General features: G+C 54.6%; 4 protein-coding genes and 1 pseudogene across 6 annotated transcripts; 1 reads left to right on the top strand and 4 right to left on the bottom strand.

Moving 5' to 3' along the window:
- Window positions 1–1875: 1875 nt before the first annotated feature.
- TBC1D24 (TBC1 domain family member 24) lies at window positions 1876–7587 on the bottom strand. 2 transcript variants are annotated; one of them, XM_049768465.1, is made up of 7 exons: window positions 7269–7587; window positions 4705–5785; window positions 4260–4418; window positions 3708–3771; window positions 3120–3215; window positions 2807–3029; window positions 1876–2719 (listed from the first exon to the last, which is right to left on the bottom strand). In XM_049768465.1, exons 2-7 carry the CDS (start codon window positions 5667–5669, stop codon window positions 2565–2567), a joined length of 1662 nt encoding a protein of 553 aa, XP_049624422.1. In that variant the 5' UTR covers window positions 5670–5785; window positions 7269–7587; the 3' UTR covers window positions 1876–2564. The 2 variants fall into 2 exon arrangements, with proteins under 2 accessions (XP_049624422.1, XP_049624423.1); XM_049768466.1 differs by lacking the exon at window positions 7269–7587 and adding an exon at window positions 6543–6564.
- A 7023-nt stretch (window positions 7588–14610) lies between these two features.
- NTN3 (netrin 3) lies at window positions 14611–16868 on the bottom strand. Its single transcript, XM_049768462.1, has 6 exons — window positions 15944–16868; window positions 15666–15854; window positions 15422–15571; window positions 15292–15339; window positions 15127–15201; window positions 14611–15039 (listed from the first exon to the last, which is right to left on the bottom strand). Exons 1-6 carry the CDS (start codon window positions 16866–16868, stop codon window positions 14684–14686), a joined length of 1743 nt encoding a protein of 580 aa, XP_049624419.1. The 3' UTR covers window positions 14611–14683.
- Window positions 16869–21325: 4457 nt separating this feature from the next.
- On the bottom strand, window positions 21326–23859 carry TEDC2 (tubulin epsilon and delta complex 2). The gene is made up of 9 exons (XM_049768865.1): window positions 23817–23859; window positions 23646–23744; window positions 23453–23565; window positions 23030–23375; window positions 22792–22884; window positions 22357–22450; window positions 21987–22257; window positions 21729–21901; window positions 21326–21581 (listed from the first exon to the last, which is right to left on the bottom strand). Exons 1-9 carry the CDS (start codon window positions 23840–23842, stop codon window positions 21435–21437), a joined length of 1362 nt encoding a protein of 453 aa, XP_049624822.1. The 5' UTR covers window positions 23843–23859; the 3' UTR covers window positions 21326–21434.
- A 2844-nt stretch (window positions 23860–26703) lies between these two features.
- On the bottom strand, window positions 26704–37217 carry CCNF (cyclin F). Of its 2 annotated transcripts, none has more exons than XM_049768451.1 (17): window positions 37202–37217; window positions 36242–36390; window positions 35031–35137; window positions 33660–33727; window positions 32762–32955; window positions 32585–32638; window positions 32164–32268; window positions 31846–31923; window positions 31023–31174; window positions 29936–30100; window positions 29364–29487; window positions 29101–29281; window positions 28865–28952; window positions 28487–28571; window positions 28277–28404; window positions 27736–27905; window positions 26704–27128 (listed from the first exon to the last, which is right to left on the bottom strand). In XM_049768451.1, exons 1-17 carry the CDS (start codon window positions 37215–37217, stop codon window positions 26704–26706), a joined length of 2289 nt encoding a protein of 762 aa, XP_049624408.1. The 2 variants fall into 2 exon arrangements, with proteins under 2 accessions (XP_049624408.1, XP_049624409.1); XM_049768452.1 differs by having other exon boundaries at window positions 32170–32268.
- Window positions 37218–37357: 140 nt separating this feature from the next.
- Window positions 37358–52860, top strand: LOC126001583 (peptidyl-prolyl cis-trans isomerase A-like; annotated as a pseudogene).
- Window positions 52861–53686: the final 826 nt, after the last annotated feature.

The following is a 53686-nucleotide window of genomic DNA, read 5'->3' as shown; positions in this document are numbered from 1 at the left end:
AGTCCTGGCGAGACTCAAGGGAACCCAGTTCAGCTGCATGCAAAGGGCTAGCATCCTGTCTAATGTACTGTCTCCAGCCCCTTATACCTATGAATGTTTAAATATTTTTTAGAGGACAGATAGTTAAACAAGTAGGCACAAAAAAGTATGTTTATACCCAAGTATGTGTGTGTGTGTGCGCGTGTATGACACATATTTGTCACACCCAGCAGTGTGTTGATCACTCCTAGCATGCTCGAGAGACCATATGGGATGCCATGTGCAAACCCAGGTTGGCCATGTGCAAGGCAAGTGCCCTCCCCACTGTACTATGACTATCACTCTGGTCCCTTCTTTAAAAAAAATCAATTACTGGGGCCGGGCGGTGGCGCTGGAGGTAAGGTGCCTGCCTTGCCTGCGCTAGCCTAGGACGGACCTCGGTTCGATCCCCCGGCGTCCCATAAGGTCCCCTAAGCCAGGAGCGACTTCTGAGCGCATAGCCAGGAGTAACCCCTGAGCGTTACCGGGTGTGGCCCAAAAACAAACAAACAAAAAAAATCAATTACTGGGGCCAGAGCCATAGTAGGTAGGGAGTTTGCCTTGCATGTGGCCAACCCAGGATCCCTGGCATCCCAAATGGTCCCAAGCCTGCCAGGAAAAAATGCTGAGCTCAGAGCAAGGAATAATCCCTGAGTGCCACCAGGTGTGGCCCCAAAACAAAACAAACAAAAGAGCAAGCTGATGACAAAGTCAAAAATAAATAATATCTGGGCCAGGAGAGATAGCACAGCGGCGTTTGCCTTGCAAGCAGCCGATCCAGGACCTAAGGTGGTTGGTTCAAATCCCGGTGTCCCATATGGTCCTCCGTGCCTGCCAGGAGCTATTTCTGAGCAGACAGCCAGGAGTGACCCCTGAGCACTGCCGGGCGTGGCCCAAAAACAAAAATAAATAAATAAATAATATCAAAGAATAAAGAAATTGGGCCCGGAGAGATAGCACAGCGGTGTTTGCCTTGCAAGCAGCCGATCCAGGACCTAAGGTGGTTGGTTCGAATCCCGGTGTCCCATATGGTCCCCCATGCCTGCCAGGAGCTATTTCTGAGCAGACAGCCAGGAGTGACCCCTGAGCACTGCCGGGTGTGGCCCCAAAAAAACTAAAAAAAATAAAAATAAAGAAATTGGGCCAGAGCAGTAGTGCAAGCGGTAGGGCATTTGTTTGCCTTGCATGCACTAACCTAGAACTGACTGTGGTTCCATTCCCCCGTCCCATATGGTCCCCCAAACCAGGAGCAATTTCTGAGCATATGGCCAGGAGTAACCCCTGAGTGTCACTGGGTGTGGCCCAAAAACAAAACAAAAAAAAATTACATTCTTTGGGGCCAGAGCAATAGCACAGTGGTAGGGCATTTACCTTGCATTCAACTGACCCAGGACAGACCATGGTTTGATCCCCAGCATCCCATATGGTCCCCCAAGCCAGGACCAATTTCTGAGCACATAGCCAGGAGTAACCCCTGAGCATCACTGGGTGTGGCCCAAAATTTAAAAAAAAATTACATTCTACTTGGGAGAAAATCTGGGAGCAGGTAATAACAGGAATTTTCAAAATCTCACCACAGAGCTCTGACGTGAGTGGGACATGAAAAAGGAAGCAGAGGAAAGTGAAGCTGCCACTAGCTGAGGCGCGAGCATATGACGGGCTGTGTGACTCAGCTGCGAGTGTTCCCTGAGCTGGCTTGGGGGCACAGAGAAGGTGACTTGACTTCCTCAGGGATGCCTCCCCTTACTAAAAAATCCCCACAGATGTTGGGAAGCACGTTCCAGGGCCCTGGTGCAGCATAACCCCCTACATCTCGTGGGTGCCTCTGATTGGACAGACAGGCAGGAGCCCCTCCGGTGGTTGATGAGACACTGTTTAATGACACTAAAGTTGGGGAACAGGTGAGGGCAGTGGGGGTCAGGGTGGTGGTAATAGTGGCTGGGGGGGTGACCCCACCATTCCATAGTGTCCTCTTGGAGCTCTCAATCTTCTGGGGACAGCAGGGGTGACAGACCCCAATTCACAACTGGGGAAATAGCCCCAGACAGGCCGATTGGGTATCCAGTCCATTCTGCTGGGATCAGAGGGGTCTGGGGATAGGTCCCCGGGCAGTGACCATTGCATCTCCCATTAATTCATGTCCGTTGAGGGAGGAAGGGGTTGCGTGAGCCAGGGTGTGTTTGGAGAGATAGGTGACAGGCTGAGTCTAGGTGGAGGCTGGGGACTTAGGGGAGAAGCCCCCTGCAAGGAGCTTTCTGCAAGACCTCTGAGATGAGGGCACAGGACCAGAGAAGTGAAAGGAGTGTTCTTGGTCTGGGGTGGGGAATTCACCAGCCCTGAGTCCCCTCTACCTGCACAGCAGCTCAGCAGGGGCCCAGAGCCTGTGGCTGGGATAGTGCCGCCACCAGGCACTAGTAGGGGATATTGTGAGCCCACTGGGCCAGGGCCCCTCCAGCCTGGAAGAGACTCCCCAAGGCTGCCTCTGTGCTCCAGCTGCCTGTACACATGGGGGTCCCTCCATCACTTCCCCCCAGGAGGGGCCCCATTCACTGTGTGTCAGCGTCCTGGAAGCCCCAGACCTCCACGGCGGCCACCAAGAAGTTCTCAGAGCAGAGTGGCTGGTTGTTGAAGGTGTCACAGTGGCCCGTGCGGCCACGGTTCAGGTCCCCATCGATGAAGAGCGCCTGGCCGCCCCCTCCACCTGCAGGAGGCACCAGTCAGAGGGAACCCCCACCCGCACTGTCCCTAACCCCACTGGGCTTGGCCGTCCCCTGCCCACCCTCCTCACCAATGATGAGGCACTCGCTGTCCCCAGCCATGAACATGGACGCAGACTTGGAGGGCAGGTTGAAGTGGCGCGTAGCCAGGAAAGGCGACAAGCGGTCGCTGAGATCAGTGGAGGCCACGGAGTGCAGCGGGGAAGGGGCAGCACGGGCCTCCAGGGCCGCAGGCCTGGTCAGTTCCGGGTGCTTGATGACCACCCACTCATAGCGCTGCACCTCAGGCTGTAGCTGCAGGGAGAACAGGGGCTCATAATCCCGGAGACCTGCATACACACAGGCCCTGCACGGCCCCATTGGGGACAGGGGGCACTCACTCACCCTGAACACAAAGCACTCGCCCGTGCCGAAGAAGCTGAGCTTGGCCCCAAACTTGTTCCGCTCAGCCCAGTCTGTGGACAGGTAAGCGCCGCACACCTGGGGGGTGGGGGGGGTGGCCCTGAGCCGCCTGTGTGGGATGAGCCCCGTCCAGCAAGGTTGCCCCCAGAGAAGCTTCCAGGAGGTGCCCTACAAGAGGCCCACCCAACCCTGGGCCCTCCTGCAGCCCTCTGGGCAGTTGCCCCATGCATGATCAGGTCTGTATACCCTGAAAGGGACCCCTAGGCATGCCCAGCAGTCTCAGGAGAGGAGGGCCAGGCCAGAGAGACAGCACTTGCCTTGAGTGTGGCCGACCTGGCTTCAATCCCCGGCACCACCTATGGTCCCCTGAGCACCACCAGGAGGGATCCCTGAGCGCAGATCCTGGGGAGCTCCCAAATTCAGGGCCAGAAGAAGGAGGAGGCATTTCTGCTTGGCCCCCCTGCAGATTTCAACAGGGCCCAACTCTGGGGAGATGGGGGCTGGCACTGCCTGGCACCCTGCAGAAAGCAAGCTGGGCAGGGGCAGTGGGGCGGGCTGTGAGGTCCTCACCTCCTTCTGCGTGGTCTTGACAAGCAGCACCGTGGGCTCATGCCCTTCGCACTGGAAGTAGAATCTGGGGACAGAGTACAGCAGTTCGCCCTAGAGACGCCTGGGCTGGGCACTCACTCGTGTCCCTTCCCAGGAGACCTAGATGCAGTGCCTGGGGGTTCTAGGGGAAGCCAGGCCGTGGGGGAAGGTCTCCACTCCACTCAGGAAAGTGGGATCCCCGGCGCAGCTAGAGGGGAACATAACAGTTGGTGGGTAGGCTCTGAGCCACCCGTGGGATCAACAGACATGGACGGGCAAGCACAGCTCTGCTGTGCCCATACACTCACCTGCCGGTCCATCTGTCCATCTGTCTGTGCATCCATCCATCCATCCACTCACCCATCCATCTATCTGTCCTCTGTCCATCTGTCTGTCCGTCCATCCTTTCCTCTATCTGTCAGTGAAGGGCTGAGACAGGTGCCACGTGCTGTCTCTTCACCTACCCAGCCGACCCCTCATCTGCCCGGCTGTCCCCTTCACCTGTCCCCCTCGCCCACCCAGATGTCCCCTCACCTGGCCAGGCTGTAGCCATGCTGCAAAGAGGAGAAGAGCAACAGGGGTTGGCAGAGGGCAAAGCGCTCGGGGACCCACGACCAGATGTCCCTCATCTCCTTCACACTGACAATCTCGGAGTGAAAGTTGTCCGCTTGGACGGCCAAGTGCACGAACTGCCTGTGGGAAGAGCAGGTCAGCAGGGCTGCCTGGGGGAGCTGGCCCGGGGGCCACACATAAGACAGATGGAGAGACGATGGATGGATGGACAGAGTGGCCGCACCCGCAGGTGCCATCCGAGCAGAGTCAGGAGAGAGGGTCAGACCTACCTTCCAGACAGAGGGGCACTGAGAGCAGGAGGAAGCGAGAGGCAGAGAGAAGAAGAGAAGAGACACGCGAGTTAGAGGGGAGCCTCCCCCCACCATATCTCATCTTGAGATCCCCACTCCCACCCCCTGCTGCCCACCTCTTCTGCTTCACAGTGATGCCCCTCTGCTTGAGTGCCTTCTCATTGGCCATCTGCAGGAGCTGGATCTCCTTGCGTGAAAAGAGGCGGATGGCAAAGGCCTTCTCCAGCAGCTTCTCAGGGGACACGGTCCTGCCGATGTCCCTGACAAAGCAACGGATGTCCTGCCTCAAGTTGTCCGACTCTAGGGGCTGGCCTGCCTGCACTTTGTGGAAAAACTTGAGGAGGGCGAGGGCCACGCGGTACAGGACCTTGTAGCCCTCCACCAGGAAGACATCGAAGACGCGGGCGAAGTAGGCGAGAGGCAGCTCCCCGAAGAGCCAGCGCTGCCAGTCGGCATAAACCTGCAGGACGTCATCAGCCACGGCTACCATCAGCTTATGTGCTGCCTGGCAGTACTTGTTCACCAGGTCCCCGAATGTCATGCAGGACGACTCAAAGGCCAGGAAGCTTTGGTCAATGAGCCGGCGGCCTGGGTCGTTGCAGGCCAGGATACGACAGACCAGCTCGAAGCACCGGGCCTCATCAGCACTGTAGTGCAGCAGCAGGGCCACCACAGCAGGCAGTGTGGGGCAGAAGGAGATGTCAGGGAACTGATCAGCAATGCACATCAGGATCCTGCGCACCGCAGCCTCACCCTGTGCATTCAGGCAGTAGCTGGGCACCTGGGTGTTGTCCACGAACTCGGGCAAGGGCAGGCTGCCGGTGGCATGCTGGCCCACGATCTTGCTCACAATGTCGCTGTAGACACTGGCATCAGGCGTGACGGTACGGCAGGGAATGTCCTGGATGAGGCGCTGATATACACGGAGCCGCAGGCCGTGGCTGTGGGCCCAATAGCCTTGGCGTGCCAGCTGCTTCAGCTCCTGCAGCTCCATGCAGCTCAGCTCCCGGGGACCCAAGTCCTGCACAGCCGCCTCCATTTTCTCCCGGTCCACAAAGCAGTTGTACTCTGGGGGCTCCATGGTGTGGGCGAGCCCAGAAGGAGGCCCTAGAGTGCCAGGGAGTGGCCAAGATAGTAGCTAGATCCCCACGGCCCCTCTCTGGGGCCATTCTGCAAGCTGCTCTGCCATCTGTAAGCCTGTGGGACAAACACACAGTGAGCATGCGGTGAGATCCAGCAGGGCCAGGGACTGACACAGGGACTGGGATGGGTCAAGTGCATGCCAGATCCTTCACATTCCTCCCCAGACCTGGAGGGTCACATTTTAAAGAACCTTTTTTTGGTTTTGGCTGTTGTTTTTGGGCCACACCCAGTGGCGCTCAGGAGTTGCTCCTGGCTCTGCACTCAGAAAACGCTCCTGATGGGGCCAGAGAGATAGCACAGTGGTAGGACATTTGTCTTGCATGCAGCCGATCCAGGACGGACGGTGGCTCGATTCCCGACATTCTTCTACATGCAAGGCAAATGCCCTACCTCTATGCTATCTCTCTGGCCCCTCCCCCGAGGGATTTCTGAGAGCAGAGCCAGAAGTAACTATCGGAGCACCATTTGGAATGACCAAAAAAAAAAATTGCTCCTGGCAGGCTCAGGGGACCATATGGGATGATGGGAATCGAACTCGGGTCTGTCCTGGGTAGGCTGCGTGCAAGGCAAACACCCTACCACTTTGCTATCACTTCAGCCCATGAAAGGGCCAATTTTCTGTTTATCTTCCTGCCAAACCTGTTTCCTTGGACTAGAGCAACAGGCCTTGCATGTGTCTGACCCAGATATCCCATATATTCCAAGTAACTCCAGTAATGATCCTTAAGTGCAGAGATAGGAGTAAACCCTGAATATTGACAGATGTGGGCCCCCCAAAAAAGCCTGTTTTATTTTCTTTTGGGGGCCCTACCTGGCAGTGCTTGGGATTTATTTGACTGAACTCAGGGATCACTTCTGGCAGGGTTTGGGGATCAATGGGGTAGTGAGGATCAAACTGGCTGCATGCAAAGTCAGTGCTATCCCCCCAGCACTCTCTCCAGCCCACCTGTCTTCTGATAACACTGAAGAGCGAAGCAGATAAAAGTTCCAAAGTTCCCTGCAATTCTGGAGTTTCATGTCACTACATGGGGCTGGCGAATGTAATGGAAAGTTTCCAGCAAAACAGGAGCCATGCCAGACCAGAGAGGTGGCCTATGAAAGGCTATAGTGTAGAAATAACTTGTAGATTGGGGCACAGGGCCACACTGTGACCATGGGCCTTCTGTCTGAATCTCAAAGGCCCTGGCCCAGATCTGCTAGAAGGTGGATTGAACAGACCTACTGCCCTTCTGTCCCTGGGCTGGAAACTGGAGGCTTGGGCTTATCTTTTCACATAGGCCAGCTGTGGTGAGGTCAGTGTGGAAAGCGGGTGTAGGGACTGAGCAGGAAAAGGGAGGGGCTAGGGAGATAGTACAGGGGATGTGGCACTTGCCTGGCATGCAGACAACTGGAGTTCAAGTCTCAGCACTACAAAGGTTCCCCCAAACCCTGCCAGCAAGAAGCTGCGAGCAATGCTGGATATGGCCCCAAACCAACAAAGTGAAAAGAGAAGTAATGAGATAGTGTTGAAGCCTCATAATCAGATCTGGGAACTTACCTGGGATGAAAGCAGGGGTTATTGCTGTCTCCCCACCAAGGGTAAGTAAGCAGTGGGCTTTGGGCACCTGGAGGAAAGAGCCGTGGTACTGGAGCCAACCAAGTGGAGCAGGTGCCTTCTACTCAGGACACCCAGGCATGCAATTGAGGTTCAGAGAAGCACAGCACCCCCCCCTTGCCTCAGGGACAAACTCCTTCCACACACACTGAGACTCACAGTTCTTGGACACATCTCAGAGATTTGCCATTCCTCTGACACGCACCTCAGGGGCACAACATTTCTCTCACATGTGCCTCAGAGATTCACAAATCCTCTCATGAATATACCAGGTACAATTCATGTCTCTCTGTCTCTCTGTCTGTCTTTCTCTCTCTCTCTCTCTCTCTCTCTCTCTCACACACACACACACACACACACACACACACACACACACACATGCACCTGAGACTCACCATGCAATTCCTCTCATACACACACAGCTGAAACTCACCATTCAATATTCATTATTCATTCAATATTCATATTCACTCACTTACACACACACACACACACACACACACACACACACACACAACTGATACTCACAGTTCCTCTCTCTCTGTTGTGGTTCAGCAGCTGCAGAGTGTTGGGGGCGTTTCAGTGGGTTTTGTAAGTGACCCGGTCATGACAGCTTCCCTTCCACTGAAAACACAGAAAAGACCCAAACCCATTCACCAAGGGGCAGGAGCGCTCAGGGCTGAGATGCCTTCTATGTGCAAGACTGAACTGGATCTCAGCACGCACAGGGGCCCCGTTCACCACTTGAGTAAACCAGATAAACAGTGGGCGTGGCCTCCCCAAACCCCAAACGCCAACTTTGTGTGGCAGAGATGTGGCTCATCAAACAGCAGATGCCCTGCATGTGAGGATCTGGGCTTTGCACCGGGTACTATATGGCTGCCCTAAGCACCCTGGGAGTGCCACCCCTGGGTACCCCAAAACGCCACAGTGGCAAGTTCACAGGTGCAGAGCAGTCTTGGAAAGCAGTGGACACATTTTCATTGGGTGCAGAAACCCACCATGTGAACCACAGTCCCCCTGCCATAGCTGCAGCATTGGGCCACACAGAGGCTCACTGGTGCCCAGGGATCCAAGGCAGAGCGTGGCAGTGCTCAGCAGGAGGCCCCCACCACTGCCCTCCCAGGCACATGAGAATGTTTTCCCCTTCTTTTTTTTCCTTTGGTTTTTGGGTCACACCTGGCAGTGCTCAGGGGTTACTCTTGGCTCTGTGCTCAGAGCTCTGTGCTCCTTGCAGGCATGGGGGACCATATGGGATGCCAGGAATCGAACCTAGGTCCATCCTGGGTTGGGCGTGCAAGGCAAACACCCTACCGCTATGCTATCGCTCCAGCCCTTCTCCTTTTTTTTTTTTTTTAACAGTTTAGTTTTAGTTTTCCTTTTGATCTACAAGCAGCAGTGCTCAGAACTTTCTTCTAGCTTTTAACTCAGGGATCACTCCTGGTGGGCTGGGGGAGGGGGGCATATAGGATGCCGGGATTGAGCTTGGATTGGCCATTTGCCAAGGCCAGGGACCTAACCTCTGTACTCTCTCCGGCCCCCTTTTTGTTGACTTTTAGCAGTGGTGCTGGGGCTTTCCTGGTGGTGCTGGGGATGATCCGGGCCATCCTCCTGCAAAACCCTCCCCCCAGAACCTGTTTAAAGGTTCACATGCACGAGCCAGGAGTGTGCTTGCTCTGCACACCAAACCCCATTATGGTCCCCTGATTCCCTCCAGGAATGATCCCTGAACACAGTACCAGGAGTAAGCCGTGAGCACCGCTAGTGTGGTCCAAAAGCCAAAAAAAGGCCATACAAATTATAGGGTGAAAATTTCCAGTGCCTCTGTGGGAGACACTGAGCCCCACCCAGGAGGAAGCGTGTCCTGTGACCCTGGGCCTGGGGAGCAGCCGGGCATGCTATGCTCGGCACCAAACTCCTGAGTCTGTGGTTTACACAAAAATGCACCATCTGGGGCCAGAGAGATAACACAGTGGTAGGGCGTTTGCCTTGCACGAGCCGATCCAGAACAGACGGCAGTTCAGATCCCAGCATCCCAGCATCCCATATAGTCCCCCATGCCTGCCAGGAGCAATTTCTGAGCCCAGAGCCAGGAGTAACCCCTGAGCACCGCTGGGTGTGACCCCAAAACAAAACAAAACAACAAAAGGGTACCAGCTGGGATCAGAGCACAGTGGGGAGGGCATTTACCTTGCAAGCAGCTGACCAGGATTCAATCCCTGGCATCATATGGTCCCTGAGAATTTCCAGGAAGGAATTCCTGAGTGCAGGCCTGAAGTAACCTCCTAACATTGGCAGGTGTAGCCCCACCAAAAAAACAAAACAAGTAAACAAAAAAAATGTTGCCCTGCCAGCCTGTTCAAGACCCGAGCCCCAGGTGTGGGGCCCCACAGACCTGAGGATGGTTCTTGCCCACACAAGGGGGTCTCTCATCCAGTTTTATGGGGTCCCATGCGCTGACCCCCACCCATGAACAGCTGTGGGTTCCTTTCCAGTCTCCTTGAATTCTTGGCCTTGGCTGGAACCTTCTTGCTCAGAGGCAAAGAATCCCTGACAGCGTTCAAAGGCAGGGTCAAGTAAGAAGGAGCTCCCATTCCCCCAGCCAAGCAGCTTCCACTCCAGCTCTGTGTCCCCCATGTCTCGGGACCCCGAAATGAGCCGGATCCTTTGGAACATGAGCCAGACAACAAAGCTCAGTGGGACCCCTATAGGGGTACCCTCAACTGTGCGCCCACCTGACTCAGAAGGAACAGGAGCAGTTGAGCCTGTACCCCCATTCTGTGGGGAAGTGCTCTACCCAAATGGAACCTGGCCCCCTGTACCCCAGATTCCTGCCCCACATTACCCAGCCCCTGGGTTGTCCCTAGCTTGGGGACAGGTCCTCGCCTCAAACATCAGCTCCCCTAAAGTCCCTCCCCAGCTGCACACATGTTCAGGCAGAGGATGGGGGCAGGGGCTCCCCAAGTGAGGGAGAGGGTGGTTGGGGTAGGAGCTTCTCAAATGCAGGAGCCTGAGCCTGCCTGGGGAACCAGAATTCTGGGGAACCAGGATGAGCCCCTGCACCTGCCTTCCTTCCACCTCCTTCATTCACACAGGGAGGGTCGGGGCTGGGTGCAGCCACCACATTCCTTGCACCCTTCAGTGCTGTCATTCTAGGGATGCTGGCAGCTCAGGGGTGGGAGAGGGTGCCCCGAGGGTGGGGTGGCCCCAGTTGGACCTACACAGTCTGAGGTCACCTGGGGCAAGGCACCCTCTTCCCAAGGGCACCAGAAGGCCATGCCAGGGGTTGATGCTCCCTGCTGCCCACCCTACCATGGCTGCAGGAACCACTGAGTCAGACAGGCTGAGCCTGAGTCACATTCAGGACTGTGAGCACCCCATATCTGCTCCTCAGGGGCAGGAGGCAAAGAGGAAGGAGGTTGTGCAACAGAGAGGGCACTGGGGGAAGGGGGGACCCAGAGGAGAGTAACTTCTGGGGTACAGTCAGGGGTTGCCTAAATCTCACAGGGTGCAAGGCTCAGGGACAGACGGACACAGGATGGTCCAGCACCACACAAGGATTCCAGAGCCATGAGGTCAGATCCCTCTAGCTCCCAGTCCCTCCCTCACTGCCCCCCCCCCGCCCCAGGCAGAATCAGCCGCACAAGAAACCTCACATGCTTTCTACCTCCATCCCCCAAAACCCCCAGGAATGGTCTGCAGCTTCCCTTGTTCTAGCCCGGAACAGTCCCTCATCCAGACGAAAACCCACACCTGCCTCCAAGTTCTCTTATCCCTGTCTGGGTTCCTCCCAGCTCAGCCATGGTCAGTCAACACACACACACACACACATGCATAGGAACACACATACTAGCACACACTCTCCCAGGGAAACAGGGTCATGGGACCGCCCCAACAGACCCACCATCCCTGTCCTGCTGGGATGTTGCCTGGACACACAGAAGGACACACAAGGACTTGGAGGAAGATTTAATTCTACTGGTGACAGGAGTGGCCCCAGGAGAGGGTCTGGAGCAAGTCTGGGTCACATGCAGTAGTAAGTTCTGCAGGTCACCAGTCACAGGGCCAAGGGCCATCAGGGTCTCTGGACACCCGAGACAAGTGCCACAATGGTGTGTCCTTGGATCACCTCCTAGGACATGACCGCGATAGGGACCTTCTGGAAAGGGGTGAAGAAGTGACTAGGTGGTGCATGGGGGCTCCGGGAGCAGCTGTGTCGGAGTCCACGGCAGGGTTCACAGGGGATCCTTGGGGAAGCACAGCCTCAGTGAAGGGCCATCAGAGACAACCAGCAGAGTTGGGGGGGGGTGTCACAGGACTGTGTTCTCAGGGACAGGCCCCCCCACCCTGGCTGGTAGAGTTTGCATTGTGGCCCCCCCAGCCCTTGTGAATGGGCCTCAGGACAGCTAGAGCAGCAAGTCCTGCTCTCATGGGGCCAGGACATTCCTGAGAAGGTTGGGGGGGAGCGGCTTTGGTCTAGAGAGAAATGGATTTGCCACCCACAAGTTTCACAAAGAGCAAATGTGAACGTGGTTGGGGTAGGTGAAAGTTGGTCTGTCTGTGCCCCAGGACCCAAGCGACCCCTCTCCTCCCCCCTTCTGCAAGATCTCCCCTTCCCTGGCCCACCCCAGGTCTCATGACCCCCAAATTGCCAAGCACCCCACATTGGGCCCCCTTTATTTGGGCCTTCCCACCCACCCCCCAGCGCAGTGACCCAGAACAGTCTGCAAGAGGCTCCCCAGAGGCTCCCCTAGTCCTTTGACTCTGCAGGGACCCTCCCCTTTCCCTCCACCAATTCGGCTGCTCCCAGCTCAGGTGAGTGCTTACTGCCTTGAGCAGGGCCCGGCTTGGCCCTCATGGGCAGGCAGGACGCACTCCCTGAACTCCAGAAGGCCTGGCTGATCAGAAGGTTGATAAGGATCCCTGAGAGGGAGCGGGTGCCCCAGGGGGTGTTTCTGTGATTGTCCCCGCTGGGAAAGTGACCCTCTGACAGCCCCTCCAGCCCCCCCCCTGCACTCCTCCCACTGGGGTGCAGTTGTCACAACAGAGGCACCAGCCGAGGGGCCACCACCAACAGGCTCTGTGTCTGAAACCTGCCCAGAGCAACTATTGCAAAGGTGTCTTTCAAACTGGCCCTGGTAAAGATGAGAAACCTGCACAGCACCCAAGGTCACCAGCCCCCGGGGGGGGGGGGGGGGGTGGGGGCGGGGGGAGAGGAGGGGACTCTGTGCTCTGTGTGTGTGTTTGTGGGGAGGGGCAAGAAGGAGTTAACTATTGTTTTGGACCCTGTTGTTGGGCTTGAGTCCACCAGAAGGTCATCCTTGACCCAAATGCAAACAACACTGTTAGCACTGGTACCCTGGCTGATTGGCACCCCCAGAGAAGACACCCCCCCCCCCGCAGTACAATACGCAGGGGCACAGCATCAGCAGTCAGAGACGGGCTTTGGAACTGAGCTGCTTAGGAGGAGCCTGGTGCAGCTCGTCCGTGTGTGCTGGCCCCTGGGTAACAAACAGATGGCCCGGCCATGGTGCCCTTCCCTGCCAGGTCTTATCTGGGAGAACCAGCCAGGGGGCAGGGCACGGAGGATGGGGAGCTGTTCAGTTCCCCCTCGCCTCTGGGGGAGGACCCCGCTTCCTTGCATTGAGAAAGAGCCTGCCCAGCAGTCCTGTCACTGCGGGGCTTGGGCCTACAATAGGCCCAAGCCTATTGGGGGGCTGCATGGAGGTGCCCCGCCGCCAGCATCACCCCATCCCATGCAGGGCGCGGCCCAGGTGCGTCCCGGGCAACCTTTGGTCGCTGCTGATAGCCCGTCCAGCGCCCGTGGAGGACAGAGGCTGGGCCCGGGGACGGTGCCCCTGGGGAGCCCCAGGAGGACGAGAGCCTGGAAGGGGCGTTGGAGAGAGACTGCCCAGGTGCCAGGTGGCAGGAGGCAGGTGTCCGCGCTGCAGCTTCCTTCCAGGACCCGAGAAGGGGCCGTGCTGCCCCGGGGAGACACGCAACGCGGGCCCGGGGCCTGCTCTGCACGCTCCGGCCCCGGGGTCAAGCGCGCGCGGACCGCGGGGCTCGGGTGGGTGGGCGCCCGCCAGGGCCAAGAGAATCGGACGGAGCTCGGACTGCGCGACAGTGCTTGCAAGCCGGCACAGAGTGCTAAACCCCCCCCAGTTCCCCTCCCGGAGCGGTGCCCACCGGACAGCGCACCCCGCGGCTCCCCACCGCCCGCCCGCCCGCCGTGCACCCACCTTAGCCCGCCGCGCCGCTCTCGCCACCGCTCGCTGCGCCCTGGAGCTGGGACCCGAGCAGTGCGCACGCGCATCCAGAGGCCACGCCCCCGTCCATAAGCCACGCCCACGGCGGGCGACCGCGCGCCGCCGCCACCGCCCATCTAGTCCAGGCCACGCCCCCAAGTCGCCGTTCTGGGCATGCGCGCTGGCGGCCAGCGGCAACAGACGCCTGCGCAAATCCTGCCGAGCGCGGGCGCAGACCCTCGCTCAGTCCAGTCCCAGGCCCGCGCGTATCTGCTGGCGATCTAGTCCGGCCTGTGCGCACGGAGAGGAGGCGGGCGCCGGGCCTGCGCTTTTGGGGAGGGAACGGGCCGAGCGCTTTGGGAGGGAGGGAGGGTCGCGGTGCGCCTGCAGGCAGGCACTACAGGCCTGGGTCCTTGCCGAGTCCACCACACCCCTGGCTCCGACGCGCGCATCTGGGACCTGAGACGGGGCGCACAGTGCCTCCTGGGGTTCCTTTGGCGGGGACTCCGTGCAAAAGGGCGCGCACGATCTTCGGGATGGTGCAGACGCGGAGGGTGATGCTCTCAGAGCTCTGGAGTCTGGCAGAGGCGACCTACAGCTTTCGGGGGGCTGACGGGACCCACCCCTGGGAAGGGCTGTGCAGAGACAGACTCGATCGCCCCAGGGTGCTCCCTGCCGGACCCCAAATCGGAGTGAGCAGGTCCCGTCGGCCCCCGGCGAGGGCGCATCTGGGACCTGAAATGGGGGGTACAGCGTCTCCTGAGGCTCCTTTTGCGGGGACTCCGTGCAAAAGGATGGCGGGAGTGAGCGCTCGTTCGGAAGGGAAGGCGCGCGCGATCTGCGGGGCGGTGCAGACGCGGAGGGTGATGCCCTTAGAACTCTGTGGAGTGTGTCAGAGGCGACCTACAGCTTTCGGGGGGCTGACGGGACCCTCCTGGAGAGGGCCGTGGGCTGCAGAGGACAGATTGGATCGCCCCAGGATGGTCCCTGCAGCCTCCCGAAAATGCCCCGGAGTGGGCAGGGCAGGTCCGTCCGTCCGTCTGGAGCGCAGCCGGCGACCAGCGCTTGCAGGAACATCTCCATCTCCGACCCCGCCTCCGGGCCCACAGCCTAGGCCTGTGCCACGCAGCGCCCCCGCCGCTCGCGCCTCTGAAGCCTCCGCAGGCGCCTGGTCCACGCGTCCCGCCACGGCAGCACGAGGCTTCCGCGGGAGGCGCTGAGCCCCGGCCCCCGCGTCCCTGCTGCCACTCCTGGCCCGCCTCCGCCTCCCAGCAGAAGGTAGCGGCGGCCCGGCTGCAGGCGTGGGCAGCCGCAGGCCGCATCCCGCGCCGGCACCCACAGCGCGCTGCTCCCGCGCCTCGTCGCGCGCTCCTCGCCGCTCCGGAACACCGCGAGCACCGACACCGAGAAGCGCGTCCACCCGCCACGCTCCTCGCGGCCCGCGCCCACCACCGCCACCTGCACCGCTGCGACGCCAGGAAGAGAGAGGATGGGCTCAGCAGGGACAGGGCACCCCTGGGGCTTGCTGCGCAGGGCCTGCTTTGCCTACCTACCGTAGTCCTTTCTGCAGAATTTCCTCAGGCTGATGCGGTAGCTGCCTCGTGTCGGCTGGCAGTGCGAGGCGCAATCTGGGGGGGGGGTGTGGAGAGACTGGCACCCAGCTGCCCTCTCCCCCTCCCTGGGGCCCTGCCACTCACTTGAGGGAAAGGAGAACTCACCCTGGGACTCTGGCGAGCTGCTTTCAGTGTGCCCGGAGTCTGGAATCTCTGCAGAGGAAAGGGACCTGGGTTGGTAGGGTGCAGGTGCAAGGAGACGGGTTAGGGGGGGCGCTGGCCCAACGACACTCACTGACACATGGTGCAACTGGGGAGCGACTCTGCCGGTAGCCGGGTGCACAGCGGTTGCAGGTGAGGCCAGCCACACCATCCTTGCACGGGCACTGGCCTGTGGTCTGGTTGCAGGTTTTGCCAGCAGCGCCCACTGGGTGACAGTCACAAGCTAAGGGGTGTGGAGTTCTAGGCAGGTCAGGAGCCACTTGAGCAAAAGGGAAGCCCTCAAAGGGGAGGCCGGGATGGTGAGGGGGCAGGCTTACCTCTGCAGGCACGTCGGTCGCTCAGGGACCGGCCTGGGTCACGGTAGAAGCCCTCCCTGCAGTAGTGACAGTGACGGCCTGCCGTGTTGTGCCTGCAGTTGAGGCAGACACCCCCACTGCGTCGTCCTGACAGGCGGAACAGCTCCATGTTGAAGCGGCAGCGGCGGGCGTGGCCATTACAGGAGCACGCTGCAGGGAGTCACGGGTTATGGCAAGACACACACACATGTGTGCGCGCATGCATGCCTAGCTTCCCCCAGCCACTCTCCGTGTCTCACCGAGGCAAGCGTGGGCCTCCCGGGCTGTAGCACGCTGCCACGGGCGGTCACAGAAGAAGGGCTTGCAACGGCCACAGTCGGGGCCTTCTGTACCATGCTGGCAATCACACAGCAGGTGGCCCTGCAGGTCTGGGTGGCAACGGGCAGCGTGCCCGTTGCATTTGCAGCGACCGCCCACCAGGAACTCAGCAGCGGAGTAAGAGTAAGGGCTGGCTTCCAAGTCCCCAGGCAATCCTGGTAAGGAGGGCCGGGCCAGCACCACCTGGATGTCAGTAGCTGTCACCCAGTCCTGAAGTACAGGGCTACTGTCCAGGTCCACGCCGAGCGGGCTGCTGTCCTGCAAACTGAAGGCCAGTAGACCGCCCCCGCCGGGCAGGGCTTGAGGAGCCGGGAAGCACAGAGCTTCTGGCCCAGGGCCCTGGGGCCCATTGGCCAAAGTGGGCGGGCGGCCAAAGTCGGGCCCACAGCGGTCGGAGAAGAAGCCCAGCGGGGCCCAGGTGCGGCCGTGGTCCTGTGACTTGAGCAGGGCCACGGCAGCAGGGGGTGGTGAGCAGAAGCGCAGGCTGATGAATACCAGCTCGAAAGCCTTGCCCAGAGGCACCGTCAGGGTCACGTTGAGGGGAGACTGTGTTAACGCCTCTGAGCGCCAGCACAGGGGCCCAGGCGGGGCTCCTGCTGAGGTCAGCAGGGCAGCAGGGTGTGCCCGCAGCGGATCTGAGGCATCACAGGCCCGAGAGGCCGGCCGGCCACACGTGCTGGACGCCAGCACCTCACGACCCAGCGCAGCATTCACCAGATCAGGCACGCAGCTGCGGGGTGCACCGGCCTCGTTGTGGCAGGGGTCAGGGTGAACCGGAGGCCCCGGGCCCAGCCAGGCTAACAGGGTCCCTGTGGCCAGCAACAACCCCCAGGGCCAGCTAGGCATGACCAGGGCCAGCGGAACCCCACAGGGTCAAAATACCAGTGTTGTCCTCGCCACCCACCTGGCCTAGAGTCAGAACCCCCTTGGGCACAGAGCCATGAGCGTCCCCCCTTAGAGGCAGCGCCTTCCACTCACCAACATCGGGCCGGGCCTGGTGGATCAGGTCCCCGAACTCCCGGGAAGGGTGGTGGGCGCCGGCAGCAGTGCTGGCCTGCAGGGTGGGGGGCCCAGCCGGGGAGGGGCCCAGGGAGCAGGGAATCAGAAGCAGATCCAAACGCCAGGGGCGGGCGGAGGAGGGGCCGGCAGCCTGGAATGCGCAGGCGGAAGGGGGCTGGAGGGGCGGCTGCGTGGCTCAGCCCGTGGGGGATCACCCAGTATGGTCCCTGCCTGGCAGCCAGCCCGACCCTGCTGAGAGGAGCAGGGGGCGGCGCTCCCCTTCCAGGCTCTCCTGTAGGCAGAGCTGGGCCTGAGGCGGGTGCGCAGAGCATACAACCTTCCACAGTACCCACTGGCTGGTGGGGCACAGTGATGGGGCCACCCTAAGGCTCTAGTAGAAAGAGCAGGACCAGGTCTAGTGGAATCCATATGCCCCCGTTTCTACTTTGTGGTTTCCATTCCTCAACATGACCCCCAGTTTCTGCTCTGCCTGCCTGATGCCCGTGGCTCATCAGCACTTTTGGAAGGTCTCTGCTAACATCGCCTGACTGCCCCATGCCCCACAGCGGCCGGTACTCACTCACCTCAGGTTAGAGAGTGTCCAGGCTAGCTGAGACCACAATGACCCGGGTCCGAGGCCAGAGTAGGTGTGCATGGATGCTGTGGATACACAGCCCCACCTCTGGCAGGGTTCCTTACTATTGGGTTTCCTCAGCTTCCAAAGAGCCTTTGAGAAGGCAGTGGGGTTTGATCCCCGGGGCCAAAGTGGCATGGACAGAGAGAGGCTAGCTCTAGCAGCAGGTTCGGGCAGGGAGACTGAAGCAGGGCCCACCCAACCTTGGAGATTCTTTGGCAAGGGGGTGCAGAGGCCTCCAGTTTTGGGGTGAAGGGTAGTGGCAGGGATGGAACACGCAGGGCAGGGCCAGAGGGGTGGCAGCCCCTGCAGGTAATTGTCCACACACTAGAGCAGGTGCTCCAGGAGTGACTTCTGAGGCTGCATCTCCCCAACACACCACATGGGATTAGCACCAGACGACTGGCCGCCATGGGGTCCCATGGGCCTGATAGCAGCTCTGGTGGCCTGGCCAGTAGGAAGGAGAGTCAGGGTCCCCCTTCTGACTTGCAGGCCGGATGGGCAGCCATTGCCCTGCTCCTGGGCTCTCTGAGACAGCAGCAGATGGTGTAATGGGGTGAGGCGCCTGCACAGCCCATTCTGAGCTCACCCCCAGGGACACCACCAGCTGCCTCCTTCCTGGAAGGCCTCTCCCACTTCTGCTGGCCCAGGCTGCCCCACCCCTCCTCCACCTCCATTTGAAGCTGGGTAAGTGGGGCACAGGGGACCAGGCCCCCACCCAGCACTTGCACAACCACCCTCGGTCCCACACAACTCACACTATTGGGTTTTGGTTTTGTTTTGGGGCCACACCAGTTGACACTCAGGCGTTACTCCTAGCTATGCACTCAGAAATCGCTTCTGGGGCCCGGAGAGATAGCACAGCGGTGTTTGCCTTGCAAGCAGCCAATCCAGGACCAAAGGTGGTTGGTTCGAATCCCGGTGTCCCATATGGTCCCCCGTGCCTGCCAGGAGCTATTTCTGAGCAGACAGCCAGGAGTAACCCCTGAGCATCGCCGGGTGTGACCCAAAAACCAAAAAAAAAAAAAAAAAAAAAGAAATCGCTTCTGGCTTGGGGGGACCATATGGGACACTGGAGGATCAAATCGCGGTCTGTCCTAGGCTAGCACGGGCAAGGCAGACAGACGCCTTACCTCTAGTGCCACCGCTCTGGCCCCCACACTATTTATTGTGCCCCAAGAGCTACCAAGATCCTGATTCTGTGGACAGACAGCAGGGAGAGGGGGCCCAGGCAGACACGGTTTGGGAAAGGGGGTCTACCCTGTAAGGCCTAAAGGACCTTGCCCCATCCAGGCCCGGCTGGAGGGGCCAGCTCCTGCCTCCACTCAAGTGCCCCATGAGTGGGCAGAGGGGCCAGCAGCCCTGGACAAGTCAAGGTGATGGTTGTGGGGCAGCTCCAGCTAGGATGGTCACAGCACCAAAGGGCAGGCTGCAGCACAGCTACGGTACTCCCACGCTGCCTGTGGCTAACAGCAGTGCTCGCAGCACCCTGGGGTGTTCTGTGGGTGACACTGGTGGGAGCTCAGGAGTGCTCATGCCTGGGGCAGGCTCTGGTCATGCCACCACATTAGAAGTGGGGGCTGGGAGGATGCAGCATCACCACCTGGACTCCCCACCCAGTGTACGTGACTGGGGGCTCACTCTCTGGCATTGGGGCCCATCCAGACAGGACTTCCTTGGGGGGATGGACCCAGAGACACGAAGCTGGGCTGATGGAGGCACGGATAGAAGTCTTGAGGACTTGGAGTGGACACATATGATCAGGTAGGGGCCTTGGTCAGTACTGCTGGGGCTAACGGCACTGCAGGTTCTATATATTTCACCTTGCCTACACAGCAGTGCTTAAGTCTGGTTAGCGCCTTCTCCTTGGGGCTGGGGGTGTTCTGCCCTGGGCTGGAGGGGGAATTGAGACAAGCAGGAGTATCGATAGCATGGAACCCCTACTGGGAACCAGTCCTGCTTGCTCTCCTTCACACAGTTCACCCCAACATCTGGCCTCTGGGCAGAGAAGTGCCAAGGCCAGACTCAAACTCCAATGCTCAGACTTGCAGCAGTCCAGGCACCAGACTTTTTCCTTTTTTTGGGTCACACCTGGCGGCACTCGAGGGTTACTCCAGGCTCTGTGCTCAGAAATCGCTCCTGGCAGGCCAGGCTTGGGGGACCATATGGGATAACAGTGATCAAACCTGGGTCTGTCTCAGGTTGGACACATGCAAGGCAAAAGCCCTACCACTGTGCTACTGCTCTGGTCCCCCACACCTCAAGCTTTAATAGGTGTCCTGGGAACCCAGTTTTTTTGTTTGTTTTTTCAGGCCATATTCAGCAATTCTCAGTAGTTTCTCCTGGCAGTGTGGGGGCCCATAATGGATGCCAGGAATCAAACCCAAGTCAGCTGCATGTAAGGCATGTAAGGCACTCTCCACTGTGCTCACTCCAGTTCAAGCAGAGGGGAAGGGTCACTCCTCACCCTGAAGACTGGTGGCAATTGGCCCTACAGACAGATTGTGCTTCCGGAACAGAGGGAAGATCTGGGAACCTGGAGGGTGGCCTCAGGTCCCCTGCACCCACATAAAGAGAAATGGGAGGTTAGCTCACTATTCTGAGTATGGAAGGATGTCTGGAGGTGCTTGGATCCTACATTTAGTGCTTGAAATCAAAACAGGACCTTGGTGGCATCTTAAACCCCGAATACTGGACTCTTTCCAACCTGAATATTCTTTTAAGGGAGCATTGGTGACATTTGGGTGACCGCTGCTGTTGGTAGAGGCCTTTGGATTGGTCCTCAAATTGCATTCTATTTAGATGTCCCTCAATTGGTTCCTTTGGTTTTCCTGTTAAAAGATGTTTCCCTGGGGCCGGAGAGATAGCATGGAGGTAAGGCATTTGCCTTTCATGCAGAAGGTCGGTGGTTCGAATCCCAGCATCCCATATGGTCCCCTGAGCCTGCTGGAGCGATTTCTGAGCATAGAGCCATGAGTAACCCCTGAACGCTGCTGGGTGTGACCCCCCCCCAAAATACCCCCCAAAAGATGTTTCCCTATTGCCTCCTCATCTGGCTTTTTCAAACCCTCCCCATGGGGAGTGGGGCTTTGTTTATCCCAATACAGGCTACTCAGAAGGACTGGAGGAGGAACCGCCATCTTGGTTTGTGATTCCCTGTAGTAGAGCAACTGGCTTGTGGCCTGCAAGCAAGCCGGCCTCCCAGTTGTACACAGGCAAGACAGGGGCACATGTCAAAGAACCCAGGGCAAGGCCCAAAGGGGTAGCAGGGCAAAGGGAAGTGCAAAGCAGCTTGTGAGTTTCTGGCTTGTTATTCCTTCCCAACTGTGTGAATTATTTTCTGCGTCAGAGTTGCTGCCGGATCTCCGTCTCTTGTCCTACCCGGACAGGGGGCATGGGAATCCCTTTCTCTCTGAGGATTGTGGAAACGCACAACCCACCATTCAACACACTGGCAGTACTCAGAGGTGGTGGAGATTCAAACTGGGGTTGATCACCTTTAAAACAAGCACCTTAACGCCTGTGCTCTCGCAGGCCCCCCTCATGATTATATTCTGGATAAGCAAAAACAAAGAAAACAAAAACCATCACCTCCACCTTGGCAGAACCTAAGTGAATTTAGTGTTAAGGACACGAGTGGCTTTAAGGCTAGAATGAGGGCAAATCAGGAAAGCCAGCCCAGCTCTGCCTGCTGGTGTGTAGAAGTCAGGAACGAGGGACAGTGACACTCCGTCGGGGAGGTCGTTCATCAGGATAATGGAGAGAAGCACTGGTGGTGTTCAGTCGGGAGAATCATCCCTCAGGATGGAGATGAAGCGCTCGCCTCCCTCGCAGAGCAAACTGTGCGCTGCCCTGTACAGCACCAGTCCCTGGGTCCCTTGGGGCTCCTGAGCACGTAGTAAGGGGAGCAGCTCAGCCATCAGGACCTGGACGGGAGAAAGGATTAAGATGTCAGGAGCCCACCCTGGGTGTTTAGGTCTGTGTCAATAGCCTGTTCTGCAGTTCAGGCTCAGGTGTCAGTAGCCCATTTTGGGGCTCAGGGCTCAGCCTTGACCCAAGACCCTTCAATATACCTTCTGCAGACACAGCTGCTGGTTCAGCATCTCTACTCGCAGCTTTCGGGTCACCAGGGCCTGCAGCTCCTTCGCACTAGTATAAACAAGCAACTGGGGGCCCCAGTGGGACTGAGCTTCCCCTCCACAGCTGGGTGAGCCCCCTGCAGTTGTCATTTCCAGTTCACTCCATGCTGTGAGAAACAAACATGGCAATGAGGCAGCAGTGCCCACCCAGGGGTGCGACCTCTCATCCCCCAATACTGAGCACTCACTCACCTGTGCGCAGCTCCTGCAGCCTCTGCAGACACTGGTTGGCCATGGCCTGTAGCCCCTCCAGCACCAGCAGGCTGCGGTACTCCTGCTGTAACTTCTCAGGGCACGGGGTCCCTGTCAGTCCTGTGCCTGGCCCCCTACCCTCCACCCCAGCGGGATGTTGACCTGCCACGAGCTCCTGGCCCAGGCGCAACCTCAGCACTGAGCAGGCCTTGCGCAGACGCCTCATCTCGGCTGCCACCACTGCAGCACTGGGCGGAGAGCTGGCTCTGGGCTGGGCTCGGGTCAGGGAAAATCCCTTCCAGGGATGGTCCTTTGGGGTGACCTTTGCACCCTGTCCCAGGCTGAGAGAATCCCCTTGGTGCAAGGATACTGTAGGCTGCATGTTCTGCAGAAACTGGGCCCTGGCAGCAGCAGCAGCAGCAGCATTGGGGCCGTTGGTCCGGGAGTTAAGCTCAGCCCAAAGGCTGGGAAGGATATGTGGTCAGTCAAATGAGGACTGGGCCCGACTGGGGGGTAGGAAGGACCCAAAAGGGGGTGCATCCCTAAGATAATGATGGCAAAGGGCCAGAGCTGGGAAAATGGAAAAGGTCCAAGGGAAAAGAGAAAGGGCAAGGCTGGCCAGTTGCCCCAGAAGAGCAGGTCAGCCGGTGCAAGCACAGGCAAGTTCTTGGGCACCACGGAGGGACACTTGGTCCTATTCTGCAGGACCAAAGCTGAGGGACTGGTTAAGCCACAGACTTATAGCCAGGCTGCTGAGGGGCCCCCTCCTGGTCCCTACCCATGCCCCCCACCAGCCAAGCCTCACCGGGAGTTGATGGAGGCTGCTCTCCTGAAGGCCATGGGCAGCCGCAGCAGGGTCCTGCAAGCAGAGCCCTGTAGTCGAGTCTGCACCCCAACTCTTTTGGGGGGTTAAATAGCCAGCCTCCCAGTTGTACACAGGGGCACATGTCAAAGAGGCCAAAGCATGGCCCAAAAGGGTGGCAGGGCAACCAAAGGGCAAAAAAAGTGCAAAGCAGCCCAAGGATGGCATATGGGGGACCTACCCCTTTTCCTTCAGCATGAAAGGCTGGGGGGCCGATGGAGCTTTGGGGGGCGCCATACAAGGACCTATCCCGGAGCTGGCCTTGTCCTCCGCGCCTGCCGGTGGAGGCCGATGCTCAGGTGTCCAGGTGGGTGCTGGAAGCTGGCGGCTGCCTCGGGGTGGCCTGCTCCTTGCTGCTGCCCCGCGGCCTGCCTGGCTTGGAGCTGGAGTGCAGCCCACCTTCTGGCGGGGGGCCTTGTCTCTTCCTGCAGCCGGTGCTGATGTGCCCCTTCTCACCCGCACTGCCTTCTCCAGTGCCCGGGCCAGAAACTCCAGCTCTTCAAGCTCTGGGGGGTTGAGTGTGTCTGCTGCAGAAGCCCAGAAGAGAGCTATTGTTGGGGAGAAGGGGCCGGCAGCAAACCTGGGTGCAGGGAAGGGTGCCCACCTAGAGGCTGATTGTCTTGGTCCGTTTGGCATCCTGGGGTTGATTGGTCAGTTTGGATTCCTGGGGTTGCTTGGTCAGTTTGGCATCCTGGGGCGGGGCTTCCGGCAGGTTCCCTGCAAGAAGCGGGGGTCAGGGGGGCCGGAGGAGCAGGCAGAGGAGCCAAGGACAGAGGTGATGGCAGAGGCCCACGAACCAGGCGCGCAGCAGCCGCCGGGACACACGCAGGCTCTGCTCCAGCTGCCGCTGTCGGTCGGCGCAGGCGTCCAGCGCATCTTGCAGCTCGGCCACCAGCCTGGAAGGAATTCCCTGGAGGCTCAGCCCGAAGCCGCCGCCCGCCCCGGCCCGGCTCGGTGCTCAGCCTTACCTGCGCGAGCAGCTTGCAGGGAGCATCAGGGTAGCGGACACCGGTCCCGGGATTTGCCGCCGGGAAGAGGCCACGCCCCTTCCTTCACATAGACGCGCCCTTCCGGCCTGGCTGCCCAATCACGATTCACTATCGAGACACGCCTCCACGTGTGGGCGGAGTCTCACGGGCCCCGCCCCTCCGAGGATAAGTGGGATCCTGCTTTGCGTTGATGCATCCTGAAACCAGCTAGGCCTCCCAGGACCCTCAGATGACTTGCTGTGGCTTCGGGGATTTTTTACTTTTTTGGTTTTTGGCCACACCCGGCGGTGCTCAGGGGTGACTCCTGGCTGTCTGCTCAGAAATAGCTTCTGGCAGGCACGGCGGACCATATGGGACACCGGAATTCGAACCAACCACCTTAGGTCCTGGATCGGCTGCTTGCAAGGCAAACGCCGCTGTGCTATCTCTCCGGGCCCTAATTTGATATTCGTATCCCACCCTGGGGTGAGACCTGATTCTTGTCAAAAGCAAGGGTCTGAGGTAAGCAGGGGCTCATTCTTCAGTCTTCTTCCACTGAGCTGCACTCCTTAGGAGCAGAAAGCTTGGGAGGTTTGGATTCCTTGCTTGAGCACTGGATTTCCTGAACTCATTCTTGTCTACACTTCACTGTGTGAATTATTTCCTGCGGATCTTTACAACTGGAACTGTTCCCCCTGTCCTAATCGAACAGGAGAATGAGAACTGCCTTTCCTGTCTGGGAGCTTGGTGGGAATTAAACCTCAACCGATCTCCTAGAGAATGTGAACCTTCACTCAAGAATCACTCCTAGTGGGAGCGTGGTGACCAAATGGGGTGCCTGGAACATTTAAGGCAAAGCCTTGCCGGCTGCCCTCTCTACAGGCCCATAGCCAGTGTTGTGTATGTAAATATTTTAGGGATTATGTTACTGACCCTAACCTGATCGGTGATTGTGCCCTACCCTAGGGTGTGACCTGGCATTCTGCCCCCACCCTGATTCTGCTTCCACCATTGGGTGGTATCTGATCCCACCATGGGGTGGTACCTGATCCTGGGGGATAAAAACAAGGGTCTGTGGAAGGCGAAGGGCTTTTTGCTGGAACTGAGGCTGTCTTTGGACTTCAGTCTTGTCCACCGAATAAAGCTAATATTTCCACAAGCCTGACTGTCTGCGAGCTGTTTACCTGCCGTTTCACCTCAGAACCGTCGGCTATAAAGGGTGGCAGACGCGTGCTCAGAGCTGAAGGGGAAAGACCTCATCCTCCATCCCTCCATCAGTCAACCTCTTCAGGGGCTGACTTGCAACAGCCAGCACTTCTGAGGACTGGGATGAGGGGTGTGTGTGGGTTGTAGCTGTGGGCAGGAACAATCCCTTTTGAACAGGCACAAGTATCAGCCAAGTAGAGCCATGAGGAAGGGTGAGGAAATGGAACCCCAAGGACCAGGAAATTGGGTGAGGGCCAGGGGCTGCAGCAAATTAATCTCTAGGTCACTGAACTGGGAAAGGCAGAGACAGTGCAGTAATCAACTGGAGCAGGCTCCTTTTGCAAGGTTGTTTGGTGTCAGGCAGATGGGGAGGTCGTCAGGCAAGAGCCCTACCAGGATCCCCAGTGTACAGCTCCACCCCTAGGTGAAATGAGGTCCCTACACTCTATAGAAAGGTCCTCTGAACTACCAGAGGAAGAAGTGAGCTCTAAGATGCCCAAATGACTTTTGGGCCATAGGAGCCCCACACCAGCTGGCCAGTACTAGGGCCAGAAGGCAGGAGGGTCCCATGTTTGGGGAAGGTCCTAATTTGGCCCATGCACGCATGCACAGAGCAATTCCACTCATAACACATGTGTCCATATGCACCTTGTTTAATCCTCACAACACCCCTGTGAGGTAGGTATTAGGACCCCCTCAAACAAGGGAGCCACGGCTCATGCAGGCCCAGGAGCACAGGAGGCAGGGGCTGCTGTCCACAGCAGCGACTGTCTACCAAGTTCCTGCCTGGGGTCTGCATTCTCACAGCAGCAAATCTTGATATTGGGGACAAACTGCCGAGAACTGTCTAAGTCTCCATACTCCCAGCAGTTCTGTCCAGTTGCAGGGGCCCCAGGGAATACTTGAGGCACTAAGCAGAAAGGAAGCCCTCACTGAAGGCCCTGCAGTGACCACACCAGGGAATGGACAGGCACCAGCGCCTGTCATGGCTGCTGTTCCAGAGCAGGGGGACACAGCCTTCATTTCACCTGGTAGAGACGATCTCCCTACTGGTAAAGTGTTTTATGTGGGGTCACGGTGGCTGAGGGGCAAGAGTAATGGTAAGAACCTCATTTCTCATGGCCTCTGCAACTTTGTTCCTGCCTTAGAATGTAGGCTATAGGGTAAAGGGCTTGTAGGTCCCATTTTGGCACCAGAGGATCCTCCAAGCACCTCAAAACGTAACCTCTGAGAACCACCAACCCCCAGAAAGAGTGAAGAACGGGAGCCAGAGAGATAGTACAACAGGTATGGCACTTGCCTCTCATGAGGCTGGCACAGGTTCAATCTGGCTCCACATATGGTCCCCGAGCACCACCAGGAATAACCTGAGTGTGGCCCCAAAACAAACAAAAAAGCATGAACAAGAAGGCAGAGTCAATGCAGATACTCCCAGGCTACGTCTGTTGGGGACCGAGCCTGGGGCCTTGTAAACAGCCCACTGGGCAAGGCAGAGATGTCTGAAGAAGCCAAGTTGGGGGCTCCCAGGCTGCAGCTCCCCTGGGTGAAATGGGACAGACTTAAGTCACAAGGGTAAAGTGGAACAGACTAAAGTGGGACAGACACGTGGACACAGGACAGAGGACGGTACAGTGTGTTGCTGAAGAAACTTCTTTCCATCCCACACTGCTGTCCAGCATTTTCACAGCCGCAGAAAGCCCACAGCCACGTTCTGATCGTCCAGGCTCTTCCTCTTCGCCTGCCTTTGGGGAAGGTCATTCTCGGGGGGCTGGTGTTGTCCACAGGACTTCCTGGCGGAATGGTGGCAGGGCTGTGTGTGGGGGTCGCTGCCCGGGGACAGCATGGAGGTAGATCGAGGAGCACCCCCCATGTTCACCGAGTTTGTGGGGCTTGCGTTGCTGACTGAGGAGTACCCTGAGGTAGAGACATCTCGGGTTGGCTCCGAGCCGCCATACTGAGGGAGTGGAGGTCCCAGAGCTAAGCGGGGCTGGTTGCGGGCTCCTTCATATCCCGGGCAGGCCTCATCCTCTTCGTCACTGGAGTCCCGGCAGCAGTGCTGCTGTGAGTAGACCAAGGTGACATCAAGGATGCCACTAGGAGCTGTCACTGCAGGAGGTGGGAGTAACAGAGGTAAGGCACGGTCCACCTTTTGGCAGGGTCCCCTTTGGCTGAGGATTAGCTCAGCCACACTCCCGTATGCCCTCACCGTGCCCACTCTCCTTGGTAAGAAATTGTGTCACCCAACCTGAATGGGACATGACCCAATTGGGCTTCCCAAAGCTGAGAGGAAGGACCCAAAAGCTTTTTAGGAGACAGTGGCCCAGAATGCAGCCAAGCCCAGTGTTTAGGGGGGCAGGTGTATGCACACACATACTTCACAGAATGTTTTAGAAAGATCCTGTGGAGGGGCCAGAGAGATAGCATGGAGGTAAGGCGTTTGCATTGCATGCAGGAGGACAGTGGTTCGAATCCCGGTATCCCATATGGTTCCCCGAAGCCAGCCAGGAGCAATTTCTGAGCGTAGAGCCAGGAGTAACCCCTGAGTGCTGGTGAGTATGACCCAAAAACCAAAAAGAAAAGAAAGATCCCGTGGGTGAACTCTTTGGCTGCCCACCCTCACCCTCCGTGAGGCTCACCGTCCCCCTCCTTCACAGAATGTTCTAGAAAGAGTCTGGTGAATTCCGAGGCTGTCCCCACCCCCCACAAGACTCACCGTCCCCCTCCTTCTCGCCTTCACTCTCCTGGTCACCCTCATAGCCTGAGCAATAGTCCAGGCTCCAGTCCAGGAAACTACCCAGCAGAGTCTCCTCCTGGCTGGATAGCTCAGCGGTGGGTGTGGTGACAAAGCTGCCCCTGTCCTTCTGGGGGCTACTATCCCGTTTCCTGAGAGGAAGGTGAGAAGTGGGTGAGAGCTGGTCACAGACAACAGCGTTTGGTTCCCAGACACAGTGGCCCTGTTCGCCAATGCCTAGTCAGCACCTAGCACTGTCCTCGGGAAGATCAGAGTCAAGCCACTGCAGGCCAATAGACATGATCTGCTCGAGTGAATCATGGGTTCCTGAAGACAGGGGTCCCTGGGATCCAAGGGGATGGAGGTGAGTGTGTGAACAGCAGTGCAAAGGGGCCGGGACAGGGAATAGTAGGGTCACTGCTGGGCCACAACACAGAAAGGCCAGGATGGGGTGTTGTCTGAGCCCAGTGGAGGTCTGACACCGCTGCATTGCAGGAGGCCCCAGAAAACGGGCGGAGCTTACCTCTTGGTTCTCTGGCCAGAAGGAGAGCTAAGGAAGGTGTGGATGTCACTGGCACCGAGGAAGGCCGTGGGCTCTGGGCTGTCCTGCTGTACCCCCAGAGCCGAACACAAGTGGCTGTAGCTCAGAACCTAAGGGGGAACAGGGTCAGAGGCCAGGCCAGCCCACACTGGTCAGGGCCGGGGGAGGGGGGGGAATAGAGAGGACAAATACCTCTTCTTGACTAATATCCTCAAATCGCTGCCGGACAGCAGTCAGAGACACCTGGCGGTGGTCCTTGGGGGCATCATCATGGAAGCTGCATGAAGACGAGGGCAAGTGGCCAACATGCACACACACCCACACGCACGCACGCACACATGCACACATGCACGCATGCATGTACTCGCGCACCTACTCTGGAGATCTAGGGCACCCAGAGTCCCCTCCTAGCTGCTGCAGTTAGTCCACAGATGACACCCCAGGAACCTGGGTATGGTCACCAAGTGCAGCCAGGCAGGGGCCAACGCTGAGGTGCTGGTATGCTTCCCACCCCACAGCCACCGCTGACCCAAACAGGCCCCACAGAGCCAGGGCAAACCTACTACTCACCACTTCTGATGGAGGCTCAGGACACAGGCAGTGAGGTCCTCGCAGGAGAAGCCCGTGAGGTCCCATAGCTGGGAAGTCCAGGGCTGTGCTGTGGAGGGGAGGAGAAAAAGGGCCAGTTCCAGTTACCAGGGCTCATAGGGTGGACCAGAAGCACAGCAGCATGTAGTATCCCTAGGTTGCCCACCTCCGCCCCACAGCAAGGGTCCCTCCCCGTGTGTCCCCATGCAGCCCCTTACTATGGCCGTGCATGAGCCTGGCGAGCAGCAGGGCGGCAGAGGCCAGGTGGGCAGGTGAGTGAGCAGCCAGGCTGGTGTACAGCAGGGTCAACTCGCAGAGGAAGCTGCACAGGCGCTGGGTGCGGGGCACCATGGGCACCAATGCCAGGAGGACATCTTTATAATCTACCACAGTGGGAACCTAGATGGCACGGGGCATGTGAGGTCTCGAAGCCCCCTTCCCACCCGCACCTGCCCCTCTGCCCAGAAGTGGTGACACTCACTCGGATCTTCCCCTTCAGCGCTGCGACGACCTCCCCCATCATGCGCACCAGGTCTTCATACTTGTACGTGTTGTCTGTGAGCCACACAGCTTCCCGGATGGTCAGGATCTCCTTGCTGATGAACCTGGGCACCAAAGAGGCTATCAGTCGCTCAGCTCCACCAGAGTGTGGTGGGTACAAATGGGGCAGGAAGGGCCAGAAAGGGCAGCAGGCTGCTAGGCTCACAGAGACCTCTGCACACAGCCTACAACTCAGGGTTTCACTGCAGCACCTTGCATGGAGCAGGGGACACAGCTCAGCCATAGGGCAGGGGACATGGCTTGGCCACAGAGCAGGGACGTGGCTCAGCTCAGCACCAAGCAGCTTGTGAGCTGACCTTGAGGCTGTCTGATGGCCACATGATGTGACAATGGTCATTTATCGTCCCTTAGGCAGATGTCCTGGGAGATACCACTCGACACTGTCCCAGGGCCAGCCTCAGGAGGCCCTGGCCAGGAAGGGCTGACTGAGCACTGTAAGCCAGTAGCTCTAGCCATGACCTCGGGGGACAGCAGGGTATCCCCACATCTCACCGAGTACAGATAACCATGCAGGCAATGCCCAGTAGTTGGAGCCTGTGACGGGGCACTGGGCGCCTCCTCAAGTAACGGTCTACGCACTCCACTGTCAGATGCAGGCACAGGCTTGTGAAGTCCTTCATGGTGGCTACTTCTACCAGCCAGTCGATCAGGATGTACCTGTGAAACAGCCATCAACCCCAAATCTTGGCAGGTGTCATCATGTCTTACAGCCTGCTTGCCGCCCTCCCATCTATTCCTGGTGCAGACAAGGGGACAGAAGAGGAGGTGCTTGGTCTAGCACAGAATTAAGACAGCAAGGAGGGCAGGATGGGGCACCCAGCCAGGCAGGATATGAACCTCTCAGAATAAGCCCTTTCATTTCGTTTTTTGGTTTTTTTTTGTTTTTGGCGGGGGAGAGGCCACATTTGGCAATGCTCAGAGCTGACTTTTGGTGGTGCTCAGGGAACACATGGGATATTAAGGCTCAAACCCAGGTCAGCCGCATGAAAGGTGTCATGCCCACTGTATTGTTGCTTCAGCCTCTTTTTATTATAGATTTAGTTTCTGGATCACTCCCAGACCCAGCTCTGAGCACCACTGAGCATGGCCCCTCCCCAAATAAAATAAAAGCAAAAATCAGGGGGGCCGGAAAGATAGCATGGAGATAAGGCATTTGCCTTGCATGCAGAAGGTCAGTGGTTCGAATCCTGGCATCCCATATGGTCCCCTGAGCCTGCCAGGAGCATAGAGCCAGGAGTAACTCCTGAGCGCTGCCGGGTATGACCCAAAAACCAAAAACCAAAAAAAAATAACCAAAAATCAGGGGCCTTATTGCCTTGCACGCAGCCAACATGGGTCCTACCAGTGGCGCGCACAGACACAACGATATCTGTGGCATAAAAACACACACACATACACACACACATGCAAGAGGGCATGCCCCAAACCCCATTGAACTGCAGCGTCCCAGCCAGGCCTGAAATCCTCAGTGCTTCCCCTCCATCTGTGCTTGGGACAGAGTAGGAAACCGACTGGGGTCCTACCACACTACAGACGCTTCAGAAAAGAGACAGCATGGTATCTGCCACCAAGTTCTCACCGCATGGTGTCGCTGAGCCCCTTCTGCACGGAGAAGACACGCTTCTTGCTGACAGCCTTCGAGGCCTGGAAAAGCTGACACACCATCTCGCTGGCTGCTCTTGCCTCCAGGCCAAGCTGTTTCCGGTGTGCACAGGCTTTGGCAAGAGTGAGCTGGAGGGACAGAGACAGGTAAGCAAGCTCAGCTGGTTACAGTATTCATTTCTTTCTGGAGCATCCTATCACCTCCCTAGCATCTGAACTGTTCTATAGCCCTGGAACAGCCCTGCTGGTCTCCCGGGGCTCTGTGTCTCCGTAAGGTCTGCATCTGTTTACAGGAATGGGCAGCTGAGGTGACAGAAACTTGGGACAGAGCATTTGCAGGCTGTTCCACCCCATACAAATCCCTTTAAGGGACCAAAATCCCTTTAGGAGCCAGCCGATAGTACAATTAGTACAACTGATTGACCTGCATACGACCAATCCGGATTTGAATTCGGCATCTCAGATGGTCCACCAAGTCACCAGGAATAACATTGCAATGCAGAGCCAGGAATAAGCCCTGAGCACTGCAAGCTAAGTACGGCCCCCAAACCCACAAAATTCTTTTCAGGACAGGCCCTCCTTTTTATTTTCTTTTTTGAGGGGGGGGGTCACACCGGCAGCACTCAGGGGTTACTCCTGACTCTGTGCTCAGAAATCGCCCCTGGCAGGCTCAGGGGACAATATGGGATGCCAGGAATTGAACCTGAATCTGACCCAGGTCGGCCGCATACAAGGCTAATGCCCTACCGCTGTGCTATTTCTCTGGCCCCATGGACAGGTCGAAGGGAGCAGCAGCTCACCTGGGCTTCCCAGCAGCCTTTGGCAGCATAGTCCCTGAGTTTCCGGAAGCTGTGGAGGCATCGTCCGGGGTCCGACATCTGTCAACAAAAAGATAAACTGAGCCTAACACTACTGCTCTCCAACCATGCACCCCACTATCTGAGTCAACTCCCTTGTGCCAAGCAACAGTGGTCATCTGAGGGGTGAGCCTGGTGACCACTGACCACCAAGCCCTGGGTCAAAGGTCCCCTTTATGGACAGAACCTCCCCCATGACCACTTTGGAGACTGTGTGGTCAGCCCTGACCGCCCCCCCCCCCCAGCTCCTTAGCCACTCACATCAGCGCCCCGGTCGCTCTCCCAAAGGAGGTAAGAGCTGGGCAAGCAGCCTTGGTTCGCAGCCGCTTCAAACAAATCCCGGGCCTGCTGCTTCCTCTCTTCATCCTGCAGGACGTGGGCAAATGTTCCTGTTGGCTCTGCCTCCCACTGCCTCAATCTCCAACACTCACAATGTACACACAGATACACATACATTCATCCACACACACTCATATGTGTGGCGCCTTGAAAGCCCCCGTCAACTAGCAGTCCAGCCATAGGTTTTTGGGGCAAGGCTGAGAGAATGCCGAGCCCATCCCACAGCCTTTCACTTCTTGCCCATCCTCCGAAGGAAGGTGAGCAGGAAGGTGAGCAGTGAGGCCTGCAGTGCATGCAATCACTAGGACCAACCTACACCAAACCCAAGCGACAGGAAACACACCTCGAAAAGACTCAGCACTCGGCCCAGACAATGCAGAATGGATGCCTTGTGAGCCTGCAGAAGGAAGGAGGATGTGACCCTCAGAGTCTGGCTCCACGGCCTTCCCAGGGGCTTCTCCCGATGGCACCTTGTGTTCTGGCTCCCTGGATCGATGGTGTCACCCCAGTGCCAACTCACCCCCTGCAGTTGGCACTCAGCTCGGAGGCTCTCATGCACCACGGCCTTGCAGCAGCTCCCTGACAGCGACCAGGGGGGCCGAATAAAAAGCCAAATGAATGGCGTGGTGCCCGCACTCAGCTTCTCGGCCAAACTGAAGTAGCGGGAGGCCTTGAGGCCATTCACTTCCGCACGGGCCTCATCCGACACAGACACTGCAGGACAGAGCAGGCAGGATGTTGTGGCACTCCACTTGCCCCATTCTGCTTTTGTTTTATTTCTTTAAAATTATTTATTGATTGGGGCCCGGAGAGATAGCACAGCGGCATTTGCCTTGCAAGCAGCCGATCCAGGACCAAAGGTGGTTGGTTCGAATCCCGGTGTCCCATATGGTCCTCCGTGCCTGCCAGGAACTATTTCTGAGCAGACAGCCAGGAGTAACCCCTGAGCACCGCCGGGTGTGGCCCCAAAACCAAAAAAAAAAAAAAAAAATTATTGATTGGGTTTTTGGGCCACACCTGGCAGTGATTGGATTTATTTCAGGAGGGCTCGGGACCATTATGGAATACTGGGATCAAATCTGGGTTGGCCACAGGCAAAGCAAGCACTCTATCCACTGTACTAGTCTCCACATAGTTGAACCAGGGTTCGATCCCCAGCATCCTATATGGTCCCACACACCACAGGATTCAATTCCTGAATACAATCAGGAGTAACCCTTGAGCATCGCCAGGTGTGGCACAAAAACAACCCTCAAAAAGGGCCTGATTAAACCTGGTGACTCACCCCACAACCCAAAACAAAAACCCACCAAAGGAACCTAAACAGGACACCATGGCCCACAGCTGGATTCAGCCAGGGAGCCTTCACACCACCACCACCCCAGTGCCCATCCACATCAGTCCCATGGGGCACTCACAGCCTTCATTGTAGAGGTAGGCGATACCCAGCTTCAAGGCGGCCTCAAAGTTCCCCTTCTCTGCAGCCCTAAAGCAGGGTTAACAGCCTGTGATTCCTCCCCCCACATACATACAGGCCACACACCTGCTGTCTGAGAAAAACTGGAATCATAATCCCACCAAGTCTGTGACTTGCTGCTACAAAGTATACTCTGGAAATACGCTCAGGCAAAGAGAATCCTAGCACCTACGCCTGAAGCAGGCAGGGAGTATTCAGTGCAAGGTCAAGAAAAAAGTGAGGGGCCAGAGAGATTAGCACAGGGGTAGGGCATTTGCTTTGTAAGCAGCCTACCCAGGACCGATTGATTGTAGTTCGAATCCCGGCATCCCATAGGGTCCCCTTTGCCTGCCAGGAGTAATTTCTGAGCACAGAACAAGGAGTAACCTGAGCGCCGCCAGGTGTGGCCCAAAAAGCCAAGGGAAAAAAAAAAAGTCAGCTGTTGCCATAGGCCTAGATGCTGAGGCTGTGAGTCATCACTCATATGATTTCCCAAAACTAATAAAAGAATTTGTTATAAAATTAAGGGCTAAGGGGCCCGGAGAGATAGCACAGCGGTGTTTGCCTTGCAAGCAGCTGATCCAGGACCAAAGGTGGTTGGTTCGAATCCTGGTGTCCCATATGGTTCCCCGTGCCTGCCAGGAGCTATTTCTGAGCAGACAGCCAGGAGTAAACCCCTGAGCACTGCCAGGTGTGGCCCAAAAACCAAAAAAAAACAAAAAAAAAAAAAAACTTAAGGGCTAAAATAAGAAATTAAGGGCTAAAGATATAGTATAGCAGATAGGTCGCTTGCCTTGCACACCAGCAAGACAGGATCCATACCCAGCATCCAGTATGGTCTCCAAGCACTGTCAGGAATGATTTCCTGAGTGCAGAGCCTGGAATAAGCCCTAAGTATCACCAGATGTGACTCAAAAACAAAAAAAATGAAAAAGAAGTTTGTTATAAATTTAGCAGAGATGGACCAGACAGATAGTACAGCAGCAGTTAGAGAGCTTGTCAACCTGAGTTTCATCCCCAGCACTCCACATGAATCCCTGAGGCCAGCCAGGAGTGACCCAGGAGCCCAAAAACAAAAAACCAAGGGGGAAGGGGAAAAAAAAACCCTGCAGGCCAGTTAAGGTTTTCATATCAGACCATGGGGATGGAGGTGGGAGTGAGGACTGAAGAGCCAAGCAGGAGGAAGGGCTGGACCTGGTCAACAACAGATCTTCAGAAGCTCTTCAGTGATTCAGGCCAGAAAGATGGCATATGATTGGGCACAGTCACGCTCCAGGGGATAGGATAGAGGGAGAAAACGATAGGCCTATGGCACGAGGCAGACAGGGAATACCTTTCAAAGAGCCGCAGGTTCTTCAGGGAAGGCCAGAGCTCCTGGAAGCTGGTACATGCCCAGACACTACTGTGGTGGTCCACAAGGTACTTCAGGTGAGAATGAACCTGCATAAGGTAAGAACGGGCAGGTCAATGGGAGATGCGGGTCAGCTGCTCCCATCCTGCCCAGACTGTCAAGGTCCCAGAGGGACACGCTGACTAAAACAGAGAGGCTGAGGACTGGCACCCCCATCAGGAGAGAGCAGAGGATGTCACCAGAAACTTGGGTGGAGTCTCAAGAATTTTTTCATTTCATTTTATTTTTTTTTGGTTTTTGGGTCACACCCAGCAGTGCTCAGGGGTTCCTCCTGGCTCTAGGCTCAGAAATTGCTCCTGGCAGGCTCGGGGGACCATATGGGATGCCGGGATTCAAACCACCGTCCTTCTGCATGCAAGTCAAATGCCCTACCTCCATGCTATTCTCCCCCTCCCCATCCCCAGTCTCAAGAATTCAAGTATCAGGTTCCCTCAGGGGCTTTGCCTCAGGTGTGAAAAGCACCTCATAGGGCCACTAAGGGGTGGGAGTGGGGTTCCTGAGTGATGGAGCTCAGGACTCTCCAGCTAATATTTGGCCAACTAGGCTGTGCTTCCATAGGAGAGCCTGGGGTTCGGTGCTGAGGGAACTGTGCAGTGCAGCCATAGGCACCACCACCTCAGCCCCTATTCTCTCTAACCCTGAGGGGAGGTCATAAGGGCTGAAGTGCTCACTGAGGTGGGAACTAGCATGCAAGCCCTCATGGCTGCAGGAGGCCACCAGGTGGGGTGTGAGCAGCCTCCCAGCACTGAGGGATGGCATCAGGGAAGAACAGACTTTTCTAATGATAAGATCTTTCCCCCTCAAGCCACACCCAGAAGTGCTGGGTCCAGGCCACACCCTGCTCTCTCTGCCTGGCTGACCCTAGAGGTGAAGGCCAGTATATGTGGTACAAGGGAAATTCGGGGTGGCCTCAAAAATGGGGGACACGTGATCTTCCTCGGGACTGCTGTCTTCCTCAGTTTCCCTGATGAAATGCAGCAGTTTCAATGGCGCCTCACTGGTTATGGGGAAGATTTCTGGCAGTGGGACAGGACAACTTCAGGCATCTACCTGACAGCAACCTGTCTTCTGGATCACCCAGGTTCCAGGCGAACCATGTAGGGGCCAGGCCTGCCTTCCCATCGGCAACTTACGGCACGGACAGCGAGGATGTCGCCCACAGAAAGCCACTTCAGGATGTGGAAGAGCACGTCCTCTGGAAGACTCAGCAGCGTGAGAAGCCGGGGCCGCCTTCGGACCCTGCGCTTCCCCAGGAAACACTTGGCACAGTTGCAGTGGATCACTGGAGGGAGAGACGGCAGGCAGGAAGCTATAATGACGTGCTACCAGGTTGAACCCAACCAGATGGTGAATGAGGAGGGTTTAATCCCATCACCTCGGCCTTCAAGGAAACAGCAGGAAAGAGAAGATGAATCCATTCTCTATGGATTCGATCTGAAGAAACTTTCTGCGGCAGAGCCCAGAAAAGCGGGAAGAAGAGGGGACCAGGTTTAAAGGGGTTCTCCTAGCCAGCCCTCTGGACCCTCTGCTTCCTTCTTTTTGCACCAGGTGGAAAAAGCATTAGCATCCAATAGGCTCTCAAGGGCTTGGTGAGGCACTGCTCCCACTATCTTCCACTTGCAGAGAAGCTTTGGGGTGCACTGGGGATCAGGCCTGGGCAAGTGCCCGGGCTGCGCTGTCAGCAGCCCTTGTCCCATTTGGGGGGGGGGGTCTTTTACTACTGCATTTGCTTTCGCTTTCCCCTTCCCAATCCGGGGCCCCCCTTGGAGTGGGTCCCCACCTGCACTGGCCCCTCTCCACCCTGCACCCCAACACACATACACCCCGGCTCGCTTCCACCAGGAGCCGATCCGCTCTCCTGCTCCAGCTCGAAGACAGACACTAAAGATGCTAAAAGCCGCGGCGATCGCCCCGCAACCACCGCCCCGACACACACGCCCTCCTGCGGGACCCGCCGGGCATTTAAACCGCGCGCCCCCGGTTTCAATGCTAAGGGCGCCGCGACGCTCCTTCCAGCCAGCCCGCGCCGATCGGAAGGTTCCCTTGACCTCGGGCACCCCCGTATACCCAAGCGCCTCCCAAGCCGCGCTCACCGCCGCCGCTGCCCATCGCTGCCACCGCGCCTCCAGCACCGCCGCTGGTTACTGCTGCTGCACCCGCAAAAGCCGCTCGGAGACTGCCGGCCCGGAGCGCGCGGGCCGCAGTGCGCAGGCGCCGTCCCGCCCCGTTGCGCCCGCCCGAGTTTTCAAATGCGCCCGGAGCTCCTATTGGCCGAGATCCGGCCCCGGCTACGCCCACCCGCCGGCCTAGGCAGCCTGCCATTGGTCACTTCAGGACGCGAATTCGAACGCCGGGTTTTGATTGACTGCGCCTGCGTGGCCGCACCGCCTCCCCGGCCCGGCTTCTCCGAGGTTGCGATTTCGCGGCCCCGCCGCCTCGCAGCCAGACGTGTGCGGGTTGTCAGCGTGGTCCAGATAGATGCCCCTTTTCCAGTGCCTGGTGACAGACACCCACAGACTGAATCCTCTTCTCTTTCTTTATCATACCTAGCATTACCAAGGTTTATTGTATGTAGGGATCTTTCCTGGTAGAGGGGATTCAGGGATCATAGGGGATGCCCGGGATCGAACCCAAGTGGGCTGTGTGCAGGGCAAGTGCCCTACCTCTACACTACTCTCTGGGCCCTTTTCTTAGTGTTCTTCTCTTCTGGATGATGGAACCCCTCTGGCTTCCCTCTTCCTTCCCACTCCTCTGCACCCCACCAACACTGAATCTCTCTCTCACTCATCCTCAGGGACTTCTTTCAGCTGGGAACTTGAGCTCACAGCAACCTAGACCTTGTAACTGGTTTCTGTGGCGTGATGTCTCCTTCAGCCTGACCCAGATAGCTTTTACTTCTCTGTGTGCCCTCTCAGCTGTGTCACCCCAGGATACAGGGGGCTCTCATCCTGCACCTAGAACTGCCACAACCAGTCAGCTCCTCATCCCTACTGCTGCATAACAAACAACGGCCCACTATCCACACCCCTCCACCTGGGAACCTCACATGCTTGATCTGGGCTGGTTCTGGGCAGCCTGTATGGATCATATAATAGATTCCGAATCTGTGTTTTGGTGCCTGAGAGAGGTCCTGAGGTCCTGTGCACAAGAAGCAGAATGAGGTGACAGTGTGCAGAGGTTACTGTAGCCCTGTCTCCAGTCCCACTCTGCTTGGCTGATACTATGTTACCTGCCTCCCCCAGGTTAGAACTGGGGAACACTTAAAGGGCCTCCCACTCTGGGGTCAAGGAGGAGTGATCAGGGCCAGAGATATAGCACAGCTGACTCAGGTTGGGTTCCTGGCACTAGCTTCCTAATGACCACCCCACCCCACCACCATCACCACCCGGAGTGACCTCTTGAGTACAGAGCTATGAGTCAGCCTGGAGCACTACTGAAGGAAAAACAACAACAAGAGCCAAAAAATAAAAATTGACATGCTCACTCCACTGGACACTGCAGTGGTGCCCAGACCAGCACTCTGGTTCATCAGACATTTTACCTGCTCATGTCCTCGCCCCTCCTTCCAGTTGTCCAGAGCTCAGCTTTCCTGGGCAAGTCCACATTCTCTCAACTGCTCCTGCCCTGTCCTGCATTCATTCTCCTGGGCCAGAAAGAGGGTAGTCCTTCCCATAGGATAGGAGAACCCTTGACCATGAGCTGTAGGCAGGAACCAGCTACAAGGTCTAGATTGCTGGGAGCTCAAATTCTCAGCTGAAAGAAGTCCCTGAGGATGAGTGAGAGAGAGATTCAGTGTTGGTGGGGTGCAGAGGAGTGAGAAGGAAGAGGAAAGCCAGAGGGGTTTCGTCATCCAGAAGAGAAGAGCACTGAGGAGAGGGGCCAGAGAGTAGTGGAGAGGTAGGGCACTTGCCCTGTACACAACCCACTTGGGTTCAGTCCTCAGCATCCCATATGGTTCCTGAGTCCTCTCCACCAGGAGAGATTCCTGAGTACAACAAGCCATGGGTAATGCTAGGTATGATAAAGAAAGAGAAGAGGATTCAATCTGTGGGTGTCTGTCACCAGATGGTGGGCAAGGGACACTGGGACTCTGCTGAGGTATCACCTGGAAAAATGACTGAGTGTCAAAGCGAGGACTTTGGTTATGTTGTACATGGGGTGATGACAAAAGCCATGGGGACCTGAGAGATAGTACAGTGGGTAGTGTTTGCCTTGCACACAGTCAACTCAGGTTTGATCCCAAGAACTCCATATGGTCCCCTGAGCACAGAGCCAGGAACAAGCCTTAAGCACTGCTGGGTGGGATCCAAAATTTTTTTTATTTATTTTTTATTTTATTTTTTGTTTTGTTTTTGTTTTTGGGCCACACCCGTTTGATGCTCAGGGGTTACTCCTGGCTATGTGCTCAGAAATCGCCCCTGGCTTGGGGGGACCATATGGGACGCCGGGGGTCGAACCGCGGTCCTTCCTTGGCTAGCACTTGCAAGGCAGACACCTTACCTCCAGCGCCACCTACCCGGCCCAATTTTTTTTTTATTTAAACACCTTGATTACATACATGATTGTGTTTGGGTTTCAGTCATGTAAAGAACACCCCCCATCACCAGTGCAACATTCCCATCACCAATGTCCCAAGTTTCCCTCCTCCCCACCCGACCCCCCGCCTGTACTCTAAACAGGCTCTCCATTTCCCTCATACATTCTCATTATTAGGACAGTTCAAAATGTAGTTATTTCTCTAACTAAACTCATCACTATTTGTGGTGAGCTTCCTGAGGTGAGCTGGAACTTCCAGCTCTTTTCTCTTTTGTGTCTGAAAATTATTATTGCAAGAATGTCTTTCATTTTTCTTAAAACCCATAGATGAGTGAGACCATTCTGCGTTTTTCTCTCTCTCTCTCTGACTTATTTCACTCAGCATAATAGATTCCGTGTACATCCATGTATAGGAAAATTTCATAACTTCATCTCTCCTGACAGCTGCATAATATTCCATTGTGTATATGTACCACAGTTTCTTTAGCCATTCGTCTGTTGAAGGGCATCTGGGTTGTTTCCATAGTCTTGCTATGGTAAATAGTGCTGCAATGAATATAGGTGTAATGAAGGGGTATTTGTATTGTATTTTTATGTTCCTAGGGTATATTCCTAGGAGTGGTATAGCTGGATCGTATGGGAGCTCGATTTCAAGTTTTTGGAGGAATCTCCATATTGCTTTCCATAAAGGTTGAACTAGACGGCATTCCCACCAGCAGTGGATAAGAGTTCCTTTCTCTCCACATCCCCGCCAACACTGTTTATTCTCGTTCTTTGTGATGTGTGCCATTCTCTGGGGTGTGAGGTGGTATCTCATCGTTTTGATTTGCATCTCCCTGATGATTAGTGATGTGGAGCATTTTTTCATGTGTCTTTTGGCCATTTGTATTTCTTCTTTGTCAAAGTGTCTGTTCATTTCTTCTCCCCATTTTTTGATGGGATTAGATGTTTTTTTCTTGTAAAGTTCTGTCAGTGCCTTGTATATTTTGGAGATTAGCCCCTTATCTGGGTGGCTCTTGTATCCTGGGCACTATTTCCTTTGAGGTGCAGAAGCTTCTCAGTTTAATATATTCCCATCTGTTAATCTCTGCTTTCACTTGCTTGGAGAGTGCAGAAATTAGTCAGGATTGTGGCTTCATTCCCTATATGGAGCTCTGCTGAGGAGGGAGAGGGCCATGTGAGGAGACACTCAGGAGTCCTACAGCCAAGATAAGCATCATATCTGGACGCCTATGCTGGTACCACTGTAGCCTGAGTCACCACGTCTTAAGGTTACCTCAAAGTCCCTTGGTGTCTGTTTCCATAAGGAGTCCAGCCAAAGATTCTGCATTTCTTTTTCGTTGTTTTGTTTGTTTGTTTTTGGGCCACACCGTGTGGTATTCAGCGGTTACCCTAGCTCTGCCCTCAGAAATAACTCCTGGCAGGCTCAGGGGACCATATGGGATGTTGGGAATCGAACCCAGGTCAGCCACATTTACCATAAGGTAAATGGCCTCCTGGCTATGATTGCTCCACCTAGTGACGCTCAGGGGTTACTACTGGCTATGCTTTCAGAAAATGCTCCTGGCTTGGGGGATCATACTGCAGTCCCTCCTAGGCTAGCGCTTCCAAGGCAGATGCCTTACGGCTTGCACCACCACTCTCGCCCCAGAACTCTTCATTTCTAACTGGAGGTAGTATATTCTCATATGGGCACTCTTGGTGTCTGCATGGAGTGGGAGAGCTCCAAAAAATTATTTGTGAAATGGACTGATGTGGGGATGTCTGCATTTGTGGAAAACCAGGAACAAAATAAGGAGCATGCAAACATTGATATGGTGCCTGCCCCCTATTTGCCTGGTCTTCCATAAAGTTCCTTGTCACATCCATGTCCCTCCACTTCCCCTTGAGAGGACATAAAAAGTGTCCTTTGAGTTCACTTCAGTCAGTATTAGTGGAGACACAGGTCAGCTAAGAGACCATTCTCTATCTAGGGAAATTATAGGGCTCTTCAGGCCACTAAGAGCACACACCTGGCAGAGAGCCCTCCCATCCCATGCATCTAATCAAGGCCCCAGGTTTGTGAACTCAACGCATCCCTGTAGACAAAAGAATATTTTCTGGGGCCGGGCGGTGGCGCAAGAGGTAAGGTGCCTGCCTTGCCTGCGCTAGCCTTGGACGGACCACAGTTCGAACCCCCGGCGTCCCATATGGTCCCCCAAGCCAGGAGCAACTTCTGAGCGCATAGCCAGGAGTAACCCCTGAGCGTTACCGGGTGTGGCCCAAAAACCAAAAAAAAAAAAAAAAAGAATATTTTCTAATGACAGGCTGGAAGATGGTAGAGGCCAGACAGGCAGGAGAAAGGTCTTGGAGCATGCCAGATGCCAGAGCCCCAGAGGGGTCAGTGTGCAGAGTACTGATGTCAGGAGAGCAAGTGACAGGGTGCTGACTGGGCCGTGGGAGTCCTGTCCCTCTGCCAGCTGCCTCTTGGCCCTTAAGGCCAATGGTCAGTGGGTGCCATCTCAGTCACCATCTAAGGGACAGGCAGAGGCTCTGCTGGGCACTGGCTTTTTGTGGGACCCCAGGCAGTGGCCTGGCTGACAGGTTTGTGCCCCTCTCTGTGAAATGACGGGTTTGAGGAACAGAGGCCAAGAGATGCTGTGTAGGCATATGGTGTGGATGTTACCATGGAGACAGCAGCCACGTGAAAAGAACCGTCCCCCAGAAAGAAGCTGAGTCAGAGAGGCCCGCCAGGAGCATTCACCTTGGGCCACCTCAGGTTCTCATCAGGCAGGGGGTAGTGGACCATTCCTTGGTGCTTAAGTCCCAAGACGCTGTCTGCACTGGGAGAGACCTTGTCTGGAGACACTGAGACCAGTAGGGGCCCGGTAGGGGGCAGGCAGACACACCTAGCAGGGCCACACACCTGGGAAAGAGAGGTGCACAAAGGCCTTGAACTGCTCCAGCGCCTCCTGCTGTCTCTTTGTAGGACCATATGTGGTGCTGAGATCAAACAAGCCACATGCAAGGCCAGGACCTTACCTCCTGTGGTATCTCTCTTAGCTATTCCACAAACTCTCTTTGGATGAACACATGCAGCATTTACAATGAAAGTAAATGTCAATTTACGTAATCCTTAAAAGATGCACAGAGACATGAAAACCGGCTTGAAATAGAAGGCAGAGAAAAGCCAGCCAAGAACAGGATGGGAGTCTCCCTACAGGGGTACCACTGCAAGCCCCAAGGGGGCGCTGTGCACAATGCCAACAGATAGTTGGGGCCAGCCAAGTGCAGCCTAGCTCAGTGAGGTTGGTGGGGGTGCGCCAAGTGCCTGCAATAGAAAGTTGAGGAATGGGCCCGGAGAGATAGCACAGCGGCGTTTGCCTTGCAAGCAGCCAGTCCAGGACCAAAGGTGGTTGGTTCGAATCCCGGTGTCCCATATGTCCCCCGTGCCTGCCAGGAGCTATTTCTGAGCAGATAGCCAGGAGTAAACCCTGAGCACCGCCGGGTGTGGCCCAAACCCACCCCCCCCAAAAAAAAAGAAAGAAAGTTGAGGAATGCCAGCCAATGCTCAGGCTCAGGGAATCCAGCATTGCAAACAGCCCCTGTGCCCCAGTCAAGAGTCGCTCCTGGACATGGCCAGGAATAGCCCCTGAGCATAACAGTTTAGGCTGAAAAGGGAAATCAGCCCCCCCCCCCACCAACCTTGGTGGGTGCCCCGCCCTTTAGGGAAGTTGTCACGGCTTTGGCCCCACCCTTAAGGAAGTCGTCACTGCCTCGGCCCCACCTCTACCCCTACCTCACGAATCATTGGTGTTATTGTAGCGGAAGTCCAGCCCTCAAGGACTCTTCTTCCCCTCCCACTTCCCATCCTATATAAGGGGGTAACGAGGGACCCACGAGGTCTTTGGTTCTGGTGGGAATTCATAGACCCTGACCATTCATAATGGTCAGTATTAAAAGCACTTTTTAAAGCATCTGCTGGAACTCATAAGCCTCTTCATTTCTTTGCGCCGGGCAGCTAAAATTAGGACTTCCGGACCTTTCATTTTGGCGAGCCACCAGGAGTCCTCACTCATTCTGCCCGGCACAAAGCTATGAAAAGGTGTCTGGTGAGTTCTGATGTGTATGTGTGTGTGTGAAAGCGCGCGTTTTGCTTCATGTCTGTCTGAGTTTGTGGTGGCTTGAGCCCTTTGCTCGATGTGGAAACCGAGTAGAAGCAGACTTTGTTTCATAGGGGCGGTTAGAGTCCCCCCGGGTGACTAAGGAATCTTCCACCTGATGCGTTTCCAGGTGTGTGTGGTTCCCCATCTGATGCGTATACCAGATGGGCAAGAGGTTGACGAACTTTGGCTGCTTAGGTCACGACCCTGGTGGTACCCCAGGGGTTTAGTAAAAGCAGCGGAAAGACGTTTCCGGGCTGCTGGAGAGGTTGTCTGCCTGTGATTTGTGGAGCTCAAGAACTTGGTTGTTATTAGCATAGCCGTCTGTCTAGGAATCTGTGAATTTTACAGTTGTGTCTCTGGATGTTCGTTTGACTCCCCTCTGACTGCCTCCTTCGCCTGTTCGCCTTCCTGGCGATTCTACAAGTTTGATGAGACAAATTCAATCCACCCCACTTACTCTGACAATAGAACTTTGGGAAAAGATTACTTAAACGCATTTGTTTGGGTTGTTTCCGTGTGGCGCCACCGTTTGTCTGTTTGTTTGTTTTTGTCTGTGTGTTCTATGTTTTTTTTTTTTTGGTCTAACCACGGGACGCGCCCCCGCCACCCGCGGCGCGGCGACAGGGCGCCCAAAACCCGCCTAACCCGCTCCCCGCCCGTCAGTCGTCCCAGCAGCGGAACGCGCGACCCCCACAGCCCACGGCGCGGTGAAAGGGCGCCCAAAACCCGCCTAACCCGCTCCCCACCCAACCAGGAAGCTGGCGCATGCAAGGTCCACGCTAGGGACTTGGCGGGGGGTGTTGGAAATTGCAAATCTCAGATTTCTCAAATGGCCATCGGGAATAAATTTTCCTGGAGAATTTCTGAACTTTGCAATTCCCCAAACTATCCTGCCATGCGTTCAGGCCAAAAAGAGCAACTGGCCGTTTTTTTCTAGCCGAAAGAAAAAAAAAAAAAATGCTTTTTAAACTCACCACGTGGTAAAGAAATTCACCATGCCCCAGGGCAAACTATTGTCTTCCCAGCCTCACCTGGCTGGGGAGTGTAGGTCATTTACATATCAAAGAAGAATCTAGCAAATGGTTTGGAGGTCAGAAAAAAAAAAAAAAAATTTTTTTTTAAGCATTTAAATTTCTAACTTAAAGGTTTCTTAAAAAAATTAATAAGAAAATGTTGCAAATTACTGTTGTTATTTTTGTTTGTTTTTCGGTGCACGTGAAAATTTTTAGCAGCGGAACCACTACAAAAGAATAAGTGGCAAAGCTTAAAAAAAAAAAAAAAAAAAAAAGGGAGGAAAAAGAGGAGCCGAATGGTAGGGCGTTTGCCTTGCATGCAAAAAGGAAAGTGGTGTAAAAGAAATTAAAAATGTGTAATAAAAATGTGTATAATCAATCTAAATAATTATTAATATGTCTCTAGGTTAAAAAAAAATGTAAATGTTTTTAAGCATGTTCTACCAAAAGTAGTAAGTATTCATTCTTTCTGGTTTTCAACATTAATTTGTGTAACGTAAATTCCTGGTGTTTTCTGTTTAGAAAACTAAGTAAATTTCTATATTTAAAATTAAGCATAATTAAAATATTATTTTGCAATTTTTCATTATATGTTACCAAGAACATTAATATTTGTATCACAGGAGGTTTTATAAAATTGGTCATGGTTTTATTTAAAAATGTGTAAAATATTTTGTTGCAGAAAAAATTCTAGAATTATCTAAGTAATTTAAGTAATATTTGCTTTTTCTCTTCTCCCAGAACCTTTTAGTACCATTTATGTCATGGCATCACGTTGCTTTGCACAAAATACAAGCAAATGGCTTTCTCTTTGCATGAGGAGTAGTCCTCATGCAAACAGAAAATCAAAAAAAAAAAAAAAAATTAGTAAGGGAACCCCAAAAACCTCTTTTAGAGGAATAATTGGAGTTGAGGCGGTGTGACAAGCAGGCACCGGCGAAAGACTGAAATAAATGGCCTGAGTAAGGAAATTGAAAATTTTCCTAGAAGATTATCACAGCCTGTGGGCCCTGCTCTCTCCCTCAAGCTCAGAAGAAAATTCGAGGTCAGTCTCTTCCAAACCTGGAGAGGAGTGGAACAGACGAATCACCTCTAAAATTCCTGCAGAGGGTGAAATGCCCAGCCAGAAGAACCTCATGCTGAACCGACCAACTCATCAGCCAAACCTGAGTAACTGTGAAAAACCTGCAGTGTCCACAACCTATCCTCAGAAAAGTTCTGTAAGTAATGGGGGTGCCCCAGATGGAGATTTCTCCAACAGTGCTGTATATGTGCAAAGGAAAAAGCCAAGTTATTCAAATTCCTGGTAAGGTACAAGGTAAAGGTGAAGAGAAAAACCATTTTGGTAGCTAATTAAAATTCTAGTGGGCCTAACTTAAAACCCACTTCTTTGAAGTAACTTATGTAAAAATGCTCTTACTGTTAGTCTAACTAAAGTAACTCAAAACTGTGTTTATTCATGATGCTATAATGCTTTGTTTTCTGTTAATTAATTTGTGCTATCATTACAGACAATAAGAACAGCTGTGCCATTCAAGTTGTGCTATTTACTGCTCCAAGGCCTGAGTGGGTTAAGTAATATTCCCCTGTATAATTAATCTAATCCTTTTCAGGTGTTAAAACTGCAAAAGTGAACCAGTTAACTGCTCCTTTAGGGAAATATAAGATTTCACCCTATCTAGAGATTGAAACTGCAGTCCCCTGTCAGCCTGAAGTAGCTACAGAAGATTGATCTTCGACCACGTTCCCTCCAATAACTTCTAGGGTAATGAAATCTCTAAAGCAAAATGGTCATCAGAAAAAGCTATAAGGGAAATAAGGAAAAAAAAAAAAAAAAAGGCCGCAGAAATTAATAAGCCAAGTTAACAACTAAAAATAACATTATGCCTATCTATCCCAAAGGTTAAAGCAGGTAGCAAAAATTATGCTTCTCTTGGTAATGTTAAAAAGTAAAACAGTCATTAATAAAAATAAAATTTCTTCATCTCTGTCTAACCCAGTGCAGGAAAGGCAACTGAAGTTTAGGGCTCTCTACCCCAACAGCTGTTTAAGTTGCAGAAATGAAGAAAAGAAAGCAGAAACCTCCTTATTTTCGTTGTGGAATTCACAGCCTATGTGAGAAGAACTGCTGTCAAGGTGAACTGCATGCTTCCTGGGTTCACGCCTTCCATCTAAAACCTGAAAAGTGAAGCACACTGAGAATCCTCTCAAGATACGGGTCCGGCGGGCACACTTCAGCCCTAATGCACTCACTAACTCTAAAAATGCTCTCCCTGGCACTTGCTAAGGAAGGGCTCGAACTGCTTACCTCCGGTCCTCTACTTCCCATGTGTGTGTTTGGGGGAGCCGAAATGGGTGTGTAAAGTAAAACCTCAGCTTTTGCCTCCCTCTTGGAGGGGGGGGGGGAATTGGCCTCTGGCTGTCCCTGTCTAACTAGGTAATCTAACCTTTGCTTGTTCTAGCTGTACTTATGTCAAAAGGTAATCCCGTTTAGCTTCAAATCTTCTGTTTGCTATTCATAACAGCACCAACTCTGTAAACCTGGGTCAGGTAGGAGGTACTCAGTGCTCAGAAGTCCTGCCTGCTCCCTCTAGCCCAGGGTATTTACCTCCGGAACGGGTATAAATGTGTGGTAAAAATTTGGCTTATACATCCCAGCATTAGTGCTCAAAAGTAGCTGGCCAAGATAAAAAGCTATTAAATGGTCCCTTATGATCTTTATGAAATGAAATTCTCCCCTATCTAATACCCCTACTGGGGCCCCTCCTAAGCCTTTTTACTTCTGGTAGCCATTGGCCCATGCAGGGTTAGCTCATGCAAATAATTATAACCAGTAATATCAAAAAGTAAAGGCCCCAAAATCACATTGGCTTCTAGGATTAGAAGCCTCCAGTACAAGAAGTGGGGATTGAAAAGGGAAATCAGCCCCCCCCCCCACCAACCTTGGTGGGTGCCCCGCCCTTTAGGGAAGTTGTCACGGCTTTGGCCCCACCCTTAAGGAAGTCGTCACTGCCTCGGCCCCACCTCTACCCCTACCTCACGAATCATTGGTGTTATTGTAGCGGAAGTCCAGCCCTCAAGGACTCTTCTTCCCCTCCCACTTCCCATCCTATATAAGGGGGTAACGAGGGACCCACGAGGTCTTTGGTTCTGGTGGGAATTCATAGACCCTGACCATTCATAATGGTCAGTATTAAAAGCACTTTTTAAAGCATCTGCTGGAACTCATAAGCCTCTTCATTTCTTTGCGCCGGGCAGCTAAAATTAGGACTTCCGGACCTTTCAAGGCCCCAACTGCCCTCATGCTCCCCAAACTAATAAATCTTTTTTTTTTTCTTTTTTTTTTTTTTTTTGGTTTTTGGGCCACACCCATTTGACGCTCAGGGGTTACTCCTGGCTATGTGCTCAGAAGTTGCTCCTGGCTTGGGGGACCATATGGGACACCGCGGTCCGTCCTAGGCTAGCGCAGGCAAGGCAGGCACCTTACCTTTAGCGCCACCGCCAGGCCCCACTAATAAATCTTTTAATAAAGAAAATTGTGGGACCCGGAGAGATAGCACAGTGGCGTTTGCCTTGCAAGCAGCCGATTCATGACCAAACGTGGTTGGTTCGAATCCCGGTGTCCCATATGGTCCCCCGTGCCTGCCAGGAGCTATTTCTGAGCAGACAGCCAGGAGTAACCCCTGAGCACCGCCAGGTGTGGCCCAAAAACCAAAAAAAAAAAAAAAAAAGAAAGAAAATTGTGGAGCTGGAGAGATAGTACAGTGGTAGGGCATTTGCCTTGCATGCAGTCTACCCAGGACAGACCCTAGTTCTATTACTGGCATCCCTTATGGTCCCCCTGAGCCTGCCAAGAGTGATTTTTTTTTTGTTTTGTTTTTTTTTTGGGCCACACCCAGCATTGCTCAGGAGTTACTCCTGGCTGTCTGCTCAGAAATAGCTCCTGGCAGGCACAGGGGACCATATGGGACACCGGGATTCGAACCAACCACCTTTGGTCCTGGATCGGCTGCTTGCAAGGCAAACGCCGCTGTGCTATCTCTCCGGGCCCGCCAAGAGTGATTTCTGAGCAAAGAGCCAGGAGTAATCCCTGGGCACCACCGGGTGTGGCCCCAAAAAACAAACAAACAAAAAATAAATGTGACTATGGGGTAGGATGGAGCAATTATACAGAGGGTAGGGACTTGCCTTGCTTTCAGATGATCCAGGTTTACTCCTTGGCATCTCTTATGGTCCCCAAAGCCCACCAGAGCTAATTCATAAGCACAAAACAAAACAACAAAATAGGGGCCGGAGCAGTGGTGCAGAGTGGTAAGGCATCTGCGTGGCCTGTGCTAGCCTAGGACGGACCAGGGTTCAATCCCCCAGTGTCCCATGTGGTCCCCCAAGCCAAGATCAACCCCTGAGCATCACTGGGTGTGGCCAAAAAACCAAATAAATTAAAAAATATATATTAGGGGCTGGAATGGTAGCACATATGACTTGCATGTGGCCACTGGGTTCCCTCTGCAGCATCCCATATAGGCCCGGAGCCTGCCAGAAATAATTTCAGAGCACAGAGCCAAAAGTAACTCCTGAGGGCCACCAGGTGTGGCCCAAAAACAAAACAAAAACGAGGGGTTTGGGTTTTTGGTGGGCTCAGGTGTTCCTCCTAGCTCTGCGCTCAGAAATTTCTCCTGGCAGGCTCAGGGAACCATATGGGATGCTGGAAATCGAAACGGGGTCCTTCCTGTGTTGGCCATGTGCAAGACAAATGCCCTACCTCTGTGCTTTCGCTCTGGCCCCAAAAGAAAAAAATATGTTTAATACTGTGACTAGAGAGATAGTACAATGAAGAGGGCATTTGCCTTACACTAGGATGAACCAGGTTCTTTTTTATTTGGGGGGGGGGGAGGACACACCTGGCAGCACTCAGAGGTTACTTCTGGCTCTAAGCTCAGAAATTTCTCCTGCAGGCTCAGGGGACCATGTGGGATGTCAGGAATTGAGCCCAGATTTGTCCTCGGTCCGTTGTATGCAAGGCAAACACCCTACCACTGTGCTATCTCTAGCCCCAACACCCCATTTGATCCCCTGAGCACCTCCAGGAGTGATGCCTGAGTGCACAGCCCAGTTACCCCTTAGCCTTGATGCCTGTGGCCTGAACAAAAACAAAAAGAACATGAACAATGTTTCTTCTAACAGAAGTGAGGATGATAAAACAGAGCCATCAGAAAGGCTGGAGTTTGAGGAAGGGCAGTTCAGCCATAAGAAACTGTGGTCTTGGGGCTTGAGAGATAGCATGGAGGTAGAGTGTTTGCCTTTCATGCAAAAGGACGGTGGTTCGAATCCCAGCATCCCATATGGTCCCCAGAGTCTGCCAGAAGCGATAGAGCCAGGAGTAGCCCCTGAGCACTGTCGGGTATGACCCAAAAACCAAAATAAATAAATAAATAAAAATTAAAAAAAGAGGGCCCAGAGAGATAGCACAGCGGTGTTTGCCTTGCAAGCAGCCAATCCAGAACCAAAGGTGGTTGGTTCGAATCCCGGTGTCCCATATGGTCCCCCGTGCCTGCCAGGAGCTATTTCTGATCAGACAGCCAGGAGTAACCCCTGAGCACTGCCGGGTGTGGCCCAAAAACCAAAAAAAAAAAAAAAAAAAAAAAAAAATTAAAAAAAGAAGCTGTGGTCTGAATGCAGTGCAGTCTCAGACTATCCTAAGTGATGATGCTGGGGACAGACAAGGAATACAGATTCCAGGGCTCCTATGGAGGGGCATCGTGGATGAAGGAACGATGTGGCAGTGGTGGTATGACTCCTTTGTCCCCAGTGGAATAGTAAATGTATGGGGAGGGAGAGATGGGTAAAATGGGAGTCAGCTACTATGGAATTGCAGAGGATGTGGAGAAAACAGTCTGTGGACCAGGGTCTGGGCCTGAAGAGATGGGGGAGGGCAATGACAGATTGAAAGCCCACTCAAACTCATTTCTGGCCTTTTGAAGATACAGGCCTCTCTCTGTCCTGGAGCCTGTGCAACACCCAGGGGTGTTTGCTTATTGAATCCTAGTCAGAAATACCGTTTGCACCCACAAGGGAGACCCTCCCAATATGCTGGGTCACACCTTACTTTGGCTGACAGAGGTATCCCAGGTTTTCCTTTGACATTTTGCTTATGGAACTTTTCTCACCTCCATGGAGGCTGTGGAGACAAACCCTGAGCTGGAGCATAACAGACACAGATCGCAGCCAGGGAGCCAGGGCGGAGCATACTGGAGAGACTCAGAAGTGCTTCTTTTTAATCTGAGACTCAAAGAACCATGCTAGTGTGAGATTCTCCTCCCGATCCAGGAGAGCCAATCTCACTACAGTACATAAAATCGTAAGGACAGCTAGATCATAACCACTTTATACTTTACAAAAGGTAGATCTGTAGACTTAGAATACTACAGGTGGTCCATTTACTATGGGGGGAGCTTTTGGCCCACACCCAGCAGAGTTCAGGATTTATACTGCATTCAGGGATCACTTTTGGTGGGGCACAGGAAACCATATGAGATGCTATTGAAAGTTGATTGACGGAGAGATAGCACAGCGGTGTTTGCCTTGCAAGCAGCCGATCCAGATCCAAAGGTGGTTGGTTCGAATCCCGGTGTCCCATATGGTCCCCTGTGCCTGCCAGGTGCTATTTCTGAGCAGACAGCCAGGAGTAACCCCTGAGCACCGCTGGGTGTGGCCCAAAAAAACAGAAAGTTGATTGAAAGTTGATTGGCCACATGTAAGCACCCTAACCATTGTGCTATGGCTCCAGTTTCAAAATACTCCATTTAGGGGCTGGAGCAGTGGCACAAAGGGGTAAGGTGTCTGCCTTGCCAGCGCTAGCCTCGGACGAACTGAGGTTTGATCCCCCGGCATCCCATATGGTCCCCCAAGCCAGGAGCGATTTCTGAGTGTGTAGCCAGGAGTAACCCCTGAGTGTCACTGGGTGTGGCCACCCCCAAATACTTCATATATATATATATATGCTACATCCCCTGTGTTAACAAATCCTGAGATCTAGGAAGGCACCAAGTTTATAAAAGTTCTAATTGCCAAAGGGAAGGTTTTTTTTTTGTTTTGTTTTGTTTTGTTTTTGGGCCACACCCAGCGGTGCTCAGGGGTTACTCCTGGCTGTCTGCTCAGAAATAGCTCCTGGCAGGCACGGGGGACCATATGGGACACCGGGATTAGAACCAACCACCTTTGGTCCTGGATCGGCTGTTTGCAAGGCAAACGCCGCTGTGCTATCTCTTCAGGCCCGGGAAGGTATTTTTTACAAGCTGTCTGCTATTACAGGAACTTTTTCAAAGCAGTCTGTACTTGCAGAGATGTTTGCAAAAAGTAGCACTTGGCCCCTGCAGACACTGCCAGGGTCAACCCTACCGTGTTCTTTGACATCACGGTTGATGGCGCTTACCTGGGCTACATGTCTTTCAAGCTGTTTGCAGACCAAGTTCCAAAGATGGCAGAGAATTTCCATGCGCTGAGCACTGGTGAGAAAGGATTTGGTTACAAAGGTTCCTGTTTCCACAGGATTATCCCAGGATTTATGTGCCAGGGCAGGGACTTCACTTGCCACAACAGCACAGGCTGCAAGTTCATCTACGGAGAGAAGTTTGATGATGAGAACTTCATCCTGAAGCACACAGGGCCTGACATCCTCTCCATGGCCAATGCTGGTCCCAACACCAATGGCTCCTAGATCTTTATCTGCACTGCCAAGACTGAGTGGCTGGATGGCAAACACGTGGTGTTCAGCAAGGTGGAGGATGGCATGAACATTGTGGAGGCTATGGAGCGCTTTGAGTCCAGGAATGGCAAGACAAGCAAGAAGATCACCATCGCCCACTGCAGACAAGTCTAAGGCCCTGCTTCTCTATTCTCACCCCACCAGACCCTTAGGAGTCTGGTGTGCCTATCTCCCATGTGCCCAGAATGCCCTCTGGCCCTTGTGTGCACCCTCAGTTCCCTAGTCCTTACCCTGTCCCATCTTGCTGGATTGCAGAGTTGTTTATGATTATAAAATAAAAAGTACATAATAAAAATAGGGGTGGAGCGATAGCATGGAGGTAAGGCATTTGCCTTGCATGCAGAAGGTCGGTGGTTCAAATCCCGGTATCCCATATGGTGGTCCCCCAAGCCTACCAGGAGTGATTTCTGAGCGTAGAGCCAGGAGTAACCCCTAAGTGCAGCCAGGTGTGACCCAAAAACCAAAAAAATAAAAATAAATAAAAATAAAAAATAGGGGCCGGAGAGATAGCATGGAGGCAGGGCGTTTGTCTTTCATGCAGAAGGACGGTGGTTCAAATCTCAGCATCCAATATGGTCCCCTGTGCCTGCCAGAGGTGATTTTCTGAGCATAGAGCCAGGAGTGGCCCCTGAGCACTGCCGGGTGTGACCCAAAAACCAAAAAATAATAATAATAATAATAATAAATTAAAAAATAGCACTTGTAAGAAAAGATGCTTGAGGGGCCGGAGAGGTAGCACAGCGGTAAGGCATTTACCTTAGATGCAGAAGGACGGTGGTTTGAATCCTGGCATCTCATAGTAAAAACCTTGGTTGCTGACCATGGGGCATTCGGGAAATAAAGGGAGGTAGCATAAATTTTAGTTGAGACATACCTTCAGCTGACATTCTAAGATTACTCAGATTTAATATTTACATGGATTCAAATATTCTTTATCTAATATTTTTTTAGTGGGGCCACATCTGGTGATGCTCAGGGGTTACTCCTGGCTATGCCCTCAGAAATAGCTCCTGGCATGGGGGACCATATGGGACACCAGGGATCAAACTGAGATCCATCCTGGATCAGCCGCGTGAAAGGCAAACACCCTACCGCTGCGCTATCACTCTGGCCTTTTAT

The sequence above is a fragment of the Suncus etruscus genome, chromosome 2 (genome assembly GCF_024139225.1).
Source record: "Suncus etruscus isolate mSunEtr1 chromosome 2, mSunEtr1.pri.cur, whole genome shotgun sequence".
Classification (NCBI taxonomy): Eukaryota; Metazoa; Chordata; class Mammalia; order Eulipotyphla; family Soricidae; genus Suncus; species Suncus etruscus.
The sequence above is the reverse complement of the archived record's forward strand: the minus strand, read 5'-3'. Positions and strand labels throughout refer to the sequence as shown.

Excerpts from the sequence above, each read along its gene's own strand:
- TBC1D24 (XM_049768465.1), bottom strand. The coding sequence starts at position 5,669 with ATGGAGCCCCCAGAGTACAACTGCTTTGTGGACCGGGAGAAAATGGAG. Across the intron at positions 4,419-4,704 it reads ATCACTGTGAAGCAGAAGAG|GCAGTTCGTGCACTTGGCCG; the intron begins GTGGGCAGCAGG and ends CTCTTCCCACAG. Across the intron at positions 3,772-4,259 it reads CATGGCTACAGCCTGGCCAG|ATTCTACTTCCAGTGCGAAG; the intron begins GTGAGGGGACAT and ends CTCTGTCCCCAG.
- NTN3 (XM_049768462.1), bottom strand. The coding sequence starts at position 16,868 with ATGCCTAGCTGGCCCTGGGGGTTGTTGCTGGCCACAGGGACCCTGTTA. Across the intron at positions 15,855-15,943 it reads GGAGGCCCACGCTTGCCTCG|CGTGCTCCTGTAATGGCCAC; the intron begins GTGAGACACGGA and ends GACTCCCTGCAG. Across the intron at positions 15,572-15,665 it reads CGACCGACGTGCCTGCAGAG|CTTGTGACTGTCACCCAGTG; the intron begins GTAAGCCTGCCC and ends CACACCCCTTAG.
- TEDC2 (XM_049768865.1), bottom strand. The coding sequence starts at position 23,842 with ATGCTCCCTGCAAGCTGCTCGCGCAG. Across the intron at positions 23,745-23,816 it reads CCTGCAAGCTGCTCGCGCAG|GCTGGTGGCCGAGCTGCAAG; the intron begins GTAAGGCTGAGC and ends AATTCCTTCCAG. Across the intron at positions 22,885-23,029 it reads TTCATGCTGAAGGAAAAGGG|AGTTGGGGTGCAGACTCGAC; the intron begins GTAGGTCCCCCA and ends ACCCCCCAAAAG.
- CCNF (XM_049768451.1), bottom strand. Across the intron at positions 32,639-32,761 it reads CTGAGTGCCAACTGCAGGGG|GCTCACAAGGCATCCATTCT; the intron begins GTGAGTTGGCAC and ends TTCCTTCTGCAG. Across the intron at positions 27,129-27,735 it reads AGGCGAGAAGGAGGGGGACG|TGACAGCTCCTAGTGGCATC; the intron begins GTGAGTCTTGTG and ends CACCTCCTGCAG.